We start from the raw sequence: 72089 nt of genomic DNA, 5'->3' as shown, positions 1-72089 counted from the left end.
TTTTCTCTGTCTCATGAAAGCACCTAGGAAACACTCCTGGTTGTTCTTTTCTCTGTCTCATGAAAGCACCTAGGAAACACTCCTGGTTGTTCTTTTCTCTGTCTCATGAAAGCACCTAGGAAACACTCCTGTTCTTTTCTCTGTCTCATGAAAGCACCTAGGAAACACTCCTGGTTGTTCTTTTCTCTGTCTCATGAAAGCACCTAGGAAACACTCCTGGTTGTTCTTTTCTCTGTCTCATGAAAGCACCTAGGAAACACTCCTGTTCTTTTCTCTGTCTCATGAAAGCACCTAGGAAACACTCCTGTTCTTTTCTCTGTCTCATGAAAGCACCTAGGAAACACTCCTGGTTGTTCTTTTCTCTGTCTCATGAAAGCACCTAGGAAACACTCCTGTTCTTTTCTCTGTCTCATGAAAGCTCCTAGGAAACACTCCTGTTCTTTTCTCTGTCTCATGAAAGCACCTAGGAAACACTCCTGTTCTTTTCTCTGTCTCATGAAAGCACCTAGGAAACACTCCTGGTTGTTCTTTTCTCTGTCTCATGAAAGCACCTAGGAAACACTCCTGTTCTTTTCTCTGTCTCATGAAAGCACCTAGGAAACACTCCTGGTTGTTCTTTTCTCTGTCTCATGAAAGCACCTAGGAAACACTCCTGTTCTTTTCTCTGTCTCATGAAAGCACCTAGGAAACACTCCTGGTTGTTCTTTTCTCTGTCTCATGAAAGCACCTAGGAAACACTCCTGGTTGTTCTTTTCTCTGTCTCATGAAAGCACCTAGGAAACACTCCTGGTTGTTCTTTTCTCTGTCTCATGAAAGCACCTAGGAAACACTCCTGTTCTTTTCTCTGTCTCATGAAAGCACCTAGGAAACACTCCTGTTCTTTTCTCTGTCTCATGAAAGCACCTAGGAAACACTCCTGTTCTTTTCTCTGTCTCATGAAAGCACCTAGGAAACACTCCTGGTTGTTCTTTTCTCTGTCTCATGAAAGCACCTAGGAAACACTCCTGTTCTTTTCTCTGTCTCATGAAAGCACCTAGGAAACACTCCTGTTCTTTTCTCTGTCTCATGAAAGCACCTAGGAAACACTCCTGGTTGTTCTTTTCTCTGTCTCATGAAAGCACCTAGGAAACACTCCTGTTCTTTTCTCTGTCTCATGAAAGCACCTAGGAAACACTCCTGTTCTTTTCTCTGTCTCATGAAAGCACCTAGGAAACACTCCTGTTCTTTTCTCTGTCTCATGAAAGCACCTAGGAAACACTCCTGTTCTTTTCTCTGTCTCATGAAAGCACCTAGGAAACACTCCTGGTTGTTCTTTTCTCTGTCTCATGAAAGCACCTAGGAAACACTCCTGTTCTTTTCTCTGTCTCATGAAAGCACCTAGGAAACACTCCTGTTCTTTTCTCTGTCTCATGAAAGCACCTAGGAAACACTCCTGTTCTTTTCTCTGTCTCATGAAAGCACCTAGGAAACACTCCTGTTCTTTTCTCTGTCTCATGAAAGCACCTAGGAAACACTCCTGGTTGTTCTTTTCTCTGTCTCATGAAAGCACCTAGGAAACACTCCTGTTCTTTTCTCTGTCTCATGAAAGCACCTAGGAAACACTCCTGTTCTTTTCTCTGTCTCATGAAAGCACCTAGGAAACACTCCTGTTCTTTTCTCTGTCTCATGAAAGCACCTAGGAAACACTCCTGGTTGTTCTTTTCTCTGTCTCATGAAAGCACCTAGGAAACACTCCTGGTTGTTCTTTTCTCTGTCTCATGAAAGCACCTAGGAAACACTCCTGGTTGTTCTTTTCTCTGTCTCATGAAAGCACCTAGGAAACACTCCTGTTCTTTTCTCTGTCTCATGAAAGCACCTAGGAAACACTCCTGTTCTTTTCTCTGTCTCATGAAAGCACCTAGGAAACACTCCTGTTCTTTTCTCTGTCTCATGAAAGCACCTAGGAAACACTCCTGGTTGTTCTTTTCTCTGTCTCATGAAAGCACCTAGGAAACACTCCTGGTTGTTCTTTTCTCTGTCTCATGAAAGCACCTAGGAAACACTCCTGGTTGTTCTTTTCTCTGTCTCATGAAAGCACCTAGGAAACACTCCTGTTCTTTTCTCTGTCTCATGAAAGCACCTAGGAAACACTCCTGGTTGTTCTTTTCTCTGTCTCATGAAAGCACCTAGGAAACACTCCTGGTTGTTCTTTTCTCTGTCTCATGAAAGCACCTAGGAAACACTCCTGTTCTTTTCTCTGTCTCATGAAAGCACCTAGGAAACACTCCTGTTCTTTTCTCTGTCTCATGAAAGCACCTAGGAAACACTCCTGGTTGTTCTTTTCTCTGTCTCATGAAAGCACCTAGGAAACACTCCTGTTCTTTTCTCTGTCTCATGAAAGCTCCTAGGAAACACTCCTGTTCTTTTCTCTGTCTCATGAAAGCACCTAGGAAACACTCCTGTTCTTTTCTCTGTCTCATGAAAGCACCTAGGAAACACTCCTGGTTGTTCTTTTCTCTGTCTCATGAAAGCACCTAGGAAACACTCCTGTTCTTTTCTCTGTCTCATGAAAGCACCTAGGAAACACTCCTGGTTGTTCTTTTCTCTGTCTCATGAAAGCACCTAGGAAACACTCCTGTTCTTTTCTCTGTCTCATGAAAGCACCTAGGAAACACTCCTGGTTGTTCTTTTCTCTGTCTCATGAAAGCACCTAGGAAACACTCCTGGTTGTTCTTTTCTCTGTCTCATGAAAGCACCTAGGAAACACTCCTGGTTGTTCTTTTCTCTGTCTCATGAAAGCACCTAGGAAACACTCCTGTTCTTTTCTCTGTCTCATGAAAGCACCTAGGAAACACTCCTGGTTGTTCTTTTCTCTGTCTCATGAAAGCACCTAGGAAACACTCCTGGTTGTTCTTTTCTCTGTCTCATGAAAGCACCTAGGAAACACTCCTGGTTGTTCTTTTCTCTGTCTCATGAAAGCACCTAGGAAACACTCCTGTTCTTTTCTCTGTCTCATGAAAGCACCTAGGAAACACTCCTGGTTGTTCTTTTCTCTGTCTCATGAAAGCACCTAGGAAACACTCCTGGTTGTTCTTTTCTCTGTCTCATGAAAGCACCTAGGAAACACTCCTGTTCTTTTCTCTGTCTCATGAAAGCACCTAGGAAACACTCCTGTTCTTTTCTCTGTCTCATGAAAGCACCTAGGAAACACTCCTGTTCTTTTCTCTGTCTCATGAAAGCACCTAGGAAACACTCCTGTTCTTTTCTCTGTCTCATGAAAGCACCTAGGAAACACTCCTGTTCTTTTCTCTGTCTCATGAAAGCACCTAGGAAACACTCCTGTTCTTTTCTCTGTCTCATGAAAGCACCTAGGAAACACTCCTGTTCTTTTCTCTGTCTCATGAAAGCACCTAGGAAACACTCCTGTTCTTTTCTCTGTCTCATGAAAGCACCTAGGAAACACTCCTGTTCTTTTCTCTGTCTCATGAAAGCACCTAGGAAACACTCCTGTTCTTTTCTCTGTCTCATGAAAGCACCTAGGAAACACTCCTGTTCTTTTCTCTGTCTCATGAAAGCACCTAGGAAACACTCCTGTTCTTTTCTCTGTCTCATGAAAGCACCTAGGAAACACTCCTGTTCTTTTCTCTGTCTCATGAAAGCACCTAGGAAACACTCCTGTTCTTTTCTCTGTCTCATGAAAGCACCTAGGAAACACTCCTGTTCTTTTCTCTGTCTCATGAAAGCACCTAGGAAACACTCCTGTTCTTTTCTCTGTCTCATGAAAGCACCTAGGAAACACTCCTGTTCTTTTCTCTGTCTCATGAAAGCACCTAGGAAACACTCCTGTTCTTTTCTCTGTCTCATGAAAGCACCTAGGAAACACTCCTGTTCTTTTCTCTGTCTCATGAAAGCACCTAGGAAACACTCCTGTTCTTTTCTCTGTCTCATGAAAGCACCTAGGAAACACTCCTGTTCTTTTCTCTGTCTCATGAAAGCACCTAGGAAACACTCCTGTTCTTTTCTCTGTCTCATGAAAGCACCTAGGAAACACTCCTGTTCTTTTCTCTGTCTCATGAAAGCACCTAGGAAACACTCCTGTTCTTTTCTCTGTCTCATGAAAGCACCTAGGAAACACTCCTGTTCTTTTCTCTGTCTCATGAAAGCACCTAGGAAACACTCCTGTTCTTTTCTCTGTCTCATGAAAGCACCTAGGAAACACTCCTGTTCTTTTCTCTGTCTCATGAAAGCACCTAGGAAACACTCCTGGCCCAAAAAGCGCGGCAGCTTCTGTCACTTCGTCATGTACAAGGAGAACAAGGACACCATGGAGGCGATCAACGTGCTCTCCAAGTTCCTCAGGTCTGGCCGCAGCACTTTTCACTTGCAATGTAAAAGGACATTGACTATGTGTAATATATTGACTAAGGAAAGCAATAATCTGACTATTGACCTTATTCTAAATTAGATAATATTCTGATTAAACGGTTTACACGAGTCGCTTATAGAACAATTACATTTATATTCTTGTTTACATGCTATGGACAGTTTAAAGCCTTTATTGAAGGTGCGCAAATGGAAAAAAAAACCTGAGCATGGTGACAATTTTAGCCTCACCTCAAACATATTGGGGCCTTCTTTTTTCTGGTGTCGGCCATTTTTCCCCTCCTCTGAAACCAAGTTTGCAACCTCTGGAAGGTAGAGCGAGCAACGTCACGCAGTTAAAATGCCGCTTGTGTCGCAAACAGCTGTGACTATTGTTGATAGTAATAGTTCATTTAAGGTGTCTACATACAGTACATGTCTAAAATCACCATAAATAATGTGAATTAAATTGGAATACTCCATGTCTTAATGCAATTTTGCTTACTTACTCTGAGTTTACATGGCATTGTCTTATTCAGACTATTGCCTTAATCTGGTTATTGGCTTATTGCTATCCTTCTAAACATAGTCAGTCTTTTAATCATGCAAGATGCATATATCATCAGTAACATCTTTACCCAATAAGAATGTGATCACAGATGCTGCCCTTCATATGATTATGATGCATGTTTCTCTAGGCTTAGGCCCAACTTGTTTTCCTACATGGGGACTAAGGACAAGAGAGCCATCACCGTACAAGAGATTGCAGTTCTCAAGTGAGTGTGAGATATATTATCAGCAAATCAATATGAGTTATGGTTGGCATGACACTTTTGTGGGTGTGATTTGTAAACGGGTGTTACATGTTGCGTCTGACCGGTGCTGGAGGTGTTTCTGCGGTTGCTAGGCAGGCAGGCGCTCCCTGGTGGATCCGCTTGTTATGACACCCTGGTAACTAATTAAAGAAACCTGCGCCTCCACCCCCCCCCCCCCCCCGTCGCAGGATCACGGCAGAGAGGTTGGCTCACCTCAACAAGTGCCTCATGAACTTCAAGCTGGGAAACTTCTGTTATAAAAACCACCCTCTCAAGCTGGGAGAGCTGCAGGGCAACCACTTCACTGTGGTCATCAGGTCAGTAGACGTGAATAGATGCACCTCACATCACTGTAGTGCGTAATACTGTGCTGTTGTTATGGATGCTGGATAGCTCTAACCTAGGGTTAGAGGTTCCTGACACACACACACAGACAAACACAGACATATACTGTATGACTCTGTCTCACTGATGTATTTGCTGGTGTGTTGTGTTGTCAGGAACATCTCGGGAACACAAGAGCAGGTCCAGCAGGCCTTGACGTCCCTCAAGGCGACCGGCTTCATCAACTACTATGGCATGCAGCGTTTCGGCACCACCGCTGTGCCCACACACCACGTTGGCAGGTGAGATGGTGGCATGGGGAACCTGCTATACGTTAGGAGGAAAGACTGCTGCTAGCAGAATGGTAAAGTCCCGTTTTCCTCCTTTTGCCGGTACCAGGGCCATTCTGAAAAACGACTGGAAAGAAGTGGTGGATTTGATTCTGAAGCCTCGTCCTGGCGGTAATAGACTATTTCTATTGCTTTCTCCACACACACCCCCCCCTCCACAATATATACAGTATATAAATATTTTTACCACCGTGAAATAGAGCGTTTTACATTGATATAATGTAAAAAAAAAAAAGCTACATTTTGTGTTCTTGTCTACCTTGTGTGAACTGACCATAGGAAAAGTCATGGCAAGGTGTGAAATATGGCTTACGCCTTAGTAATTCTAATGTTTCTACCATCTTGATCTCTCTCGTTCACCTCCACCAGCGGAGAAAGGCTACCTGGTGCGCTGCAGGGAGGAGTGGGCCAAGACTCAGGACCCAGAGGCGGCCCTGAAGAAGCTGCCGGTCAAGCGCTGCGTGGAGGGGCAGCTGCTGCGAGGCCTGTCCATGTACGGCAAGAAGAACATCGTCACTGCCTTCGGACTGGTTGGTTTCCCATTAACGATGCCCTCTCCTGAGTTAGGCTGTGGTGTCTGTCCGTCTGCGTTCATTTCTCTGTTCACTTCCATTCATTTTCAAAGACAGCTGCCCGTCTGTCCGTGGAGCACTACTACGTCGTGCGAACGTCTCCACAAAATGTGCATACGTTTTGATGGACAGGAAAGTTCAAGGGAGCTGAGCTTTTTCTGGGTGGACCGGATGGACTGATACGTCACTGTCCAGAGCGGAATACCGGAAACGGAGACGCCGCCATGACAGTTGCTCGCATCTCTGTAAAAAAAACTTATTTTAGAGCCACAATATTGTTTAGCTATGAAAATGTATTGTAGCCCTGTGGCGTGCCCAGTAGGTCGGGAGAGACCATAGAACATTTCACTCGAGTCTCGGACCAAAACTTAAAAAAACATAACCGAAAAAACATTTTCTTTAAACCCGCATTTTTTTTAAACGTTTTGGTCCGAGTGAAATGTTATGCAATCTCTCCTGTTTCTAAATATATCTGAACCGTTTGGTTTGAACAAGTAAAACTATTTTTATAGGCATTTTAGGAAATGTGTATGGGAAAATAAATGGCGGATGAAAATCTCTGGTACAGTGCTGAAGCAGGAAGTGACGTTCTGCTTTGGCTCTCTATCTCTCTTGCTCTTTCTGATGACAGCATTTGTGTACACTTCCCAGATCCCGCGTAACAACCGTCTGATGTACATCCACAGCTACCAGAGCGTAGTGTGGAACACCATGGTGAGCCGTAGGATCGAGGCGTTCGGGTTGAAGGCGGTGGAGGGCGACCTGGTGCTCAGAGGAGGTTAGTGCCCGGGATGGTTTGCTGGGCTGGGGAAACGAGGGCTGCTGTGCTCCTGGAAAATCTGGAAAAGTCAGTCTGAAGAAATTGTTTCAACATTTTTCGTGTTGTCTTAAAGCCCCAATCAGTAAGATTTTTGACATTTTTTACTGTAATATAACTGATTTTTAGTCACAGGACATGGTAGATTGACTTTTAATAGGGAGACCCTCGTCTTTATTTATCCCACACCGCCCTCCATTGGCCAGCACTGGGACTAAGCAGTTTGTCTGTCACGTCCCGTAGCAAGAAAAAAGAAAAAAAGAAAAGCATGCGCTGTACAGCGGAAGCGCTGTGTTCATGAAAACGAGGAAGTAACTCGATTCGGATTTGCTACGAAAATGATGTTTCACGGAACTATGGATTATTATTTCATCACGTGGTGAGTACCCGATGTCACAACATGTACATAGAGCTTCTGGCGCTGTGTTTTGTTGACTTTGAACGGCGATATCGTTATCGATACTAATGCACGCAGAGGGCGCAGTGGAAAACTTACTGAATGGGGCTTTAAATTATGTTTAAAAGGTCTTAAAAAATATTAAATTTGACGTTGGAAATGGTGCAAGAACCCTGTCAGAAAATATGACACTTGTAATGAAAGTTATACACATTAGGGATGCCACGGTGAATTGCCGAAAATATGGACGATACCCGCCATCCCGCGCCGAATTTTGGGCCCTGATTAATTATTGGACAATATGTCATGGAATGGCATTTGTAAAAAATGTGTAATTTTAGCATAGCATGGTCAGCGAGCTCTGTGAGGTTATGAAGGAAATGCCCTCTTGACGTTGTCTCTCCCTTCTTCCCGATCAAGGCACGGCACACGTGCTGTCTGCAGAGGAGGCTGAGAGCCACTCCATCCACGACACTGTGATGCCACTGCCCGGGTATGACGTCATCTACCCTTCTCACCACGGTAGGCTGAGCGTCTCTGCGGTTTAGAGTTTAGAGTTCATTTATTTGCAGGCTGGTGTAGGATGAACAAAAAACCAAGTGCATTGATGAAAGGCAAAAGAAAACTGAAAGAATAAAAGGAAATTGAAGGCACATTTTGAATTACGAAGCAAATTCTGTTGCATTGGCAGTAAGACTTGTCTTTCTGTCAGTGGGTAAAGGCTACAGAGAGATGCTGTCTGCAGACGGGCTGGACATCGACAACATGAAGCATAGAGTGAGGGACTACTCTCTGGCCGGAGCCTACCGACGCATCCTCATCAGACCCAGTGATGTCAGCTGGTTAGTGCCTGTCATTTTATTTATCTATCTATCTATCTATCTATCTATCTATCTATCTATCTATCTATCTATCTATCTATCTATCTATCTATCTATTTATTTATTTATTTATACATACAGGGAGGCCCTTGAGAGCAAACTCTCATTTGCAAGGACACCCTGTTACAGTGCAAAGACATTTACAAAAAAGTTACAAAATTACAATACAAATAAATAACAAGGTAAGAAGATGATAAAAAGCACATTAAGAAAAGCAAGCGCAATCCCTATGTAATGTATCTTCAAGAAGTACTCTGATTGACTCCATAGGTACCAATGGCTCCAGTTTTAGAGAGTCCTGGAGGCTGTTCCATTTGTCCAGAGCGTAAAAGGAAAAAGCAGTCTTTCCCAATTCACAAAATACTCACCCTTTTGCTCAATTTCCCTCCGTTGGACTCCAAAAACTCCAGCATTTACTGTAATACTGAATCATCTACTCTGTAATATTTAGACAGTTGATGTAAAACTTTAATAAGCTTTTTACTATAACTTTGAGCCTTTTACTATAATGCTATAATACCAAGCCTTTTATTTTAATACTGAGGCCTTTATTGTGATATTGCAATTATTGAACTCTTTGTTATACCGGACCAGTACTATTGAGCTCTTTGCTGCAATAAGCACATAGCAGTGTTGGCTGCCTATCAGCTAGTGTCACGTTTATTTGTTTAGCCCTAATTCACAAGCATGTCTCAGAGGGCTTTACAGAGAATACTGTATGTCTAGCTAGATCTAGCTAAGCACTATCAATAAAGAGAGCGGGCGGGAGAATAGGGGGGATAGGAGGGAGAGAAGAGAGAGCGCAGAACAAACAGGGTACAGTAGTATACTGGGGCTGGGCGATAATAGTCAATATATATAGATATAGATATAGATATAATCAATATCACAATCATAAGGATCATTCTCGATACCAATGTATATCACAATAGGTTCATGTAAGCAAAGTCATGTTTATTAAGCAGAGTCACATTTAATAATCAAATGATCATATTATCATATATTATAATTACCTGGCAATTGTCATATCATCACAATACGATACCAGTGAAAGACGACAAATGATCAAGTGAATTATCGCCCAGCCCTAGGAGGACAAACAGCTGTTACTCATTTCGCTGTGGTGTCTTTGTGTAGGGAGGTGATTCCGTATGATGACCCCAGGATCACCCTGGTCCACACAGATGTGGAGAAGCTAGAGGACAAACCTGCCCCCGTCTTCAACAAAGGTGAGTTCAGGCTTGTTTGGGTCTGTGCTTCTAGTAATACAGGGCAGTCATCCCAGCAAGAGGCAGCAAAATGTGACTACAAATGTTTTTGTTTGTTCGTTAACACTGTTGAAGCCCTGAAGGCCACACTGTGTATGACTGTCTACGGGACTTCATTCTCACCACGGTCATTTTGAATTTATGTCAACCTGGGTGGGAAAACCTACCCAGAAGATTGGCATACAGAAATACTAGCGTTCTTCAGATAGACCTGGCCAAATCAGCTAGGAATATCAGGAACAATTGCAACTGCTTGAATTAGCAAGTTAGCTAGGTTGCTAGTTGGTTATTAATTAACCACTTGGTCCACGTGGTGCTAGCTACTAGCTATAGTGGGCCAATTAGCGTACAGTGCTGACCTATTGTTGAGATATGCTTCTTCTAATGCGTTTTCCAATGTTGAAACATAATTGATAAATGTTTGTAAACTCTGTAGTTTTCCACACAGTTTGTGACACAAGTTAGAAATGGCTGCTGCGGGAATAATACGATGCATAGAGCGGAGATGCAGGAATAAGAACTCTGAATAGCATCTGTATACTTGATGGTGCATCATGGAGTGCGTTTACATGCAGGCAATAAACAGTTTATTAGCAGATTTCTGGAGTTACCTGATTATTCAAATGGTCATGTAAACAGCATAAACTGATAAGCTTTATCCGTTTATGGCCGTTATCGGGTTATGAATAAACCTATAAACATACCTAGGTTTTTGGCCAATAACCTGTCTTTTGAGTGCATGTATACAGCGTATCAGGTTTCTTGTGGGTTTATACATCTGCGCATGTACAAGTTGCATGTAAAAAGTTTAATTACCGCCGCCTTCTGGAGAGAAATCCGACTAATTGACTGAATCATGTAAACCCGGGTTTTTCCTATTGTCGGATTATTAAAGTGCATGTAAACGCAGAAATCAGATTATTGCCATAAACTGATTACTCACAGTTATCAGTTTATTGGTGTGCATGTAAACGCACTCATGTATTTGAGCTATATGACAGCATTGTTCTCTGTATGCAACATAATATTTCTCTCCTTCCCCCAATAGAGGGGAAGTACCGGGCTCTGAGGATGGAGTTCTCCCTGCCTTCCTCAACCTACGCCACGATGGCAATCCGAGAGGTTCTCAAGATGGACACGAGCATCAAGAACCAGACGAAGCTTAACACCACCTGGCTCAACTGAAACCAAAGACACAATGGCATACACTGACTGGACTGCTGTTACAGGCTGCAAAGTAGCTGTGTACTGTGTCTACTTACTGTTGTGAGTGTTTTTTAGTCTATTATGTGAGCATGTGTAGGAGTGATTGGGTTCTATCTCAACCCAGAGGTCGTTCCTTTCAAGTTATATGAGTGAGGAGTTAAACTATGATATCCACTTATACAAAGAGCAAGAAATCGATCGTGATTCAAAGCATTTCTTTAATCAGGAAGTTTTTTTACTTTGTGCTCTAGAATAGCTTTCCTGTGCTGCAATAAGGTAGTCTATTATTTCAGCAAGGTGCGCTTAAAAAAAAAAGGGGGAAAAATATTTAAATAAACCTTGTGGTGCTTTTAGGAACCACTCGTGGAGCTGATCGACAAGCCCTGCTGCACACTGCACAGGGTACTTCACACACCCTGTTTGTACAGAAATGTGAACTTTTGTTTTTATAATTGTAAATTGGTTGTGTGAGTTGGAAACACTCTTGAAGAGAGAATTAAAATGTTAGAAAAAAGTGTCACTGTCAGATATGAAGCATTGAGTATTGTTGACATGATTAATTTGTTCCCTTTTTCATAACTAGAAATCTCACGCGCTACGTGTGCTCGATTTCTAGGGTGGAGACTGGAGAAACTACATTTTCCCCTTAACTCACACTTGTCCTCTTCTCCCTGCTTATAATCACACCACTTATATAGATAGCCAGGATTCACTGATGAAATCACTTATTGCTTGAGTGACATCACAATTGCTCAAGTGACATCACTGATGTCATCATCACTTCCGTCACAAATCGTGACTGACACCGCCCAGACAGACAGCCCACTTGGCCAATTTAGAATATGTTTTCTCTATGATCAATGTCCTTACAAATCTACAAGATGTAGCTAAAATTAGATAAGCAAAGCACTGTATCCCTCTGCTGGCCATAAGGGTAACTCCTGCAAATGGATGATCTGTAGGTGTGATTTGGGCTTTGCCAGTCTGTACTGAGACACCTGTGCTCTGGTGCTGTTCAAAGCAGCAACTGTGGGGGGCGTCTGGGTAGTGTAGAGGTAAAAGCACTCGCTGCAGGTACTTGGATGATACTCATACTCGTAAAAAGTACATTATCTGTACGGGATACCACAAACTAGAAACCTAGGGCATTCAGAGGATGTATAGGTATCCTGACAATAAGAGGGTTTCTGAGCAATTTCCAGAACATGAGCGCTCGCCACCCAATCGCCAAATAAATGCAATTCTTACAGAAAACTCCAAAATGTCTTTTTTTTTTTTTTATAGCAAATCACAGCATGAATTTTTCTATGGTGTTCCTCAAGGTCTTGATGTCTTAATGTGGTATTTTGGACGGATATCATTCAGCCTGCACCATAGATTATTACAGTAGCCTACAAGTTACCATCGCCAAAATACATGAAAATGGAATTGTCCCCCTTTTTTATTTCATATAGATATAATAATATTGGATATTTTAATTATATATTGAGTGCCTAACTGGAAATGTCCCCGATTTTCATTTCAGAAATCTGGTCACCCTACCTTAGGAACAAATGTCTTTGATGATGTCTTTCTTGATGGGCTTCAGGGCATCAAAATCATTGACAAAGAATGTCTTCTCGGGGCTTCCAGCAATCTCTTCCAGCTCAGTTTTGACTGCGTTTTTCACCCCAATGGCATAGATTTTGATGCCCAGTGCCCTCAGTGTCTCTGCAGGAGCCTTGACCGCGTCTTGGGACTGCCCATCAGTGATGACCACCAGGTACTCTGGCACTTTACGAGTGGTCATTGCTCTCTGGAAGTTGGGAACCATGAATGACAGCGCTGCTCCTGTGTAGGTCCAACCTGCCCGTTGGATTATTTTGTCCACAGCCTCTGCTAATGAGTTGACATCTGAGTGGGCTGTCAGGTCAAATTCCAAGTTTGGTGAAGTTGCATATTTTGCAACCCCCACGCGGACATGTTGCTGCCCAATATGGAAGATGCGGAGAAACTCTGTGATAAACGTCTTCATGTCTTGGAAGTCTTCAGGTCGAATGCTTCCTGAGTCGTCGATCAGGAAGAAGAAGTCTGCTTCCTCTGCTTGTGCACAGACTGGAAAGCAAGAAAGCCACGTGTTATTTTTTTCTACACACATTCAAGTCTCTGCTTTTGAAATTCAAGTCACTGTTAAAAAACAAATAAATAAAACAACAAAACACTGCTCGACTGGCAACTTCTTCACAAGCAGAAGACAGAGAGAGGGATGGCAAAACAATCAATCAATCAATTTAAATATTGGGGATATAATCCTGGGGGGTGGGGTCATACATCAACCTGCTTTTCTCGAGTGTATTCTCAAATATTTTTGTGATATTTGTTTAAAATGAGATGAAATAGAAAATGTGCATACAGTACAAATTACAGGATACAAGATACAGAATATCACTGCTCAGTCTCTGTCTGACCCATCTGAACACCATTTGAAACACTTGGTGGCTACCATATAGAGAATGTCAATTTTGGTAGCATATGAATGAAGACTTGTGAAGATGTTAATTTATTTTTGCTTGCATATTTTGAAAAATATAGTGATATAGGCCTCTGAATTGGCTATAGGTTGAAGTGAGGCAAACATTTGTCACCATTCAGTGGATGTGCTGAAAAAGATTTCAGCTCTGTAGGATGTACAGGTGATTTATTTCGATTTTTCTGAATTTTGGAATGTGAAATGTCTAGAAATTTAGATTTGTTGTAATAAGCCACGCCCACTTTAATCAAGCATTAGCTAATTGTACGCATTGACTGAATCATGACCCTAGATTGTGCTGCACTGCATTTTGTGCAAATCCATGTAGCCGATTACAAAATAAGAACTTCACACATTTGTGGCGCCCTGTAGTAGAAGATAATCTCAAGACTGCGGAGCGAAGCTCTGACCTTATTTATGTAAAATTGAAATTAAAGGCACAGGTCTAAAAATGTATAATTTCAAAAAGGATTGACGTATATGATCCTGACAGTTTTGGGAAGATTGGCCCAACGGTTTCTGACCAGTTGTCGAAAATATGATTTTGAGAAAGTCCCAACATTTGATATACAGTATATATATGTGTATAATATACTGTATATATATGTATAATATACTGTATATATATGTATAATATATTAGAGCAGAAGGCCATTGGAGCGAAGATGCAGATTAATTGAAAATGATGAAATAATTTCAACTCTAAAGCCAAGCTGCTTTCGAGATAATTGCAAAAACGTAAACGTGATTGTTACAGCACCACCTTGAGGTCAATGAGTGTCATCTTATGTGCCTGAGTAGTGGGTGGAAGTTGCAAACTGCCAATTTCGGTGGGTTTTTGTCATACCGTTTTTGCTGCACACACTTTTAGCGAAGAAGAAAAACAATAGGTTGAAGAGACGCAGGGAGTTTTGCTGTTTGGATGCCTAAATAGTTTTTGCAGTGTATGCAGAACTACTGTAGGCTATATGATAGCACCAGTAGCCTACCTGTTATAGGGTTGGTGGAAGGCAGAGGCGTAGATGGAGCTGGTGGAGTATTGGGAGGTTGATCACCTGCAAAAGCACATGCCATTTAAAACAATGGTTTTCAAATTGGGGTCGGGGGACCCGGACCCCCAGTGGTCCTTGAGGGGGTTCTCGAGCTAAACCACAATTGCTCAAGTGACATCACTGATGACATCACAATCGTGACAGACACACACCGCCACCACAGACATCACCACCCAATTTTAAGTAAGATAAGAGTCTAGTTTCCCTTACCATCTTCAGAACAAATGTCTTTGATGATGTCTTTCTTGATGGGCTTCAGGGCATCAAAATCATTGACAAAGAATGTCTTCTCGGGGCTTCCAGCAATCTCTTCCAGCTCAGTTTTGACTGCGTTTTTCACCCCAATGGCATAGATTTTGATGCCCAGTGCCCTCAGTGTCTCTGCAGGAGCCTTGACCGCGTCTTGGGACTGCCCATCAGTGATGACCACCAGGTACTCTGGCACTTTACGAGTGGTCATTGCTCTCTGGAAGTTGGGAACCATGAATGACAGCGCTGCTCCTGTGTAGGTCCAACCTGCCCGTTGGATTATTTTGTCCACAGCCTCTGCTAATGAGTTGACATCTGAGTGGGCTGTCAGGTCAAATTCCAAGTTTGGTGAAGTTGCATATTTTGCAACCCCCACGCGGACATGTTGCTGCCCAATATGGAAGATGCGGAGAAACTCTGTGATAAACGTCTTCATGTCTTGGAAGTCTTCAGGTCGAATGCTTCCTGAGTCGTCGATCAGGAAGAAGAAGTCTGCTTCCTCTGCTTGTGCACAGACTGGAAAGCAAGAAAGCCACGTGTTATTTTTTTCTACACACATTCAAGTCTCTGCTTTTGAAATTCAAGTCACTGTTAAAAAACAAATAAATAAAACAACAAAACACTGCTCGACTGGCAACTTCTTCACAAGCAGAAGACAGAGAGAGGGATGGCAAAACAATCAATCAATCAATTTAAATATTGGGGATATAATCCTGGGGGGTGGGGTCATACATCAACCTGCTTTTCTCGAGTGTATTCTCAAATATTTTTGTGATATTTGTTTAAAATGAGATGAAATAGAAAATGTGCATACAGTACAAATTACAGGATACAAGATACAGAATATCACTGCTCAGTCTCTGTCTGACCCATCTGAACACCATTTGAAACACTTGGTGGCTACCATATAGAGAATGTCAATTTTGGTAGCATATGAATGAAGACTTGTGAAGATGTTAATTTATTTTTGCTTGCATATTTTGAAAAATATAGTGATATAGGCCTCTGAATTGGCTATAGGTTGAAGTGAGGCAAACATTTGTCACCATTCAGTGGATGTGCTGAAAAAGATTTCAGCTCTGTAGGATGTACAGGTGATTTATTTCGATTTTTCTGAATTTTGGAATGTGAAATGTCTAGAAATTTAGATTTGTTGTAATAAGCCATGCCCACTTTAATCAAGCATTAGCTAATTGTACGCATTGACTGAATCATGACCCTAGATTGTGCTGCACTGCATTTTGTGCAAATCCATGTAGCCGATTACAAAATAAGAACTTCACACATTTGTGGCGCCCTGTAGTAGAAGATAATCTGAAGACCGCGGAGCGAAGCTCTGACCTTATTTATGTAAAATTGAAATTAAGGCACAGGTCTAAACATTTATAATTTCAAAAAGGATTGACGTATATGATCCTGACAGTTCTGGGAAGATTGGCCCAACGGTTTCTGACCAGTTGTCGAAAATATGATTTTGAGAAAGTCCCAACATTTGATATACAGTATATGTATAATATACTGTATATATATGTATAATATACTGTATATATATGTATAATATACTGTATATATATATATATATATATATATATACATATATATTAGAGCAGAAGGCCATTGGAGCGAAGATGCAGATTAATTGAAAATGATTAAATAATTTCAACTCTAAGCCAAGCTGCTTTCGAGATAATTGCAAAAACGTAAACGTGATTGTTACAGCACCACCTTGAGGTCAATGAGTGTCATCTTATGTGCCTGAGTAGTGGGTGGAAGTTGCAAACTGCCAATTTCGGTGGGTTTTTGTCATACCGTTTTTGCTGCACACACTTTTAGCGAAGAAGAAAAACAATAGGTTGAAGAGACGCAGTGTATGCAGAACTACTGTATATGATAGCACCAGTAGGCCTACCTGTTATAGGGTTGGTGGAAGGCAGAGGCGTAGATGGAGCTGGTGGAGTAGAAGATGGAGTCGTTGGTGGAGTATTGGGAGGTTGATCACCTGCAAAAGCACATGCCATTTAAAACAATGGTTTTCAAAGTGGGGTCGGGGGACCCGGACCCCCAGTGGTCCTTGAGGGGGTTCTCGAGCTATACCACAATTGCTCAAGTGACATCACTGATGACATCACAATCGTGACAGACACACACCGCCACCACAGACATCACCACCCAATTTTAAGTAAGATAAGAGTCTAGTTTCCCTTACCATCTTCAGAACAAATGTCTTTGATGATGTCTTTCTTGATGGGCTTCAGGGCATCAAAATCATTGACAAAGAATGTCTTCGCGGGGCTTCCAGCAATCTCTTCCAGCTCAGTTTTGTATGCATTTTTCACCCCAATAGCATATATTTTGATGCCCAGTGCCCTCAGTGTCTCTGCAGGAGCCTTGACCGCGTCTTGGGACTGCCCATCAGTGATGACCACCAGGTACTCTGGCACTTTACGAGTGGTCATTGCTCTCTCAAAGTTGGGAACCATGAATGACAGTGCTGCTCCTGTGTTGGTCCCACCTTTCAGTTGAATTATTTTGTCCACAGCCTCCGTTAATGAGTTGACATCTGAGTGGGCTGTCAGGTCAAATTCCAAGCTTGGTGAAGATGCATATTTTGCAACCCCCATGCGGACATGTTGCTGCCCAATATGGAAGATGCGGAGAAACTCAGTGATAAATGTCTTCATGTCTTGGAAGTCTTGATCTCCAATGCTTCCTGACTGGTCGATCAGGAAGAAGAAGTCTGCTTCCTCTGCTTTTACACAGGCTGGAAAGGAAAGAAAAGCAAGAATGCCACATAGTAAGGGTTTTTTCTCCACACATTCAAGTCTCTGATTTCAATTTACTACACTTCATTAACCCTTGACCTTATCATTTAATTTTGACTATATTTTTGATTCCATATTTTCTTGAAATTGAAGTGACTGAAAGGATGTCAGTTTTGGTAGCATATGAATGAAGACTTGTGGAAATATAGATGTTAATTTATTTTACATATTTTGAAAAATATAGTGATAGACCTCTGAATTGAATAGGTTGCAGTGAGGCAAATGTTTGTCACAATCCACTGGATGTGGTGGGGTAGTGTAGCGGTAGATTCCCTGCCTACCAACACGAGGGTCGCAGGTTCGCGCCCCATGTTACCTCCGGCTTGGTTGGGCGTCCATACAGGCACGATTGGCTCTGTCTGCGGGTGGGAAGCCGGATTGAGGGTAGGTGTCCTGGTCGCTGCACTAGCGCCTCCTCTGGTCAGTCGGGGCGCCTGGTGGGAATAGCGTGATCCTCCCACGTGCTACGTCCTGCCGGTGAAGCTCCCCGCTGTCAGGTGAAAAGAAGCGGCTGGCAACTGTGCATGTGTCGGCGGAAGCATGGTGCTAGTCTACGGCTCTCACCAGATCGGCAGAGGGGCTGCAGCGACCGCGGCAGCAGGAGGGAAATTGGCCAAGTACAATTGGGGAGAAAATGGGGGGAGGGGATTATTAAAAAAAAAAAAAAAAAAAATCTGTGGATGTGGTGAAAAGATTACAGCTATGTTGTGATTTATATATATACTTTTTTGAATGTGATATGTCTAGAAATTTAGATTAATTCCTAATAAGAAATGCCCACTTTAATCAGTCATTACCAATCATTCCAGCAGCAAGCTTCGCTTCTTGGACCCCTAAATAACAGTTTTTGCAGTGTATGCAGAACAACTATGTGATGTGCATCAGGAGGCCTACCTGTTATAGGGCTGGTGGAAGGCAGAGGCGTAGGTGGAGCTGTTGGTGGTGGAGTAGTAGGTGGAGCTGTTGATGGGGCAGTAGGTGGAGCTGTTGGGGGAGCAGTAGGTGGAGCTGTTGGGGGAGCAGTAGGTGGAGCTGTTGGGGGAGCAGTAAGTGGAGCTGGTGGTGGAGTAGTAGATGGAGTTGTTGGTGGAGTATTGGGAGGTTGAGTTTGAGTTTGGGAGTCATCTGTAATGGCACGTGTCATTTAAAACACTTAAAAAATGAATGCAAAACTTTTTCAATATTTGTATGTGATTGTGAACTGGATAGTCCTCTGATACACCAACATAAAAAAAAGCTGTCCAGTGATTTTATGTTGTTTCCCCGACGCTTATTTCATTTCATTTTTAGTCAAATTATCTAACTGCACTGATAGATAATCTTGCTGGTTTCAACAAATTTCCTACTGCACAGTATGAGATTCAGCAAGACTCCCGACACTGTAGCTCCCAATATTTTTCTGATTTATTTTACATTAAGGTAAAACAAATCAGATGGATTAAAAATAATAATAATAACATTTTGCTGCACAAACACTTTTAGCGAAGAGGAAAAAGAAGAAGGGGAGGAGGAGGAGAAAAACAATAGGGTGAAGAGTTTCGCTGTTTGGATGCCTAAATATTTTTTGCAGTGTATGCATAACTACTGTATGTGATATGCACCAGTAGGCTTACCTGGTATAGGGCTGGGCAGAGGCATAGGTGGAGCTGGTGGAGAAGACGGAGTCGTTGGTGGAGTATTGGGAGGTTGAGTTTGAGTTTGGGAGTCATCTGTAATGGCATGTGTCATTTAAAACACTTAAAAAATGAATGCAAAACTTTTTCAATATTTATATGTGATTGTGAACTGGATAGTCCTCTGATACACCAACATAAAAAAAGCTGTCCAGTGATTTTATGTTGTTTCCCCGACGCTTATTTCATTTAATTTTTAGTCAAATTATCTAACTGCACTGATAGATAATCTTGCTGGTTTCAACAAATTTCCTATTGCACAGTATGAGATTCAGCAAGACTCCCGACACTGTAGCTCCCAATATTTTTCTGATTTATTTTACATTAAGGTAAAACAAATCAGATGGATTAAAAATAATAATAATAACATTTTGCTGCACAAACACTTTTAGCGAAGAGGAAAAAGAAGAAGGGGAGGAGGAGAAAAACAATAGGGTGAAGAGTTTCGCTCTTTGGATGCCTAAATATTTTTTGCAGTGTATGCATAACTACTGTATGTGATATGCACCAGTAGGCTTACCTGGTATAGGGCTGGGCAGAGGCATAGGTGGAGCTGGTGGAGAAGATGGAGTCGTTGGTGGAGTATTGGGAGGTTGAGTTTGAGTTTGGGAGTCATCTGTAATGGCATGTGTCATTTAAAACACTTAAAAAATGAATGCAAAACTTTTTCAATATTTATATGTGATTGTGAACTGGATAGTCCTCTGATACACCAACATAAAAAAAGCTGTCCAGTGATTTTATGTTGTTTCCCCGACGCTTATTTCATTTAATTTTTAGTCAAATTATCTAACTGCACTGATAGATAATCTTGCTGGTTTCAACAAATTTCCTATTGCACAGTATGAGATTCAGCAAGACTCCCGACACTGTAGCTCCCAATATTTTTCTGATTTATTTTACATTAAGGTAAAACAAATCAGATGGATTAAAAATAATAATAATAACATTTTGCTGCACAAACACTTTTAGCGAAGAGGAAAAAGAAGAAGGGGAGGAGGAGAAAAACAATAGGGTGAAGAGTTTCGCTCTTTGGATGCCTAAATATTTTTTGCAGTGTATGCATAACTACTGTATGTGATATGCACCAGTAGGCTTACCTGGTATAGGGCTGGGCAGAGGCATAGGTGGAGCTGGTGGAGAAGATGGAGTCGTTGGTGGAGTATTGGGAGGTTGAGTTTGAGTTTGGGAGTCATCTGTAATGGCATGTGTCATTTAAAACACTTAAAAAATGAATGCAAAACTTTTTCAATATTTATATGTGATTGTGAACTGGATAGTCCTCTGATACACCAACATAAAAAAAGCTGTCCAGTGATTTTATGTTGTTTCCCCGACGCTTATTTCATTTAATTTTTAGTCAAATTATCTAACTGCACTGATAGATAATCTTGCTGGTTTCAACAAATTTCCTATTGCACAGTATGAGATTCAGCAAGACTCCCGACACTGTAGCTCCCAATATTTTTCTGATTTATTTTACATTAAGGTAAAACAAATCAGATGGATTAAAAATAATAATAATAACATTTTGCTGCACAAACACTTTTAGCGAAGAGGAAAAAGAAGAAGGGGAGGAGGAGGAGAAAAACAATAGGGTGAAGAGTTTCGCTCTTTGGATGCCTAAATATTTTTTGCAGTGTATGCATAACTACTGTATGTGATATGCACCAGTAGGCTTACCTGGTATAGGGCTGGGCAGAGGCATAGGTGGAGCTGGTGGAGAAGATGGAGTCGTTGGTGGAGTATTGGGAGGTTGATCATCTGTAAAAGCACATGCCATTTAAAACAATGGTTCTCAAAGTGGGGTCCTTGAGGGGGTTCCCGGGGTTCCCCAGCAAAAAGGGGGATAATTCATTTTCACTATAATTCCATTAATAAGTAACACAATGACAGAATGTATGAGTATTTTGGTCATGGGTTTGGTATCGGTCAGCTGGGGTCTTCGGCCGCAGGCCACAAAACGTCTGTCCACCTATAGGCACCTAGGCCTTCTATTCTATCACTGACAGTGAGCTGTGAAAATATAGCACTGTGCAGACAATCATGCATGCAACATTTTGCATTCAATGGAATTCACTATTTGATGTAATACTGAAATGTGCTAAAGGCCATCTTTGACAATTCTGTTAACATGAATGCATAACTTAAAATACAACTTAAATATACATTAACTTCTTCAATTGAAATAACAGTATTATATATCAAATGATATAACAAACAAAATAATACAATCAGCAATGGAAGCCGTTTGACTTGAAGGTATTATTTTTAACATTGGCTGTCACTTATACTGACTGAGTCATTCAATGCTTCAAACTGTCCAGCATCCAATACAGACTGTACAGGCTGTTTTTGTTTCATATAATGATAATTATGTGGATAATAAATAATTAGCGTATTCATTCTTATCATTGAAAACAATTTAAAAACAAGAAAGGAATTCCCTGCAATTATACTGACACATTCAATGCTGCTCACCTCCTTCTTCATTGCTGGCAGGTGGTATTGGGATAGGGGGATGGGTAAAGGCGATGGGCAATAGAGACTCTCTCTGGACTTTTCAGCAAAAACAAGAAAATAAAAGGAAACGGTTAGTTTTATTTGGAAATAAAATATTCTTAATGATGATAGGTTCATAATTTAATATTGAGAAAACAACAGCAACAACAACGTTTTCATATTTTTTAGGGGCCCTGTCAGTCAGCGGCTCGTAGAATCGTCCTAACCTACAGTTGAACAGACTCACTCCATTTTACAGGTCCGGTACAATGTAACTACATATGAACATTATTGTATAACTATCAGTAATTACTGTGGGATTAGATTGGTGTTCAGGTCTAATTACAAATAGTTCATACGTTGTTAGGGACCTGTAAAATTAAGGGGTTGCCCTCAAGGAAGTTATCAACTCGGAAGTAATTAAAATTCAGAACGCTGACGTTGGCCCTAATTGCCCATTCACTAGTCTGTCTTCAGGCTAACTGCCACTAAAGGGAAGTGCATACTGTAGTAGCACTACAGGTGGTAACATGCAAAAGTGTTGATCTAATCTAGGGTGTTTGAGGCACAAAAGGCCTACAGATGCAAATGCAGTTGAGAGGCACTGTGCCAATGCAATGCTAAGCCCATGTGCACAGAAGGTGCGAAGGTACAACCATGTATGGTGTCTTTGATGGCGAGGTTGTGCATGGGTGTCCTTCTGCATTGCATTGCATGATTTGCTAATGCATCATCAAAGGCAACACACATTAAATTACATCTTTGCAGCCTTTCATAGAACTTCATTAATTGGCTGAACTTGTAAAAGGTTTTTGAATTGAGTCTCTGTTTTTTAAATGTATTAGGCCTACTTTAATTACAAGGGGTATGCAAAATATGTTTTTCCAGATTTTGATGGTTTTTGTTCAAGGAGAAACAAGTACTACAGAGCACGTACGATGCATGTTTTTAATCAGCAAGAAACAAGCTGACAGAGCAAGGCAAAAATATCATGTATTTGGCAAAATAATATTGTATTAGCTAAAACATGGATACAAGCATGTAACAATTAAGGCGTAGCACAGAAAATTGGTTGGCATTGCTAAACTTGCACGATTCATCACTTTACGGATGCTAAATGAAAATGATAAGGACAGAGGAAGGAAGTGCTGCTATGGGTCTGATATGAACTGAAAGGTGACAGGTAGACTCAAACTGATAGTCGAACAATGTTGGATTCTGCACTTGCTTGTAAAAATGAATAGAATAGAGTAGAATTAGAATAACAATTGTATTGTTACTATAGATACATTTGGGTTGCAGTGTAACACATTTGAGGTGTTCACACTAAAGTATAACACGAAGACGAGGGCAACAACAATCAAACCTGACAACCTGACAAAATACTTGGCAGGTGATTGGGTGAACCATCTGTCTATCACCGTTTATAACGGACTAACTAACTTCAACCACTTAGGACCGCCTCCTCCTTCCTCGGTCCAATTGGAGCGTGGCAAGATGGATTTGTCGTGTTATCATAATCTGGTGATCTTGCATGAATCCAGCGGGGTCACTTCTTTAGAATTCAGAACTTTTTACAAGCAAGTGAAGAATCCCAAAATGTCCCCAGTATTAGTGAAAGTTATAACTACAATATCCAGACATAGGCCTCGCCTACTGATAATCTAGACTAGAGGGATCATGGATCATTCTCATTTCTTTGAAGGGAAGGGCAAGGCACCTGAAGATGACATGCAGCTGTCATAGAAGATCTTGAAGGACTTGCCAACGTAGGTTACACTCTTCAGCTTTTCCTCCAGCTCCTGGACCGTCATCTCCTCGACCTTGTTATTCTCCTTGTCGTTGAGCCCGTGCGACGCAAACGCGGGGAACTTGGAGCGCTCGTCATACGGCGCGTTGTGGTCAAAGTTGGCGCAGCAGTAGGCCGACCACAGGTAGGTGGGGATGCCCACGCGGTTGATGTTGTGGCGGCGGATTGCGTGTCCCGAGGTCGTGACCCCGGTGACCACATACGCGGTGCCGCGGCAGTAGTTGTTGAGGCGCCTGCGGATGGTGTGCTCGTAGTCTTTCCAGGGGCCGATGTTGAACTCTCGGACCTGAGGGACCACGTTGGTGAGAGTGTAGGTCGCCGCCTTGTCGTCGGGGGTGGACTGGTGCTCGTCTGGATTCAGGTGGCCGCGCTCAAAGTTCACAGTGTCAGAGTAGTCGTCGAGCACGGCCTGAGCATCTCCAAAACTCTTATGAAGGTCATCCTGAGGTACAAAGGGCTGCATGTCCCTTGGGCCAGACACTGTGGAGAGCTGACAGGAGGAGCCAGTATAAAACATTATGCTCATACATACATCAAGTCAAATAAATACACAAATCCTATCTAATAAGCCTGGTTGGCAAAGGGCATTTCTTCCCCTACACATTTAGAACTTCTGCTCTTCCAAAGAATTAAGATAGGATGAAGCCAGTAACCAGCCGCCTACCTGTGGCTCGTACATCCAAGGCACATCCATCTTCTTGGCTCCGTCCGAGCGCTTGAAGGTGTATGCAGAGTAAACAGGTATGTGGAAGATGGTGTCATACAGAGTCACAAAACGTGGCTGTCCGTTGTAGAACTGGCAGATCTTTTTGAAGGACTTCTCCTGCAGACCTTGAGGCAGTGTGCCCATGTATAGGAATTCCTTGCAGTCGGGCGAGAGGTTTTCCTGCACCTCCGCTCTTGCCATCGCCACGACCAGTAGACAGACGAACGCGGGATCTATACCGTAGGGAATCATGGAGAACCCTTGAATTAAACTTGACGTATCTACGGTGTGTTGAATCCCTTCCAAACAGTGTCCCTCTACGAGTATTCTGCTTCCACTGTGCCTCAAACTATCTCAGGCAATATTATGCAAATTCTTATCTTTTTCTTTTTACCTGAACCAACTCACAGCAGCCCTGTGAGCGTGACCATGTCGGAAAAGTTATTGAGTTGTAAACCAAATTTAACAGCAGTTTTAGTGCAAGTACTACAATCATTTGATATGCATCGACATTATTTCTAGTCTTTCATTTATTCCCTCATTTCATTCCTAGGAATTATGCCACATGCTCTGCTGACTTAGTGTGACTCCTAGGGAATGCCTTGGATACGAATCTGGAACCTATCTTTGCTTAAAAGGCGAATAGCATCAATCTGGCTGTAGCTGTAGCAGACAATGAGCAATTCAACAACAACAACAACAACCCAGTTAATCATGAACTTGAACAATGATATCCAAGATATTTCAGGCCAATCTCAAGCTGATTCATTGGTATACAGTGTCTCAAAAATCCATATTGCCAAATGAAAATGAAGTGAAAGGATCTGTTCATGGTGTAATAACTTCTGCATTGAGAAAGAGCGGAGAAACATTTTCTGAGCTCTGGCTAAATCGCTCCATAACCTGCCCAAAATGACAGTAACATTGGTGAAGTAGAATGACTAACCTAAAGAAAGGCTAAAAAAAAATCAGCTCAAGTTAAATCTATACAAAAAATTTAACTGCCACAGGAAGTTGTAATATAACGGTTTCTGACGCCTTGAAGAGGCGATTTGTAACTGAAATCCTATATAAGAAACGACTGAAAATCTACTGTGAAGGATGACGAATTTAATCTTCCCTTAAATTGGACCCGTCCTGTTGTTTCCCACGCCGTTGCTCAGCTCAGTTTTTCAATGGGACTTGTATTTACTCTGACTTTCACTCCTCAATAAAAAGAGCTCTGTGTGTGTGTGTGTGTGTGTGTGTGTGTGTGTGTGTGTGTGTGTGTGTGTGTGTGTGTGTGTGTGTGTGTGTGTGTGCGTGCGTGTGTGTTCACAGTCACCAACAGTTTCTAGTGAAAGAAAAGACTGTGGAATGTTTTTGAAACATCTGTTCCCATAACAACAGGTTGATGACAGGGTGACCTCTGACCTCTGCCCCTCTGGAAACAAACACTTCCTGTTTACTACAGGAGCATCTTCATTCGTTTACACTGTAACCCCATGGTGACCTACAGTATACCTATCTATCTATCTATCTATCTATCTATCTATCTATCTATCTATCTATCTATCTATCTATCTATCTATCTATCTATCCATCTATCTATCTATCTATCTACCTATCTATCTATCTATCTGTCTGTCTATCTATCTATCTATCTATCTATCTATCTATCTATCTATCTATCTATCTATCTATCTATCTATCTATCTATCTATCTATCTCTCTCTCTCTCTCTCTCTCTCTCTCTCTCTATCTATCTATCTATCTCTATCTATCTATCTCTATATCTATCTATCTATCGATCTATCTATCTATCTATCTATCTATCTATCTATTTATCTATCTGTCTATCTATCTATCTATCTATCTGTCTGTCTGTCTGTCTGTCTGTCTGTCTATCTATCTATCTATCTATCTATCTATCTATCTATCTATCTATCTATCTATCTATCTATCTATCTCTATCTATCAAAACTCTGCTCTGTTCTGTGGTGCATTTTGTCACACGACACTGAATCGAAACTATTATTTTATTTACTATTATTTTAAACTCTGGTGGAAAACTGAATTCCAGCCAAAGCTTCTTAACAATGTGCTTTTTTGAAAATGTGTTAGAGGATGGAAGGCCATTCATTTCTCTTATCTCCAGATAGTCCCCTCCTCCAAACCACATACACATTTGTCACTCATTTTCACCCATGCAAGATACTGTAATATGACTGCAATACTTTCATCGTCTTATCAGGCAAATGGCCATCGTTTTGATGTGACAGTGCAACCAACTAACCGGTAAGTGACTGACTCATAACCAATTAAATGAAATACCTTGCAATACTGAACTTATCGCAACACATAAGCCTTTTTAAACAGTCATTTTGCTCAGCTGCAGTTCCAAAGCTACTGCCAGCTTTTCCTATGATTGGTCAGTTTAAGGATCCACTGTTTTGCTGACCCTCTGGTCTTCTACTTTAGCCTACGCCAGTGGTTCCCAAAGTGTGGCTCGGGACCCCTCGGGGAGGGAGGAGGGGTCACAGGTCAGGAGATGATTTCCAGAATGTGTGAAATTGGCCCAAAGAATATGTGAAATACAAAATGTGTGAAATCCAATTGAAAAACTATTGAAAAGAGCACATTTTAACCATAATTGTTTGTTTTGTTTACAAAATTCTCATGTGCGCATTAAGGTTTGTATGCTTCAACCACCTCCGGGGATATCGGGGGTCGCGAGGCTCTGGCACCGTTACTTTGGGGGTCGGGAGCTGAAAAATTTGGGAACCCTTGGCCTACACACATCACATGCTGATCTTACATCATTAAGTAACGCGCAGCTAAATATTTTTACTACATTCAGGTGCTGTGCTCAAATCCAATTTTGAGCTTCTTGTGGTTTAATTGATTCTTTATCATTGACACTTTACCCGATTTTAAAGCTAATATTACTTACATGTATGAAGAACATTCTGTTCGCTATGTTGATTTAAACGGTTTAACATGCAACACATACAAGTACAATCGTTTCATATAAAATGATGAACTTTATATTTCTGGGCCAAACACCTTTTAGGTGGACACAATTGGGTGAAGCATCCCTTTAACTTTTCATAAAAAATAAAAAAAAATTGAACAATGGAACAGAAGAGGACATTACTGTGAACTAAACAAAATACGGTACCTCCACTTTTCAATACATACATTTTCTTAACTAGAATACTGAATTAGCAACTTTTGCAAGAGTAATACTTTTTTTTTGTTACCTTGGGTATTTGTACACTTTTTCTGGCAGGGTGGAAAGACTTGAAAGAGCCTTAGTTTAGATTCAACAATTCAAACCAGTGTTAATGAATTATTGTAGATGACGTGGCAGCTTCCCCATGTGTAGAGGTGAGAGTTATAATATCTTTTCATTATTAGAAGACTGTAATATAGCTACAGTATCTCAGCATGTCCTCTGTGTTTAGACGCTTTTCCTTCAGAATGCAGTTCATGCTGAGCACAAACATGCCAATGGATTAAAAAGGCTTTGACATGTATTCATGAAGATCACCTTTGGATCTCCTCTCTCCTTCATTTTAATATGGCTGCCTTCATTGTGTGAAGCGGAGAATGGAACAGCTGTTAGTTGTGTGGCACTTTGTGCCTCTTGTTACATTTAACCCTAACCCTTGTGTACATTGTGTGTTTGAGCATGTAGGACATAGGGAACAAAGGTGTGTGTGTGTGTGTGTGTGTGTGTGTGTGTGTGTGTGTGTGTGTGTGTGTGTGTGTGTGTGTGTGTGTGTGTGTGTGTGTGTGTATGCGTGTGTGTGCGTGCGTGTGTTTTAACTTAAGTCAAAATTGGGGACACACATCCGACTTAAGATGAGGTGATTGGGGACGACGGGTGCAATGGGGACTAAAGCCAAGTCCCCAGTTGGTAAAAAGCTGATTTTGGGGCCAGATTTTTACCACCCAGTGGTTAAGTTTATAGGGTTAGGTTAAGGTTAGTGTTAGGTTAAGGTTATGGCTAGGTTAAGGTTAGGGTTAGGTTTAGGCAAGTAGTGGTTATGTTAGGGTTAGTGTAAGTCTATTTATGTAATCTATGTAAATACACCAAAAGTGACTTGAAGGAGAACTTCACCGAAAAACAATGCTGACCTATTTTGCACATGCACATATCTGAAAACTCTAAACCGTTTTGCAGGCATTCAACTAGTTTGGCAGTTATTGAGAGTTGATTTGAGTGAAGTTGTGGACCAGTGATGTCATTCATAATGAAAATCGGCATTGTTTTGTGTGTGTGAAATTCTCCTTTAAGACTGTGTGTGTGTGTGTGTGTGTGTGTGTGTGTGTGTGTGTGTGTGTGTGTGTGTGTTTCTGTCTGTGTATAGAGAATATGAATAGCATAGGGGATGGGGGCTGTGTTTGTCATGTCTGTTTGTGTGTCTCGGGTTCGGGGGGGGGGTATTGTGTCTCTCGGGAGGTGTGTGTGTTTGTCTTGGGGGGGTATTTGCAGGTCTCGGTCTCGTAAGTCCGCTGGGGTGGTCTTGTTTGAGAATGAGAGGAAGGAGGGTCGTGTGTGTGTGTGTGTGTGTGTGTGTGTGTGTGTGTGTGTGTGTGTGTGTGTGTGTGTGTGTGTGTGTGTGTGTGTGGAGGACATTGCTATATATTCAGACATAAGAAACAGACACACTTTCTTCTGCGGTAAAGAGAGAAAGGAGCAGCTGAGAAAGTGAGAGCAGAGAAAACAGGACAAGAGGACACAGTAAATAACTGCAGAATCACCAGCATCTTGGAGCTGATGGATGTAGCCTGAGGTGAGTTTCTATTCGGAGAATCATTGCAGTGAATTTCAGTGGTTAGATATTTGTTGTTTGTCAGGTCTACGGCTGTGGTATAGATGAGACAGGCCCTCATTTGGAACAGTGCAAATGTAACATTTACATAATAAAACATTCAATTCAATTCAATTCATTTATTTGTTTGATAGGGGACAGGTGTACATTAATGAACATTTAAAAAAAATGTAAATGCACGACAATTGCAGTCACAAGACTGATTTCCATTGTTAGTCCCCCTGCCAGATGATACAGGCTTAGAGTCCTGATAGGGGTAAAAAGTAACATAGTGCAACAAAAACATATTTAAAATGTAAACACAATACAAAGTGCAAGTATGCAGAGAAATAGTCCTGATAGGGGGAAAAGTAACTTAGTGCAACAAAACATATTTAAAATGTAAACACAATGCAAAGTGCAAAGTGCGAACCTGCAATTTGGTGGAGGACTTCATGAAAAGTGCCGTACAATACGAGTTGTTCGTGCATTTTTAGGATGGGTGAGCCTGTGGGAATAGAACTCCTACAGTGTTTGTGCCACTTGCTGCTCGTGCAGGGCCACATTAAGCCCTGAAATAGTCTTTATTGTTTTGATTGTTTCAGTGGAACCGTATGAGATCATGAGACATAATAATCTTCAAATTATTAGATGACATTTGTGAATTCTGTGCATGATAAACCACATTTCTTGGCTCAGATTAATTAATTAATTAATTAATTAATTAACATGTTGGATCGATCTGTGTGTGGACACTTCGGCCTATTGTTAAAGGCTGTGCATGTGTGTTCTTGCAGCAAAGTTTGAAGAATCTGATTCTCGTGCGTTTCACTGTATATTTCCAGACCATCCAAGTCAACAGAGGGCGCTGTGAAAGAGAACGGAGGACTGCCAGTCGCTTTGTTACCACTTTGTACACAACGTGACCACAACTGGAACTAGGACCCAGTCTTATATCTAAAACATCTGTAACGTTGTGGGAGTTTGGATTTTCTTAAGGCTACTTTAATTCATTTTTGCTATGCAGCATTAACCACAATTCTGGTTATTGGCTGGGGAATTATTGGAGACGCCGGTGATTTTGATGGCAAAACATTTGAGATAGAAGCCAAGCAGACCGACAGACAGACAGACAGATGTCAGACCCAGACTTCCTCACCTCCCCCTCTCCTTCCCCCGATCCCCTCTTCCACTGTGACTACAGTGACTGGTCTCCCTCCTTTTCCATCATCCCATCTGTCTACCTGCTGGCCTTCCTGGTTGGTTGCCTGGGCAACGGCTTGGTGCTCTGGGCCTACCTGGACCGAGCTGAGGGGAGGAAAAGCAGGACTGGAGGAAACAGAACCGGAACAGGATGTAGAACCGCATTTGGAGCAGCCTGCTGCAGCAGAATCTTCAGAACGGGTCAGCACAACATCAGCAGTGGTCGAGCTCTCCGTGGGACCTTCCTTGAAAAGAACAAGGCAACCTGCAGACCCTCCTCTCACTCCTCCTCTCCTTCCGCTATCCCTCGTCCCTCCCGCTCACTGACCGACTCTCTCATAGCTAGCTTAGCGTTGGCCGATCTGTGCTTCCTTGTGACTCTCCCTCTGTGGGCGGTCTACACAGCACTGGGCTACCACTGGCCGTTCGGGCAACCGCTCTGTCAGACCAGCAGCTTCCTCACTGCGCTCAACATGTACGCCAGCGTGTTCAGCCTGAGCATGCTCAGCGTGGAACGATACTGGGTTCTGATTGGACGCCGGCACTCCAGCCACCACGCTCAACAGGGCTGCCCCAGCAGGGCGCTGTTGATCGTGGGCGGAGTGTGGGTGTTGGCGGGCGTTCTGGCACTTCCCGGTTTGCTGCTGCGCTCTGTCAGAGAGGTGGAGGTCGACCCGGTGTACGAGGACGACTGGGAGCCAGAGCCCTCTCCACCGGCCGAGTCCACAGTCGTCTCCCTCTCCTGCCAGATGGACTACTCTATTCTGATTGGAGCAGAGGTAGAGGAGGCGGAGCGAGAGCGGGCGGAGCTGTGGTGGGCGGCGGCCTTGAGTCTGAAGTCAACGCTGATCGGCTTCCTGCTCCCTCTCGTCATTCTGCTGGTCTGCTACTGCTCGCTGGCCCACCTGCTCAGCAGACATTTCGGACGTGGGCCCCGCCCCGACCGCCGGCGCCAGCGAAGACTTCTCAGAGTCATTGTCACTTTGGTGATGGCGTTCTTCCTGTGTTGGCTGCCTCTGCACGTTAATAAGACCGTGGCCATGTTGTCGGAGTTCGGCCTGGTTCCGTACTCCTGTTCCTTAGATCAGGCTTTACTCGCTGCTCAGCCATACGTCACCTGTTTAGCCTACCTCAACTCCTGCCTTAACCCCCTCCTATACGCTGCCTGCGACTCCTCCTTTCGCAAGAGATGTAGAGGAGCTCTACTCCTGCTGTGCAGAAGGAGAGGAGCAGGGGGAGTGGAGGGAGAGAAGGGCGGAGGAGAGGAGAAGCAGGAAACAGCAGTTAGGACAGAGGAGGAGAGGATGGAGGAGGTGGGTGGATGATGGCCTCTAGCAGTTAAAGAGACTCTCCTCGCCTGTAACCAGACTGTCTCAGGCTTGATCCACTTCAACTGGAACATCTCCTGTGGAAGTGTCCAAAACATGAACCATGGAATGACTTGAGAAGAGCAAATGCTTAATAAAATGTGATGTAAAAAGCAACCTGACAATCTAATTGCAGCTTGAGGAGTCAGGACATCAAACAAGCAATAATCAAATGTAACTACAATGTATATTTTATTTGCTGGTGATAAAGCATTCATCCCTAATGTATTTCATAAGTTGATGTTATGTGATGAGTTTTTCACTATTTACATTATTTGAGGATGATCAAACTTTTCAACAGATTGAATTCTAAGTGAATCAAAACTACTGAGGATCATTCACCCTTTATCTCAGACCATGAGAAAGTCTGGGTCTAGTATTGGCTACTGTTTTCAAAGTAAATATTCATTACATACACAAAAACAACAAAAACATTCCCCTGGCCTGCTGCAAACCACAGAGTCCCACAGGAATGATGCCACCACTGCCACTCAGAGACGGTTGGACCCAGGAATGGTCCCTGGCAAACACAATGCTTTCTCATAATTTCATCTGGTTCTATATTTTTGTATTCTCAGGATAGGCCTATTCTATTGTATATTGATTTGTGTTGCACTGTTTTTATTATTATTATTAAAATGGAGAACCATGTAAACTTTCATCTCTGTCTGCCTGTGTTTATTATGATTATGATTATTACAGCTTTACCTGTATTTTATCATACTGTTTGTGTAATAACAGTGCGATAGACAAATCCCTCTTTATCTTATCAACAGTTTGACTGGGGGGGTCCAATAGCCTAACATTTCATGTTAAGCAACTGCTTTGTGAAGATGCCATTTAGTGTTTTGGTCTGGTTGGTTTGAATGTGACTCTCTCGACAACTAAATCATTCAAATCAAAGCTAAAGCTAAAGTAGCCAACTTGTTTTTAATTGTCCTTGTTATGGTAGGCCTCCCTTGCATCCCTTGGTTATGGTAGGCCTGTTTTTCTGCTCTCTCGTGACACTATTGTGAGAACCAAGTGGGACTTCGACCAGGAAGTTTTATATTAGGAAAGGAAGTTTTATTATTAATGACTTACTTGGACAAAGTCCCAAGATGATTTCAGTCCGATGCACTTGAGGGTACAATCTCCAAGCAACGCACCAGTCCCGCCCTAGTCTGCCCCTGATTGGCTTAACAAGATACCGAACCTTAACCAATCGTCACTCGTCATGCCTAACCCAGCCAATCATCACTCCTCATGCCGAAACCCAACCTCCAGAGCCGTGTAAGAACCTCCTCTAAATCCCAAATTCAACCCAATCAGAGGCAGAGTAGGGCGGGACTTGGGGCAAAACAAACATGTCTGCCCCCACACGTAAAAGAACGGTCTGCTATGCTTTGTAGTTTTAAAACATTTGGGAGCGTTTGAGCGGTTTTTGAGCGGCTTTCGTTCACTACAGCAAGTCCTATTGCAGTGCGTTAACAGGCCGTTTTCCAGTGAGTGCTACTAACTGTATTGGGATGACGATGGGAACAGCATTGATATATGATGAGCAGATGACCAAGTACAAACTTCTCTGGGTTGAGTAAGTACATGTATATGACAGTTCAGTGTATGCCAGATGTTGTGTAACGCCTACACCTACTAGGCTTGTTTTAAAGTACTTTTTGAACCTGCCTCTTGCTGCAGCCCAGCATGTAAGATCGAGGTCCCTGAGCGTCTGATAGTGAGTCATGAAGCCTTGGTCAGGAATGGACTGGCGGACCGCTGTGTCTCCATACCTGTCCGAGAGGCGACTGATGCAGACATCCTGCTGGTCCACAGGTCAGACTGTCTGTCTGTCTGTCTGTGTGTGTGTGTGTGTGTCTGTCTGTCTGTCTGTCTGTTGTGTGTGTGTGTGTGTGTGTGTGTGTGTGTGTGACTGTGTGTGTGTGTGTGTTTGTGTGTGTGTGTGTGTGTGTGTGTGTGTGTGTCTCTCTCTCTCTCTCTCTCTCTCTCTCTCTCTCTCTCTCTCTCTCTCTCTCTCTCTCTCTCTCTCTCTCTCTCTCACACACACACACACACACACACACGCACACACTTTTCTGATGTAAACACTGAGCATCAAAACCCGTTCAGTTATTTACTCAAGATATGTCTAAAATGTGAAATTAGATTGCTAGGCCTGGGCAATAAATCAATATTGCCATTTATCCTCTTTCATTGGAATTATATTGTGACGATAAGGTGATTTTGGGATATCTACAAAAATGTAATTAATTATAACAAGCAATTTTATTTAAAACACAAAATGAGATATGGATATGAAATATTTTAGTTTTGTTTGACAACACACACACACACACACACACACACACACACACACACACACACACACACACACACATACATTACCATTCATTTCAATGGTACATGTCCCTTGCCTCCCCCAACAGTGAGGAGTACCTGGAGGCAGTGAAGAAGACGCCTTACATGAGTCTGGAGGACCTCATGGAATTCACTCAGCAGTATGGTGACGTCTATTTCCACCCAGTCAGTGCTCCGCTGATATCCTATTTTCATTTGTTCAGTTCATCCTTTTTATATAAAAGGAAGTATGTGAATTTTGGTCACATTTTTGGTTACACTCGAGCAATTGTGTCTATGACATCATCAGTGATGTCACTCACTGAGTATGTCACAATGTCTACGACATCATCCGTGATATCACTCGAGCAATAGTGATGTCATCACGTCTATGACATCATCAGTGATGTCACTCGAGCACTCGATGTTATCAATGATAGGGCTCTGTCTGCAATTGATCTGCAATTGTAATGTCACTGATGATGTCACAATGTCTGGTCGTCACTCGAGCAATTGTGATGTCATCAGTGAGTGATGTCATCATCATTGATGCAAAGTTGGGCAAATGTGCGCTGCACATGCCAATAGTGCAGTCGAGGCCACGGAGCTCGCTGCTGCGGGTGAGGCTGCGCAGCGGCCAAGCTTCGTATGCGAGCTGCAGGGCCAGCTCAGCGAGCTGCAGGGCGGGCGAGTAGCGAGCCAAGGTGAGCGCTCGGTGTGCGAGCCTATGAATCGAGCGCTAGTTGGTGTAAATTGCTCCAAATTTTAGAAAACAATTAAGACAATAAAAACGAATTGTCTTTCCTTATTGCTCGCTCTGCCCCATACATATACCGGACAATTACACAATGAATTAATTAATTCTGAAGTATCTAAATAGGAGATTTATATTTTAGCTGCCAAAGCTACACTGTGGACATCGTCATATGCCAATTTGATAGACATCGCAAAACCCTAGCTAATGGCACCAATGCTACGAATGAGCAGATACAAAACGGCCCCATAGCTGGTCTTCCCCCTGCGCCCGCCCCACTGCATCTAACACACCCTCCATCCATTTTCCTGTCCTAGAACATCTATCACTGTGCCAAGCTGGCCATAGGAGCCACACTGCAACTGGTGGACAATGTTATGACTGGGAGGGTGCGGAATGGCATGGCTCTGGTCAGGTGAGAGGCCAACGCAACAATATCCCATGATGATTGTGCGTTTATCTTTATACTGAGTGAGTCTGCATGAGAGCATGTTGCTCTGTTCAGTGATGGGTTAACAGTGTTCAGTGATGGGTTAACAGTGTTCAGTTGGGTTAACAGTGTTCAGTGATTGGTTAACAGCTTCTGACGTCTCTTCTCTGACCTCGCTGATAGGCCGCCAGGACACCACAGCCAGCACAGTGCTGCCAATGGTTTCTGTGTGTTCAACAACGTGGCCATAGCAGCTCAATATGCCAAGCAAAAATATGAGACTAAAAGGTAATATGAAAAACTAACTAATTAAAAACAACAAAAATCCAAAACACTGTCTACACTTGCTTATTAAATACATTTCTATCAGAGAAGTTGCTCAGTTTCACCCTCTATATATTTGTACACGTTTAGTTTTTTTGTCCTTTTCTTAGGGTGCTGATAGTTGACTGGGACGTGCATCATGGCCAAGGGGTGCAGTACTGCTTTGAGGATGATCCAAGGTGAGCGTCTCTAATTCTTTTTTTTGTTCAAAGTTTTTTTATTCGTTTTCTGTATATCATACAAAATACAAAATACAGATTTAAATACACTTGACACTTTTAAACAAAAACCCATCCCACGAGAACCCCTAGCCTATTACACCACATACATCATGTCATACATCACAGTATATCAATACACAAAGACACATAAAAGAAAAAGAAAAGAGAAAGAAAAAACACACACACACAACAACAACAACAAAAACAGATTAATGAAAATAAATATGAGGGGGGGGGGGGGGGGGGTAAATCTATACATTTGAAATGCTTGAAGCGTCCATTTTCTCTACCTGGTCCAGGACTGGCTGCCAGATGGTATAAAAGTCGAGAGCACAACCCCTTGTAGCGTATCGGATTTTTTCTAGGGTTAGATGATACATAAGATCTCTGACCCAGTGATTGAAAGTTGGAGGAAACTTGTCTTTCCATTTAAGGAGTACAAGTCTTCTAGCCAGAAGTGTACCAAACGCTATCATCTTTTTACTGCATTGGTTGAGGGAGAGATCACGCGGGACCACACCAAAGATTGCAATTATGGCAAGAGGTTCAATGGATATTTCCAGTATATCAGATTTTTTTTTAAATATGGAATGCCAAAAATCTACTAATTTTGGGCAAAGCCAAAACATATGTGATAAAGTGGCTGGGGTTGTTTGACAGCGATCACAATTAGGATCCATGTTTGGTGTTAGCGTCTCTCTATGGAGTCTCAGTCGTGTGTGGCGGTGGTGGTGGTTTTCTTTGCCTACTCGCATCTCAACTTGTGTTCACTACATTTCCCAGTGTGCTCTACTTCTCGTGGCACCGGTACGAGCATCAGAACTTCTGGCCCAATCTTAAGGAATCGGACTATGACAGCGTCGGCAAGGACAAAGGGGCTGGATTCAATATTAATGTCCCATGGAACAAGGTAAAACGACACCAAATTACACCTGCAATGTAATTATCATAAAAAAAAATGCCAGTTATTTGGTTCTTGTTTATATAAGTTGTTGCTGGACTGTATCCTCAATGCCATCATTCTATCAAAGAATATGGTGGGTAAAAACAGTACGGAATATATTTTATATATATATATATATATATTTAGAACACGGCTCTCTTGAATACTCGATTCTGATTGGTCAATCAACAAGATTCACCGGTCATTATTTCTCGACAACCGACCGCTGCTCTGCCACACCTGGATTAATCAGTTGATAAAAGCCTTTTGTCAGCAAGACACTACTAATTAGGCCAACCAGTTGCAGCTGTGGTGTCTTGTGTGCCAATTATGAATGAAACCGCTTTGTCGTTGAAAACGCTATTAAAAAATCTATTTGAATAATTATTTTTGTCAGATTATTGAATGATTTAGTTGTAGGCCGTGTTCTAAGCGGGATAATGTATAGTGAGCCGGTGATTACTGGAAATAATGACCTTCAGGTGAATGATTAAGCCCTCCGCTGCGCGTCGGGCTCAATATCACCTGTCGGTCATTATTTCGCCAGTAATCACCGGCTCACTATCCATTATCCCTTACACATACAGTATATATATCTATATATATATATCTATATGTATATATATGTATATATATGTATATATATGTATATATATATGTACTGTATATATATATATATCATTAAATCGCAATAGATGCTGTCACCTCTATCCATAAATGTTTTGTAGCTTGCTGGTGTGCTTATGTTGTGGTCATGTTCCTCTTTGCATTGCATTTTGACTCTGATACATTTGGATTTTGATGTCCATAATCGGAAATCCAAATAAAGAAATTAAATTGTGTGTGTGTGTGTGTGTGTGTGTGTGTGTGTGTGTGTGTGTGTGCGTGTGATGGTTGTGAGTTACGTGTGCATGAACTGCTTTGTTTTTCGAACATTAATGATGAGGCCTCATATCCATGTTTAGGTGGGAATGGAGAACAGTGACTATCTAGCGGCCTTCTTTCATGTGCTGCTGCCTGCTGCGTACGAGGTGAGCCAGGAAACCAACCTTTTTGAAAATAGATCTAAGAGTTACTTTATATGTTTGATGTTATTTAACTGAACACATGATTCTTCTTACAGTTTGGCCCAGACTTGGTCCTGGTGTCAGCGGGCTTTGACTCAGCGATTGGTGACCCAGAGGTAAGATACTGAATATAACCAGTGCTGTACAATGAAGCTTGAAATGTAATGGAAGTACTGTGCCAAGTTATTTAGTTAGTTGTGTATGCTGAATGTATGTATATGAAATCCGACTTGGGTCTTGTGACTTGGACTCGTGTCAGAATCAGTCACCATTTGAATTGCTTTGGGCGTCCACCTGGTCCCTGGTGGCTCACCTGGTAGAACGCGTACCACAAATGCTTAGTCCTTCGTGCGGCCGACCCGGGTTCAAATCCCACCCATCGTCCTTTGACGCATGTCATCCCCTCTCTCTCCCCACCTTTCCTCTCTGCCTACTGTCCTATCTAATAAAGGCAAAATGCCCCCCTAAAAAAGTTTCTGAATTGCTTGACTTGTGACTTGTCTTGACTAGAAAAGGTTTCTAACGTCTTGACAAGAGATCTTGTGTATTTGCAAGTTATTAGATTGAAAATGATGCGATTTGTTCCAGCAGACGAGACTGACTTTAAAATCTGCTTTCTGAATTTGTATGGAACGATTTAATTTCTTGAAGTTAAAGACCAATTTAAACCAATTAAAGAAAGATGCTCTTACCAAGTTTGTATCCTACAACCATATTGCATTGTCCTAAAAATATTTCATGTTCTTTAAGATATTAAATGGATAGTGGATGTTGTATTTGTTCTGATTTGACTTGGTGTTCTACATACAGAGTGAGACTTGGTGTTATGGACTTGACTGGAGAGTTGCACCTCATGACTTGAGACTTGTTGAGACTCAAGCAAAGTTGACTTATTAGTCACACACATCTGGTTGTGGTTATAGCTTAGCTTACACCGACCCTTTGCACTGCATGTGAGGTCCTTCCCACCTTGCACCATGTATACTAGTGTGTCCCTATAAAACTATGCAAATTGTCAAAGTGTCTGCAGCAATGTCACTGGGACGAAATTAATTAAAAAAATGTTAAATTTAAATTTAACTGGTTGATTAAAGTGACTGTGTTGTTGTCTTTGTTGCCAGGGTAAAATGTGTGCCACCCCAGACGTCTTTGCCCACCTCACTCACCTCTTGATGAACCTGGCAGGAGGCAAACTGTGTGCTGTCCTGGAGGTCAGTGTCATCGCCCGCCCTTCTGGACGTTAGACTTAAATCCACATAAAACATGAGAACAAATAGCTTATACACTTGCCTCGTTTTCTTTCTGTGGTGTCCGAATGTTTTCTAGGGAGGGTACAACTTGACGTCCCTCGCCCAGTCTGTGTGTCAGACAGTCCAAACCTTGCTTGGAGATCCCGTCCCTCGACCTATAGAACTGGGCGGTCCCTGTGAAAGGTCTGCCCCGACTGTCAATCAAATGTATATGCCTTTTAATAACAAGTGTGAACCTCAACTTATTTAGCAGTGAATCTCTCTTTCGCTTTCCTCGTGTACTTCAGTGCGCTGGAGTCCATCCACTGTGCCCGATCAGCGCACAAGCAGTATTGGTCCTGTCTCAAGCATGCAGGTATACAACCCTACTATTGACTTATTCCCTCTCATTCAATACACTATTAATAACAGATTCCACATTAATGTCATCAGTCATATCATGTTATGTCATATAGATCATCTCAACCAAACAAACTGACTCTTGTGCTAGCCAGAGCCTGCTAGCAATATATTATCCCCTCACTTTCATCTTCACCGTTTAAAATGTTTAAAACCTTCCCTCCTCCAGCTGATCGACCCACCTCTGATCTCAGCACCACACTCTCGAAAGCAGCTGAACACAAGGATGAAGAAGAGCGCGACGAGGTTGAAGACCAGGAGGAGCAGGAGAACGAGGAGATGAGCACAGAGGCAGCGGTGTGGGCGAAGCCTCCTAAACGTCTTGCTCCTCCTGTCCACACTGCTTTGGCCTTGCCTGAAGGTGTGGCTTTCCCAGACGGGTGTAAACGCTTCAGCTCATCAGATGATCCCAGTCCGTTTGTGCTTGGTGAACTCAGGTATAGTTCTATCTATGCTTCATGACGAAGGCTTTTTCAGTGTATCGGGCTGCGCAGCATCGCAAGTTCCGCCATTAATCTGCGCAGCCATCACACATTCTCTCACACACAGACTGCATTGCATTCTTAGTATAGTTCTGATAGACCCTTTTCACGGGGGCCATTTTGTGTGGAAAAGGCAGAATAAACACAGGTGCAAGCAAAACACTAATGAAGGTTTCCAAATTCCAATCCTGGGCCGTTTCTCAATACCCAGAATGCATTCTTGTTCTTGGGTTCTTGGGGAGAACGTTCTTGCTGGTCGTTCTTGGAAGAATGAACTTGCTAGGTCACAAGCACACATGACACTGTTGGCAGTTTGAGACGATGCGTCCTTGAGGGTATTGCGCAATACCAGCGCAGAGGCCGCCTGCAGTACTACACAAATTAACTCTTTGCCATTTTTCGCCATAAATGTTCGTGAAGTGGCACTTATTGAAACCTACTACCCTGCTTGTAGGCATCAAAAGTCATCAGAAATTAATTTAGTGATGAAATAAAACTTTAAATTGTAAAAAAACTTTCCAGAGCTTATGGCGTCTTCTCTGCTGCGTTCTGCCTCTGCTTATGCCGAAATGCATGCTGGGATATCTGCCTTGCCAAGTTGACACAAGTCACCAACCAGAGCATCCTCGGTAAGGTGGGCGTGTCGAGAACACATCCGGGAATTTTAAGCGTTCTTGGCGAAATGTGAACTTTGTATTGGAACAGTACTTGGGCTGCGACTGATGACGTTTCACAAGGACACAAGAACACACAATACCGCTTATTGAGAAACGGCCCTGGAAGTTAATAATAAATAATAATAATGATTGGATTTATATAGCGCTTTTCTAGACACCCAAAGCGCTTCACAGGAATCATTATTCATTCACACCATTTGTACCAGTGGTGGTAAGCTACGGGTGATGTAGCCACAGCTGCCCTGGGGAAGACTGACGGAAGCGTGGCAGCCATTTCGCGCCTACGGCCCCTCCGACCACCACCAACATTCATAGACATTCATACCCATTCATACGAGGCAATGAGGGTTAAGTGTCTTGCCCAAGGACACAACGACAACAGCTGGGAGGGAGCGGGATTCGAACCGCCAACCCTTGAGTCATTGGCCGACCTGCTCTACCTCCCGAGCTAATGCCGTCCCAATTGGAAACCAAAGTTTCCAACAAAGTTGGAAACCCTCATTAGTGTTTTGTTTACACCTGTGTTTACCCTGCCTTTTTGACACAAAATGGCCCCCGTGAGAAGGGTCTGTTTGAGCACACGGTCACTGGCCATTTAGTCAGGCCTCACTCACAGAGTTGGCATGCAGCCTCTCCTCTCTCTCCCCAGAGGGCTTTCAGTCTCCTTCAACTGGCTGATTCCAACTGCGCTCAGGTGTGCTCCATCAGTAGCTAATGAACGGAGCTCTCCACGGTGCTGAACCTGTGTTGACTCATTTTGGCCACTATTCGCCATTTTTGCACATTTAGTCAACCCTAATTACCTAATTGAAAAATCCAGCTCTGTTAGGTCACCCGCAGGGGTGCTCTTTACACTTCCTGAAAGATTCCGCGTGATCGAACGTAAAATGGCGTAGCTGTGGCTGACCACATTCTGCTCACACACGTGCCTGCCTGTCTGTCTATTTGTCTATCTGTCTATCTATGTATCTCTATTTGTCTATGTATCTATTTGTCTATCTATGTATCTATTCGTCTATGTATCAGAATCAGAAACACTTGTTTTGCCAAATGCATTACAAGGACACAGGAATTCATTGTGGCATAACAGCACAACTCAACAAGATAAAAAAAAAACACACACACAACAGGACAGTCAAGACACACTCAGGACACGATAGAACCCGTACATAGTCAATTTGACAAAAATGATCGATCTCGATTAAAAGATGTGCGGCTAAAAACACCCCTAAAAATAAAGTCAAATCATCAGTGCCTAGAATAGAAGAGCAGGGACTAATAAACAAGATGACGTATTTGTCTATTGATTGATTTTTGAATTTTGATTTGTTTCATTAAGGATAACATTGTTTGTTTTTCCACAAAAAGGGCGAACTTCTTCAAAGACTCGGAGGACAAGGATGCTCTCACAACCCTTTGCAGTCTCATTGCCCTCTTGGAGAAGATGGAGAAAAAGGAGGTACAGTCAGTCAGGATATTGCTGGTTTGTTGATGTTGTCGTCTGGAGTGCTGTGCTGTGATAGTCATCTTATACTGGAATACACTGTAATTGCTTTGGCTCACTTGCCCTACATGTTGCTGCAAACCTAATCTCATATCAAATCACTGCCCGGCAGATCCGCAATGGCTTGGTACTGGTCCGTGATGTCTCCATGGCAACGATGTGTGCCCTTCAGCATGCTCCAGCTTCACTCACCAACCGGTATAACGTTACAGCACGTTTCATGACACCTGTAAAAGCTCATTCATCTATTTGTCCTGCTAGTGTCCTTAAAGCAAACAATCCACCCTGAAACACAACACTGTTACAAAAACAATCCACCCTGAAACACAACACTGTTACAAACTATCCACCCTGAAACACAACACTGTTACAAAAACAATCCACCCTGAAACACAACACTGTTACAAAAACAATCCACCCTGAAACAACACTGTTACAAACAATCCACCCTGAAACACAACACTTACAATCCACCCTGAAACACAACACTTACAATCCACCCTGAAACACAACACTGTTACAAAAACAATCCACCCTGAAACAACACTGTTACAAACAATCCACCCTGAAACACAACACTTACAATCCACCCTGAAACACAACACTGTTACAAAAACAATCCACCCTGAAACACAACACTGTTACAAACAATCCACCCTGAAACACAACACTGTTACAAAAACAATCCACCCTGAAACACAACACTGTTACAAACAATCCACCCTGAAACACAACACTGTTCCAAAAACAATCCACCCTGAAACAACACTGTTACAAACTATCCACCCTGAAACACAACACTGTTACAAAAACAATCCACCCTGAAACACAACACTGTTACAAACAATCCACCCTGAAACACAACACTGTTACAAAAACAATCCACCCTGAAACACAACACTGTTACAAAAACAATCCACCCTGAAACACAACACTGTTACAAACAATCCACCCTGAAACACAACACTGTTACAAACAATCCACCCTGAAACACAACACTGTTACAAACAATCCACCCTGGAACACAACACTGTTACAAACAATCCACCCTGAAACACAACACTGTTACAAACAATCCACCCTGAAACACAACACTGTTACAAATATTCCACCCTGAAACACAACACTATTACAAACAATCCACCCTGAAACACAACACTGTTACAAACAATCCACCCTGAAACAGTCCATGAAACACAACACTGTTACAAACAATCCACCCTGAAACACAACACTGTTACAAACAATCCACCCTGAAACACAACACTGTTACAAACAATCCACCCTGAAACAGTCCATGAAACACAACACTGTTACAAACAATCCACCCTGAAACACAACACTGTTACAAACAATCCACCCTGAAACACAACACTATTACAAACAGTCCACCCTGAAACACAACACTATTACAAAACAGCTGTTGGGATCAGCCCCTCAGAATCAAAGACCAAGGGCCCTATCATCATACAAGGGCTAATTAGCGCAATTTGGAGGCATGCCCAAGCGCTCTGCTATTCTCCATGCACTGCAAAATGCCTGTGTGCTTGGCACTAAAGGATATAATGGGCATGCTTATAGCAAGAATTATGCAGGCCACACTGATTGGTCTGAGTGATGTAACACCCAGACTCTGGGCGTTACATCAATCAAACCAGTCAGATTCCCTCTCTCACTCCCCTTTATACCGTTCGCGTTATACAGAACCCGACACATATTTGTAGTATCGATCATAATCAAAACATTTTCACCTCACAATTTCCACATAAATCACCCAAATCATGTTCTTTTTCAATGTGCTCTCAAGGGAATATCAAACAGGTGTTGTCTCTTCATTCTAGGAATGCCATTTAACTGTTTCTGCAAATTCATTTGAATTAATTTGCGCGATGCATGCTGTAATCTCCATGCATAATTTGGACATCTCAAATCTCTCACGCACGCACACACACACACACACACACACACACACACACACACACACACACACATTTAAATACTTTTATTTGGATCTAGAGTACAGCAAATATTACAGACCCAAACATTTTAGAAGAAGGCCGCAGTACAGTACATTTATATTGAACCAGACACTGATGCATGTACTTCTTAAGCACAGGAAAATACATTGCAGCAAGATGATGACTTAAATATAATGTATGCAAACTAACATATGTAAGCATGTTTAGCACTCAAGGATATACAAAGCATCGCCTTCTCCAGATAAAGAGACTGCCTATTATGGCTGAGATGGCTGACACACACACACACACACACACACACACACACACACACACACACACACACACACACACACACACACACACACACTGACACACACACACACACACACACACACACACACACACTGACACACACACACACACACACACACACACACACACACACCTGCTATTAGTAATTGTCGCATGCAGCTGCCTGAAGCCCCTTTCAGACATGCCCTGGAATTCAGGAGTCATCTAGATGTGACCCGGGTGGCGGTGTACGTATGACCACAATGGGCTACATGCGCAACTCCACTACTTCCTGAAATTAGTACAGCTTCTTTATTTCCTGTCATCACTATTGGATGAAGTGATTAATGTCAGGTGTGCTGCAGTCACAACAATGATCAGGCACACCTGATGAATCAGTTCATCCAATAGTGTAGGACAGGAAATAAAGAAGCTGTACTAATTTCAGGAAGTAAAGAAGTTGTGCATGTAGCCAATTGGCTGAGCTACGCGCGCTCCCGAGACGCTCCTTTCACACGGATCTGTGACAAATGAGACCCCCGCGCGAGGTGGACGATAGCATAAGACACGTGTTAGGGCGCGCAAACCGACACCGCAAGCACAAAAAGCAAACAGCGCTTGCACGAGGATAGGGCCCCAAGGGCTTCTTTCTAGGGCCACCATTTTGCATGGACGTTCAATAATCATATAGGGAAAAAGGCATGATAGAAAAGCTGTAGCTTCAATAGTCCACAATGCAGTGCAAATACACCAACTCTAAATACAACACCCTCATTGACAGAACAACCATGGCACTGTTCTCTTGCACAATTCTTCTCTGGAAAAACGTCTGATTATCTCTCTCTCCACCCTCCACCTACTCATCACAGAACAGAAAGTCTAAATCATTCTGGGAAACAAAAGGAAATCACAAATTGATGCTATCTAAGTGTGTAAAAGTATCCCAGGGTGCAAAGGTTCCTTTAAGTGAAACAAGCATAAAGACAATATCCCCAATGGGGGGTGGAAATAAAATGTTACACTAATAGTAAGAAGAATGTCCTCTCATTTTGGCATGACTATGACTTCCTCTGCACACACAGGGTTTTGCTGGTGTGCGTTGGAGACGGGGCGGCGCCCGCGCATGTCGCAGAGGATGGGTGAGTCACTCACTAACTGACTTTGTGATCAAACTCAGTGGAAATAACATGGACACATTCCCCAATGAATGGCAGCATGAAATGCTGGCACAAATCTTCCCATTGTCTCTGTAGGAAAACACTCCTAGTGCATTTCTGCAGTAAGGAGCCAGAGGGACAGAAACCCAAATATTACGTCCCTGTGTGTCTGAGGAAGGTATTGTGAATTATTTATAGATTTATAGATAGACATATGGCAACATAAATACAGAACATTCAACATATACACTGTATACCTCTCCAGCAATGTATATGTTGAATGTTCTGTATTCATGGTGCCATATGTCTGTCTATGTACTGTAATGTCTCATGCTGACACAATATTCATGTGCTATAACAATTGCTGTACCGAAAGCAAATTCTGCCGACTTTGTTTTGCAGTCCTTAATAAATTAATCTGAATCTGAATGTACCAATTAAGCTCTGCACCATCACTGTACATTGTGATTGTGATTGTGTGTGTGTGTGTGTGTGTGTGTGTGTGTGTGTGTGTGTGTGTGTGTGTGTGTGTGTGTGTTTACTTGCAGGGAGTGTGAGTGTTTGTGTTTTTGTGAAATTATCAATGACAATACAATGGAATCTAGGATAAATGCTAAACGGGGATGTGAATTGTGCGTGTGCGTGCGTGCGTGCGTTCCCCCTGCAGGGCTGCAGTGACGTGGCAGGGTTCACACAGGCGGTGCTGTCCCTCCTCCTGCCACTAGGATACGAGTACGACCCTGATCTGGTTGTGCTGGTGCGGATGCCAGACAGCGGGGTGTGTGAGAGTGTGTGGCAACAACTAAGCGCCCTGCTGCAGGGCCTGGCACAGGGGCGCACACTGGTGCTCATGCAGGTGAGGTCGGACACCAGAATCACAATACCCTCTGTTGACTTTGACTTTCATTCATTCATGCTTGCAGTAGAGTCGACTGGAAAAGCAGTAGAATTTTACATCAGTAACGTTAACATTGTTCAAACAAAACATGGACATAAAAAGGACATTTGTGTACACCTGAAACAAGACATGAAAAGAAAGTAAAAGAAAAGAAAAAAGAAAAGAAAAATATGCTTACACACAAGAAGACTAGGAATAGAGTTCAGAGTCAAATAATGTTGTATTTTATTGATTTATTTGTATTTCTTGTTTAAAAAAAAAAGGGAAATGATTGCCTGTTAGTGTTTACGTATCAAAGTGGAGTGAAATCACTGATACCTTGCAATAAAAATATTTTTGAAAAAAAGAAAGAAAATAGTTAAGTCAGACTATATTATTTTATATTCAATATGATTAAAAAAAAACATAGATCAGTAAAATAAATGTAAAGGGTTACTTCATACATGTTTATCAAAGAAGAGGCCACATTTAAATGGTGACTTCCTGCACAGTTGATCAAAGAAGAGGCAAGGATACACACACATGTTAACTTCTCATCACATGCTTCATAGAAAGAATTGACAAGCTCTAAGATGCTTGATTAAAATAGCCTAACTCCTGCGCCTGTTTGTTTTTGTTTCTTAAAGTCGAGCTGAACCCAAAAATGACTTCTTTTCTTTTAGTTCAAATACCTGGGTATGCAGTGCACCTATTTAATAATGTATGCAAAAAAGAAATCACTAAATCCCATAAACTAACTACTAACATGGCCAATTGTATGAAACATAACAAAAAACAAAAAACGGTACTGTCTAAGAATGCAAAGAAATGTAACTGTCTCGTTAAAACTCGCATTCCAGGAATATTGTATTTACCGCAATAGCAATAATGGCGTGCGACTGAAAGCCTGGTTGCCAGGGGTCGCCCCTCGGAGATTCCAGGGGGGCGGGCAGCACCCATGCATCGGATTGTCCGCTCGTTCCGCCCGAAGCAGCTGGCTGCCTGGTACTCTGCGGATCCCACTCGCGTAGCACGACAACACGCTGAATCCCACTCGATTTGGGGGTGGAACACGCCCGGATTGGCCAATGCCAAAGCCAGTCCCCAGAATTGTCAAATCAAATCATCGACACCATATGGTCCGCCTCTCAACCCTGTCATCTCAGATAAGATTTGTTTGAGTCTCCGACGCTCGCGCTATTGCATTCGCCTCCGGTTCACTTCGACTTTAATGTTCTGACAGTTGGTGGGAAACAGGTCATGCAGGGGATGTTGTGGTTTCTGCATGGCGCCTTATCAAATTCACAGCAGCCTCCACCCTCCTCTTTTGAATTGAAGGTAGTACTTGTGAGGCCATGCCAACTCTTCTTAGAATCATTTTACAGGCACGTGTTTGAACTCCCTCCAACTTGGCTTGTTGTTTCTTTTTGCAGCCCACCAAGAGCACTGCGCCGTATTCAAGACATGACCTTATGAGAGTAGTGTAGACCGTGACTAGGTCATGTGACTGTAGACCGTGACTAGGTCATGTGACTGTAGACCGTGACTAGGTCATGTGACTGTAGACCGTGACTAGGTCATGTGACTGTAGACCGTGACTAGGTCATGTGACTGTAGACCGTGACTAGGTCATGTGACTGTAGACCGTGACTAGGTCATGTGACTGTAGACCGTGACTAGGTCATGTGACTGTAGACCATGACTAGGTCATGTGACTGTAGACCATGACTAGGTCATGTGACTAGACGGTGACTAGGTCATGTGACTGTAGACCATGACTAGGTCATGTGACTGTAGACCATGACTAGGTCATGTGACTGTAGACGGTGACTAGGTCATGTGACTGTAGACCATGACTAGGTCATGTGACTGTAGACCATGACTAGGTCATGTGACTGTAGACCATGACTAGGTCATGTGACTGTAGACGGTGACTAGGTCATGTGACTGTAGACCGTGACTAGGTCATGTGACTGTAGACCATGACTAGGTCATGTGACTGTAGACCATGACTAGGTCATGTGACTGTAGACCATGACTAGGTCATGTGACTGTAGACCGTGACTAGGTCATGTGACTGTAGACCATGACTAGGTCATGTGACTGTAGACCATGACTAGGTCATGTGACTGTAGACTATGACTAGGTCATGTGACTGTAGACCGTGACTAGGTCATGTGACTGCAGATAGGCCTTTTCTGGCTAAGGCTTTGAGGAGGCTTTCTTTACTGCCTCATCCCCACTGAGCTATGAGTTTAGGTGGTAGCCCAAGTATTTCATTGAGTTCACAACATCTAATGTAGTATCAAGTTCTAGTGGAAAATCAGCTTTAGGATCAGCATACAGGAAACTGGTCTTTTCTGTTTTTGCAGTAGTAACAGTAGTAATACACGTAGTAGTAATAGTAGCTGCTTCACACCTGAGCTTACCTCACAATAGTCTCGACGCCAGACCCATGAGAGTTCTATACGCTGATACACTACGTTACTGCATGCTGCAGAGCTCTCTCTGAGGCCATTTACACCTGCCGTTAACATGTGGTTTCTGCAATCTGATTGCAATCAGATTGCAGAAATGGTTCTCCTCTCAATCCACATAAAGTTGCTGTATCCAGATTGAGAGGACACATTGCATTTACACTTGTGTTCAATGTGTACACAATGCATCCCTGACCACCTCCGGAGGTGGTTTGGCCGATCAGATTGCAATCCTTCTTCAATGCGTTTTGGGGGTGTTTACACCTGGCATTTCAAGTGATAAAACACAATCTGATTGCAATCTGATCACAGAAAACGCATGTTAGCGCCAGGTGTAAATGGCCTCTCTGGGTCTGGAACGCTTCCCCCCAGCCGGCTGGTAATGGGAGGGAACCGTTCACTTGGCCAGTCATATGCCAGTGATGGATACAGTCTACTCCTGCCCAATTAGTAACAACTTTACGATCAGACAACAAGGGAGGCACAGCCCATTTTTCGAACCACTCTCTCATTGGCGCTACGACCTGTCACTCATTCAATTTCACCCTCCCTAGACGCGCCCTCAAACCCCAGCAGTGGCTGTGAAGTGGTACAGACCCATTCATGTAGAATGCGGAGCGCAGCGATTCAACGTAATATTTGAGTCTGGGGAGAGACTAACCTCACAATGTTCTGTGATGGATGGCTAACCCAGTGTAGCTTTGCTTACTTGAAATTAGCCTTGCTCAAAGTATAAATACACCCTCACATACTCTTTCACTGTCTTATATAATCGTTTTTGCATTCCAGGAATTGTTGTGTTTAATTTATTTGCTTTTTGAGTTGTGTAATTAACTTTTTTTGGTGTACCCACTTTCCCACAACCTGCCTCGTCTGCCTCTGCTTCACAAAGTCATTTCCAACATTTCTCAGAATGACTGGACAACTTGTGAACTTATGAACTTGTGTTATTCAGCTGTGGTTTATACGTGTAGATGGAGAGAGCAGTAGAGAGAACACATTAAGAGCAAGAGAAGAAGTGAGAGTTGACCCTTTTCACAGCTGCCATTTTGTGTCTAAAAGGCAGGATAAACACAGGTGCAACCAACTCACTAATTAGGGCCCCAGCACTGTAACACCAAAATGGACTGGAAGTTGGAAACCCTAATGAATGTTTTGGTACACCTGTGTTTATCCTGCCTTTTGGACACAAAATGGCCACCGTGAAAAGGGTCTGTTGTTGCTCCCCTTGCTCTAAAGGCAATGTGTCTTGTGGTTTCATAGACCCTTTTCACGGGGGCCATGTTGTGTCGAAAAGGCAGAATAAACACAGGTGCAAGCAAAACACTAATGAGGGTTTCCAAATTCCGATCATGGAAGTTTGAAACGCTCATTAGTGTTTTGCTTGCACCTGTGTTTACCCTGCCTTTTCGACACAAAAAGGCCCCCGTGAGAAGGGTCTGTTGCATTCTAGTCTATCGAAGCTACTCTCGGTGGAGAAGTTGGTATCTGCTTCTTCTATGATGGATTGCTCGCTGTATTCTTGAATGTTCTTTGGGACTGACACCAAAACCTGATGTTTACGGTTGATGTTTTACATAGTGAAACATGTTCCTGCTATCAAACTCCATTTGACCTGGAAATATCTCAACATGATATATAGCCTGCAAGGCACACCATCAATCATCGTTTCTGTCCAGTTTTCATCTCCGCCAGGTCGATGCCTGGAGGAGATTGTGTGTGTGTGTGTGTGTGTGTGTGTGTGTGTGTGTATTGGTGTGTATTGTTTTATAGCGTCATTACAATGACCGCGTCTGACTCCTCCTCACTCCTCTGGTACACAGTAGCCAAAAGCAGGTTTAACTCCGCCCTCAGGGAGCCGGTGCTGACAGGTGTTGTGTCCAAGTCTGTTCCCCCATCAGATAGTGTTTCCCAGAGCGGTGCCCTTTGCAGTTGGGTTTTGGTTTCGGTTAGGTTATGGTAAGGCTTGGTTATACTACTCCTGAGTGGATATGTAGCGGAGCCTGGCGGAGATCTGCACTCTACTGAGTGCACTTTTATACTTTAAAGTGTTTTGGGTTGGATTTTTCCTTTAACTGTACTGCATATGATTAGCCTTAACTGTGCAGAAGGACTATAATAATGTATAGTCCTTCACAATATTATTGTGTTTGTTTTGTTTTTGTTCAGGAAGATGAGAAGGCATCAGTCAGCCCCACTGCCTCCTCTCTCCTGGGGACCCCTGCCCCATCGCTGGGGCCCCTAGGAGCCCCTCTACCAGAGGATGTGCAGTCTCTGGAGAGACTGAGACACAGGCTGCAGGCTGACTGGAAGCTACTGCAGACTACAGGTGGAAGCACAACAAAATGAGCATCATAATAGCAGCATTGAACAAATTACAATTATGCCATATTATACCAACAGCAAAGCTGTAAAAAAAACACCACAAATGATTTAAACTGGACAAAAAGGAATAATATGGAATTTGTGTTTTGTCTCCTGAAAGCAGCACCAGGAAGCGGAGTGGCTGACCAGAGGGATTGAAGCTCTTTTCCTAATTCAGCTTTTAAAAGCAGTTAGAACTTCTTCTTGTTTTTTTGTATTTTGCCATTTAACAGTTAACTAACAGATAATTGATAACTAGGTAAAGAAGTGGTGTCATTTTATGAACTTACCAAGCTGTATTACTTGCCTTTACCCACTTAGTCATTATACCCACATTACTGATGATTATTGATCAAAAATCTCATTGTGTAAATAATTTCTGAAAGCACCGATAGTCATCCCTACAATGTTGTCTCAATATCGACATCGAGGTATTTGATAAAAAATATTGTGATATTTGATTTTGCTCATATCACCCAGCCCTAGATCTCACAACTAGATCTTTGACTTACAACTGAACATTTAGCCCACTTGTATAAAATACAGACATATTGTGTATCACCGTTCAGCCTAAAAATACAGAGATATGATTTTCCGTCCATAATATTGCCCAATGCCCAACTCTATGCCAGAGGAAGTGGGCTGTAGCTCACCCAGATAAATATAGCCTATGGATGTGGTCTAGAACAGCGTTTCTCAACTGGTGGGTCGTGACCCAAAGGTGGGTCGCGGGGCCGTTTTGATTGGGTCGCGGACATTGGCCCAAATTTTTTATTTTTATTTTTATTTTTTTTCATATTTCATTTGAGTTAAATTCAGATTATTGAAACTGGATTAGCCTGACCAGTTGTACTTGTTTAACAAGCTGAAGCATATGCTCTGCCTGTAATTCAAGAGAAGTCTGCCTTTTCATTTCATATTTAATTTTAGTTCAATTCAGATGATTGAAACTGGATTAGCATGGCCCCAGTTTAATTAAAAGTTATGACTTAAAGTTATTTTATTATTATTATTATTATTATTATTATTAACTTGTTTAAAAACATATAGGCATGTAATTCAAGATAAGTCTGCCTTTTATTTCATATTTCATAGAGTTCAAATAAGACTTTCTGAGCATGACCAGTTTGACTTGTTTAAATTTAAAAACATATAGGCCTGTAATTCAAGTCTGCCTTATTTCAATTGGTTTTTAGCCCTAGTTGCACTTCTTTGTTCATTTGAGGTTTATAACAGTGCATGAAGGCATTGTGTATTGAATGAATGCGCTATTTTTTGTGCAATAAATTTGAGTGGTTTAAAAAAAAAAAAAATTTGGGTCGCGACTTCATGACAAGGAAAATAGTGGGTCCTGAGGCTACACCAGTTGAGAACCACTGGTCTAGAAGGTTGTTGGTTCAATCCCTGCATCAGTAAGATGGCAGCAATGATGCTTCTTTCTCATCTGTATTTTGAACACTGATATCAATAAGCTGATGAAGACAGTCTCTGGCTCTAGCTCAGTGAGTGATATACATGCTGCTTGATGTGGAGTTCACTGCTTCAAATCCCATCTATCTCACTTTTTATGCTTTTATAGGAGATATCAGATAGATATCTCCAATAATATTCTTCAGCCGCACGTGGCATTTTCAGCGTTTTGGTGGCTGCAAATTGCGCCAGGCAACTCTGATATTTAGAGGCTTCATGTACTGTAAGGTGATGCCAATAAACTCACCAGTAGCCTCTATAGCCTATCATAACCCAATTAATGGTAGGTTGAACTAATTAAATGTTGTATGATAACTGTTGCTTTTTGGTTGCTGTGATTATTATCCAGGTGTAACACTTTTCAATAGCCCACTGTAGGTATTTGTAAATGATTAACAAATGATTTGTCAAACTTCAACAAGCTTTGAGTGGAGCCTGTTACAAAGTTGCCACTGATGTTTACAGCTCACTAAATGGTTAATGAGTGGTTATGGAATATGATGGTTTCCAAAATGGGTTTTACTTTGGCACCCAGGGGTGCTTGAGTGAACAGGAGGCCCCCGGAAGAAAACTTGATTTTGTTGATTCCAAGTTTAACTGAGAGAATGGTCATCTGTAGCCTATAGTAGGCTATATCTCAGGGTTATTATAGGGCTGTCATTTCCTTACAGTTTAACCAATTCACATTCAACAAACTGCAGGGTCCTTGATGGGATTCCAGGGGATCCACAACAACAGGAATTATTTAATTTTTAATAAGAAATTCTGAAACTTTCAATGAGAGAGTGCATGCGAGTCTCCCCATTCTTACTGCAGTAACTGCAGAAAGTCATATCTAACAAAAACCTTCTCAGATGAAGTTCCTTAAGACTTTAAGACCTTAAGATCTTATCAAAAGTTCATGGTCTAATGATTTAAGATTCAAGATATTTTAATAGCCATAGTAATAATAATAATAATAGATTGAATTTATATTGCACTTTTCATTTTGACCAAATCCCAAAGTGCTACAGAGGTAAAAGTAAAAATAAAAATAATAAAATAATAAAAATTAAAAGATAAAAACATAGAGAGAAATAAAATAAAATAAAAATAATTAAAAGAAAAACATAATTAAAAGAACATTAAAAATCACATAAAAAAAAGAGAGTAAGTCATTTACAAACAAAGAATTTGACTTAAGTGCAATTAAGTATGCTATGCAGTGCAGTGGTCACATCAATAGTAGAAGATGGAGCAATAGGCCTACAGAAGTACAATCTCAAATTATAAAGTGCAAAGTAAAAAGTCCTTTAAAGTGACATATAATGACAATCAATATTGGGGGTCCTTAAAAGGAAAAAGTTTGGGAGCCACTTTATGCAAACTAGGGGTCACATTTTGACATAGCAGCATAGGCCGACTCCTACTCCAGTATCCCCCCCATGCATAAACCTGCTATGCCTCATCCAGCCATTGAGTGGCGCTGTGGAGTAAAATGGACTGAATGCTGAAGCTGATCAAGCCTTTCCAGCGAACATGTGAGTCATTCGGTCCTATAGTGATACCAAACAAGCCCTCTGTCTTGCCTCCTCTGCCTGTTATGCGTGTGTTGTTAGTTGTCGCTGACACTGGTCACTGACAGCATCCAAAGGCGGCGACGTCGGATTATCCACACCGCAGAACCCGCACTGCCAGCCCCGCACCTCAACGATGTCTGGGACCAGATCCGCGACCCCACAGTCCGCAAAGATGAAAAAGGACGAATCTTTTCTCGGGAAATTAGGAGGGACACTGTCACGCAAGAAAAAGTCCAAAGAAGGTAATTTGTCCTTTCTTTTTCCCTGAGTGTAGGTTATAATAACATTATTATAAGGCCATAATTTGATCCGGGCCGTTACTGTCCATGGTGCTGCAATCACATGATGCGTCTATCAGTGTTTTGTGTGTTGTGGGACAGTGACAGGCTATATGCAGTGCTTCACCAAGGATTAGGCTATTTTGTTATTGTAGGCTATATGCTATTGGCCTTGACAATTCCACTACTGAAACATGAGTGGTAGGCTATAGTCACTAGTGTTTAGTGACTTTGTTGTAGGCTAACTTATTTTGATCTCATCTCATAACGGCTGTATTCTTGTAGGCCTATACTTTGTTATGTAGCCTATATAATGCTGCTGATCATACAATTCATAAGACGTTCCAAATATTGTCTATCTAAAAGTTACAGGACGTTTTTTTTATTATTCTAGTTTTGCGGTCTGTTGTGTAGCCATCTAGTTTGAATGTCTCCATAGGAAAGGCTTTTTTGAGCAGCGAGACAAAGCCTTATGGAGTCCACAGGCATCTAAGATGAGCTAATAAACAGAAATAGATGCGTGACCGGTGCCAGGAATGCGAGGCTATCAAGATAAGGTGTAAGAGGATTAGTCCCACTTTTCTCCCTTTATTTTGCTGGAGATCCTTAACTCTATAAACCCTCTCATGTAGCCTCTTGGCCCACTTTTTCCACTTTCTCATTTATTACCAAGCTATTTTCCAACCCAGTTCCAACCAAACTGTCTGGTGAAGGACAGCTGCAACGTTTGACGCCCCCTTTGTGTGTGTGTGTGTGTGTGTGTGTGTGTGTGTGTGTGTGTGTGTGTGTGTGTGTGTGTCTCTCTGTGTGTGTCTGTGTGTGTGTGTGTGTGTGTGTGTGTGTGTGTGTGTGTGTGTGTGTGTGTGTGTGTGTGTGTGTGTGTGTGTGTGTGTGTGTCTCTGTGTGTGTCTCTGTGTGTGTCTCTCTGTGTGTGTCTCTGTGTGTGTGTGTGTGTCGAGCGCTCTCAGCCATGTGTTTGTCATTCTCCATAAAAGGGGGCTCCACCAGCAGGACAGAGACGTGTTAATTGTTTTGGAGCACCCAATTAAATTCCATTCATCAGCCCTCTCAGCACTTCTCTAACTCGGTGGTTCCCACACAAGCAGCACCCCAAAAACGATGTAGGGACCCCCTCCCCCCCCCCCCCCCCCAATTTGAATTTGATTTGATTTGGATTCTGTCCCAAGGAGCCCCATCTGAAAAGAGGACTTGTGTTATTGTTCATACTGTGGCCTGTGGGGGAGGTAATAGTGAGGAGAGAGTCATACCGTTTTTTTTCATAGTACTACTAACTTCAAATGAGTACAAATGTGAAATCAAACTCGCGGGGAGAGCAAGCATGGTTCTCAAACAAACAAACAAACAAACAAACAAACAAACAGATCAACAGTAAATCATTAGCCTGAAAAGCAAGGGTAGAAGCTGCACTCCAACAGTTACAAAAAGAAGACTCAATCACCATCATCAGGTGAGCATTTTGCTGGTTTCTTTTATTTATTTTGGGGTTTTGGGGATAAGACTCATTTTGGACAGCACACTGATGCATTTCGGCTTAGCAAGGAGATTTCATCAGAGGATGCCATGATAAACCAATGAAGGACTGAGATGATAAAGTCTCCTTCTAATTGTTGGTTAGAACACTTTCTGGTTTTGCCGACCCACAACCCACCCACAACCACCCACAGATGTTCCCCGGACCCCACTTTGAGAACCACAGCTGTAGGTGATAAATTCTGTATACAGACAGCAGGGTCAATACAACCGAGGTGTCTCTCTGAGTGTGGAGTGCCCCTGTGTGGTGAAAGTGGATTCACACTCATAGATGCTATACCAGGCATTATAATGGCAGAGGAACATGATTCTGTTAGAATCATAAATCAGCATGATAGAAAGTAAGCACGCGGGGCACCACAGCGTCACGTGCTGCCTTGTGGTTTCTGTTACTTTTGGGTGTGGTGTGTTTTGAGGAGCACACCCATCAGCCACTAGAGAAGTTCATTCACTTTCGCTGAACAATTGGTACACGGCTGAAGTTCCTCTCTGAAAGGCTTTGATTTCTTAAGAAGTTATGACACTCCTTAGCAACTGTAAATACATGGAATTATGCAGTATTAGAAGCACTTTGACTCGGATTTCCTGCAGCATTATAAACACTTTGACTCGGATTTCCTGCAGGATTAGAAATGGAGGAGGAAACATGTTGGTGCCTTTATTAGCCGGACATTAAAAGGAACAGCTAGAGGCTTCTCACCAAGACATGAAACAGCAGCTGAACATGTATTTTCACATCCTCTGTTTAACAGACTGCAGTTTAACTGCAGTTACAGACCCAGATAAGTCTATGGCTGCTTCTGCATATATCCTGATAAACTGAAAGGAAGTGTGTGTGTGTGTGTGTGTGTGTGTGTGTGTGTGTGTGTGTGTGTGTGTGTGTGTGTGTGTGTGTGTGTGTGTGTGTGTGTGTGTGTGTGTGTGTGTGTGTGTGTGTGTGTGAGAGTGTGTGAGTGAGTGAGTGACAATATCAGGCACACACACTTCCCACACTACCCAGTGTCACTGTCCAGTAATTATAGTTATAGTACAGCAAGCAGTGTTGGGGGTAACTCATTACAAAAGTAACAAATTACATGTAATATATTACTTTTAACAGTAACTCAGTAATATAACCTATTACTTATAGGATCTCAGTAATATTATACCAGTTACTTTGTCAAGTAACTCAAGTTACAAATTGAGTTACATTTTATTAAATCATAGCACATATTTAAAAAAGATACAATCATTTCCTAATCAAACTGTGTGTTTTTATGCAAATAACCATTATAGATGATAATAACAAAGGAAAAGAATAACATTTAGAATTTTGGATTGTTTACACTGACTTCAAGGCGGTTGAAATAATTTTTCGGGATGGTTCCGGGGCAGCGATGTCATTCTGCTGCTGCTGTTGTTTTGGTAAAAGTAATGCAAAAGTAGTGTAATAAGTAACAAGTTACTCTACACAGAAAGTAATATTGTGAAAGTAACTTATTACTTTCAAATGACAGTAACTAGTAATATGTAGTATATTACATTTTGAAAGTAACTTGCCCAACACTGACAGCAAGTCATTGCCTTATAAGCACTGTAAGGATGTGTGTGTGGTCACACCCTCAGCCTTGTACAGTATCTTAGCAGGGTCAAGTGTGTTTCCCCTGAGAAAGTAGGAAATATTCATGTAGATCACACAAGGATGGAGGCCAACAATAGTAAGCTGACGTTTCTTTATTCCAGGTTTATCGTTGCTATTTTGCAAATTCCGCATATCAAAAAGAGATACAATGCGTGCATTAAATAATGTATTATATAACTACGGTATGGCTAAACTAGCACAGATTGTCAGTGGCTCTGACCCTTGCACTCCTTCCTATTAGTTTAGAGCTGCAACGATTAATCGATTAGTCGATCGACAGAAAGATCAACTACTTTGATAATCGATTAGTCGTTTTGAGTAATTTTGTAAGAAAAAAAAGTCAAAATTCTCTGATTCGAGCTTCTTAATGTGAATATTTCCTGGTTTCTCTCCTCCTCTGTAACCGTAAACTGAATATACCTTTGGGTTGTGGACAAAACAAGACACTTGAGGACGTCATCTTGGGCTTTGGGAAACACATTTCTTCACCATTTTCTCACATTTTTTAGACCAAACGACTAAATAGATTAATCAATCAAATAATCGACAGATTAATCGATAATTACAGGGCCGGTTCCAGAACAAGATGACTAGGGATGCATCCTAGATAGGAAGGGGTGCAGATGCCCGGCCAAAGGCCGGCCGCCCAAAAAATTAGGCATGTTATTTTACTAAAAATAATGCATTTTACCATCATTTCAAGTAGAATGATACCACCCAAGCAAGAATATTTCAAGAGTTTCAAGTGCTTTACTGAAATATTTGGACCATATAATGATAATACAATTATCTCAACCTTAAAAGGTTACATATAGGTGCCAAAAAGCCATAAATTCACATCAAAGAACAAAGAAAAACAACAATTATAATTCAAGTTTGAACAGTAAGTGTGCAGCTGCAGCATTTATAATTTTTCTTTCTTTTTTTTACTTTTCAACTGAGCATGCAGACAATTAAAATAAGGGTGCAATGCATGCTTTTGCACCCCCGTAGAACCGGGCCTGGATAATTAAAACAATCGTTAGTTGCGGCCCTAAGTTTTTGTGTAATGTTCGTGCCGTCTAGGAATTTAACGTTCTCCGGATATAAGCATTACCCAGATGCCTCAAGTGTAGGCTAAATATAAAGTATGATAGCATATACAATTCTCCAAATTGCTGGTATATTACAGCGACAGTTATGTCATTATAGTTATACTATCTGTCATGCCGGCTAATATCTGATGCAGCCCCGCTGTGGAACATCCTCACTGACACCGTCTGACATCTCCTGGCTGTGGTTAATGAGTGTTCGGCGCCATTTAGTCACTGGTGCCTGTGTTGGTGTAAATAACCAGAGCTATATTTAAGGTCCAGTCTGTCTTCTCCATACTCTGCCATTATTTATATCTTTCGCCCTGTGTCACAGTGAACCACCTCCCCCTCGGGAGCAGTGGAACCACCCAAGGAGAGGTTGATCTCCAATCTGCGTTACACAAATTGTTTACAGTCTGGACCGATCGTATACATAATGAATGCAGTGATACTCAACTTGCGGCCCGGGGGCCAGATGTGGCCCATGATAGGGTGCAGAGTGCACCCCCCCCCCCCCCAACCATTTATTCAAATAATTTCATGTTAGTTTTAATTGTGAATTAGATTCTAATTCACAATAAAAAAAACTAATGAGAAAGAAAGTTTGACTGAGCTCCAGCTAAATTGTCAAATACTGCCGTCTGTCTGCTCGCCACCCAGGCACTTTTGTATGTACTTAACTAACTTAACCTAACTAATTTAACCTAACTAACTAACTATCCGGTGTGTACAACATTGTCAGACTAAACTCCGGCTGACACCCCCAAAACCTACAATCCACTATACAGAAAAATTGATATTGTTTGTTTATTAAAGGAACACTCCGCCCATTTTCAACCAGCTTTGTATCATTGGAACATCAGTAGTATATCAGAAAACTGTAAACTGTTTTGAAGTCTGTCATTTAATTTGACAGTTATTGAGAGTTGATTTGAGTTAATGAGTTATTCATTTGAGTTAGTGTGGACCAGTGATGTCACTGGTCCACACTTTAACACTCAATAACTGTGAAATTAAATGACAGACTTCAAAACCGTTTAAAGTTTTCTGATATACTACTGATGTTCTAATGATACAAAGCTGGTTGAAAATGGGCGGCGTGTTCCTTTAACTGGCCCCTGGCCTCCTATCATTTCACGAAAGTGGCCCCCGGGCAAAGCAAGTTGATTATCCCTGCATGCCTGCTGCATTCCTCTGTCAGCCCGTCTATAAGCGAAGAGAAATCTCACCGTATCGTTGCTGTTGTTTTGACTTTGCCATGCCTTTTCTTGCATAGGGTTGTTGTGGCACTGATGACAAGCATTTCCATGAATTTCTGCAACGAAGCTGGCAGAAGATAAATGTCGCTGACTGCAAGCCCCCCGCTTTCTATTCAATTAGTGTAATTCTGTTAAGAGGAATATGTTTACTGCCTGATTGATTACCCCACTGCAGCAAAGCAATATTAACGGGTCCAAAGCACACGCTCGTTAAGAGGGCAGTTATTCTTCAGTAGCCTACGGTTGTATTGCCGTGAAATTACTATGCTGCACGCTGCAAACCTAATCTTATACAGTCACTTCTGCTGTTTTTGTTTTTGGAACTACTGCCGGGCCTGACCACAAAACGGTCACCCGGCATCGATGAGAATCGGAGCGAACACTCCAGTCGTCGTAGTTAAAACACCATGCTACAGTAGATGTACAGTAGAGAGCAAGTAGATTACAAATACAAATGTATTAGAGAATGTCGAACAAACGCATTACCTGTTTTCCCCCCACGTTCCCTGTCCCGTCCAAAAAATGACTTGAGGTAGTGATGTCCACTCCGTCCACAGCGTGACAGCCCAGAGGTTACTGCTGTGCTAGGGTTACAGTGTCTCCTTCCTGTCCGGTACACACACACACACACAGACAGAACACACACACAGAACACACACACAGAGAACACACACCCCTCTGCTTCTCCGGTAACTGGAGCGCAGAGGTGGGGTAGAGGGTTTGTGACAGAAATAAACACGTGAGGACGCCCCTGCCACTGCTCAACCCCACCGACTGCAACACACACACACACACACACACACACACCACACATAGGCTACACCCACACACCCACCACACCACACATAGGCTACACCCACACACCCACACCACACATAGGCTGCACACACTCCTACAGAGGCTCTACCTTCACTCGCTGTGTCATTGGGGAAGCCTCCGTTTTACATTGGGAGCATGGCGGGGCTGCTGTGTGGGACCAAGAGGAAGAAACAAGGTAATTTGTGTATTGGTGTTTTTTTGAAGCTGGCATGCAGGGTGTTTAGATGGTGCACTTTGAGGAACTCGGTCTTATGCATGGGGAAGCATGGCTCGTTACCTTACTACTCTTTATGGTCATATTCAGCGATGTGATGTGTGTGTGTTGTGGATGTCAGGTTTTGTGAGAGCAGTGATTCTCAAGACGGTCTATCCAGTGTAAAAACACCACTAGGTGCACTGGGTGCCCGAAGGTGGTTATTATATTTCAGGACTGGCAAGTGAATGATTATTATCAGTTAAATTAATCCAATTTCACCATTTTGTTCCTGTGGTAAAAAATAAAAAAATAACAATAAAGTACAATCTGGGTCCAGCACGGCACAAAGCCACTAAGGCAGCCAGATGTACAGATGGACACCGGGGGAGGAAGTAGCATAATTATGATGAAATTCCGCCCAAGCCTGCGTTGTAAATATAAAGCAAGCTGCTGATCTGTGGTCAGATGCAAGGCTACAGCAGCCCGCCGGCCCGCTGGCGAGGGCTTGTGGTGGTCAGCGACTTCAAGAAGGCTCCATCAGATAGGAAATCTTCGGGGACGCCTCCTCCCTGAGCTGGACTGTACTGTACATTCCCTCTCTGGACAGGCTTTGAAGCTGTGATTTCTCTCCGATTGTGCTGATGGTGCCCTATTATAGAGTTTCTGCCAGCTTGCGTTCTATTTCCAATACAAAGTGTCCATGAAATGCTAAATTCAATAACTTTATTATCCCTTGCATCTTTCCCTTGGCTCTCCTCATAGGCGTTAAATAGCAAAGTCGATGAAAGGATGGGTTTTTAGGCTGTTCCCTGTTGCAGGTTTGATCAATTGAAAACACAAGAGGATAAAAGCAATGTGGCCATTAGGGGGAGACAGACACTAACCCCACTCTCCAGTCTGAAGTCCAAACCTCACAGCAGAAAGTGGGCTTGTTCAATACCTCACTCAAAGTGGCCGTCAATATTGGTTTCTTTTTGTTGTCTGGTTTATTGATGTTTACGCTCCTTGTTGCCTTTAATCAGTTGACTGTGAACTATTAACATGCCTGGGTCAAATGAAAGTGGCAAATCATTCCTGGCAATTGTGTTGACCTGCTTGCAATATACCAGACAGTGTGAAACCACTTCAGGACTTCAGATAGTGTCAGGAAAGTAAAAAAAAAAAAGTACTGAATCTCAAACATTTCAGTGTCTAAAATTTAGACTCTAAACTATTGTCATTTGCAGTAATCGCTGACCATTTTGCACCTTATAAGTAAGGTAAAACCAGTGTTGGGGGTAACTCATTACAAAAGTAACATATTACATGTAATATATTACTTTTAGCAGTAACTCAGTAATATACCTTATTACCAATAGGATTCCAGTAATATTATACCAGTTACTTTGTCAAGTAACACAAGTTACAAATTGAGTTACTTTTTTTTTATCAAAGCACATATTTAAATAAAGATACAATCATTTCCTAATCAAATTGTGTGTTTTTATGCAAATAACCATTGTAGATGACAATAACAAAGGAAAAGGATAACATTTAGAATTTTGTACAGGTTACGCTGACTTCAAGACGGTTTAAATTATTTTTGCTGGATGATTCCGGGGCGGCGATGTCATTCTGCTACTGCTGTTATTACAGTGAAAGTAATGCAAAAGTAGTGTAAGAGTGACGAGTTACTCTACACAGACGGTAATATTGTAAAGTAACTTATTACTTTCAAATGAAAGTAGCTAGTAATATGTAGTATATTACATTTTGAAAGTAACTTGCCCAACACTGGGTAAAACAAATGAACAACAGTATTTACAAATGCTATTTTGCTCAGGTCTAACAATTTAAGTCAAATCATGTTTATTTATTTATAGCCCTTTATCACACGCGTGTCTCAAAGGACTATACATGCCTTATCATATACTGTATGTGTCATATACATATTACATCACTATACCATATAATACTACATCATATGCTATGCTATAGAGATACTATTCAGTTTTCTGTTACATCACCACTCAGCCATGATAGGGACATAACAAGATGATAGTAATAAATTAACATGTGATTATTATAATTAAATGACAGCCACAGCCAATGAGCTATATGAAAAGCACCAACAACACATGTGACATCATGGGAATAATGCTACATCACCGTCCGCACTACATTAAACACACCCACTCTCACATGCATGCTATATGGGCAATTTACATTCTCCAGTTCACCTGAGCTTCATGTCTTCAGACGCTTGCTGAGTCTAAATACAGTTACAGTAAGTGGTTGATGAGTGACTGATGAAGCACCATAGAAGAAGAGCAGAGTGGGTGGTGCAGGGGGTAATGGGACAGTGCCTCCACAGGGCAAAGTGTGACATCAGAGGCTCTGGGCCCAGGCTGTGTTAAGCCTTCAGACAGCTGGACGTTGTACATACATGTAGCACTGAATGTGTGTTTCAGCTGATCCACTGTCTGCCTTTGTTTCTCATTTTTCTCGCTCTCTCACACACTCTTTCTCTGTCTCTCTCCACCTCCCTCTCTCCTCATTGAAGTGCAATGATTATCGGAGGATATTCTACTCTATGTGTGTGTGTATCGTCCTTTAAATCCCTTCATAAAACTATTTTTTATTCGCAATTAATATCAGTATGACATCTTATTGTTTTTTACTTCCCTTCTTGTTCTTTTTACTCTTGCCTTACTTTGACATGTCTTATTTTGCTGTCTCCCTAGTGAGTGATCTCCATGAGGAGGGGAAGAATGCCATTAACGCTCCCATGCTTCCCTCTGGGACAGACATCCATCCAGAGGACACGCTGCTGGGTACACAACACTATGACTTGACTTAAACTGCCATCTTTAGCACTGACTGACTGACTGACTGAGTGAATGAATGTTAAAACAATATTCCACTCAGTTTTAACTTGGGGACGGGGTTGTTGTTTTTTTGGCACTTGACCGCCATACAAACCATAATATGAACTAATGACCAAGATCAGATGCCGCGGGGACAAGTTTGTATTCCCTTCCAATTAATTTGAATGGCCTGAAAACTTACATTTAACACATTTGTCAACAGATAGAGGATAGATAAGAGAACATAGCTGAGGAAAACCATTTAGGAGAGGTTTTTAAATACTAATTTTAGTGTAAATGAAGAATAGAAATCCAAAATGATGACAGGCCAATGACTGCTTCTGCTTTATATGTCTTGAAAGCAGGATCTGATCACAAATTTGTTCAATGTACAGTATGTTTTTGAACGCTACAAACTCATCCCCGCTACAGGCCATCTTGGTGATTAGTTTATATTATTGGTTTTCATGGCAGTCAAGTGCTAAATAACCCCCATGAATTAGACTATTGTTTTTATGCTACTTTTTGATACAGTTTCTCAGCATTTGCACACAAACAATAATTTTTAGCTTCTCCAAGTCTGTGTTGCCTTTAGGTGACTGTCAGAAGGGTTCCTCTGTCTTTAGCTGACTGTCAGAAGGGTTCCTGGGTTACAATGTCTTTAGCTGACTGTCAGAAGGGTTACTCTGTCTTTAGCTGACTGTCAGAAGGGTTACTCTGTCTTTAGCTGACTGTCAGAAGGGTTACTCTGTCTTTAGCTGACTGTCAGAAGGGTTACACTGTCTTTAGCTGACTGTCAGAAGGGTTACTCTGTCTTTAGCTGACTGTCAGAAGGGTTACACTGTCTTTAGCTGACTGTCAGAAGGGTTACACTGTCTTTAGCTGACTGTCAGGAGGGTTACACTGTCTTTAGCTGACTGTCAGAAGGGTTACTCTGTCTTTAGCTGACTGTCAGAAGGGTTACACTGTCTTTAGCTGACTGTCAGAAGGGTTACTCTGTCTTTAGCTGACTGTCAGGAGGGTTACTCTGTCTTTAGCTGACTGTCAGAAGGGTTACTCTGTCTTTAGCTGACTGTCAGAAGGGTTACACTGTCTTTAGCTGACTGTCAGAAGAAGGGTTAGTCTGTCTTTAGCTGACTGTCAGGAGGGTTACTCTGTCTTTAGCTGACTGTCAGAAGGGTTACTCTGTCTTTAGCTGACTGTCAGGAGGGTTACTCTGTCTTTAGCTGACTGTCAGGAGGGTTACTCTGTCTTTAGCTGACTGTCAGAAGGGTTACTCTGTCTTTAGCTGACTGTCAGGAGGGTTACTCTGTCTTTAGCTGACTGTCAGGAGGGTTACTCTGTCTTTAGCTGACTGTCAGAAGGGTTACTCTGTCTTTAACTGACTGTCAGAAGGGTTACACTGTCTTTAGCTGACTGTCAGAAGGGTTACTCTGTCTTTAGCTGACTGTCAGAAGGGTTACTCTGTCTTTAGCTGACTGTCAGAAGGGTTACTCTGTCTTTAGCTGACTGTCAGGAGGGTTACTCTGTCTTTAGCTGACTGTCAGGAGGGTTACACTGTCTTTAGCTGACTGTCAGAAGGGTTACTCTGTCTTTAGCTGACTGTCAGAAGGGTTACTCTGTCTTTAGCTGACTGTCAGGAGGGTTACTCTGTCTTTAGCTGACTGTCAGGAGGGTTACTCTGTCTTTAGCTGACTGTCAGGAGGGTTACACTGTCTTTAGCTGACTGTCAGAAGGGTTACTCTGTCTTTAGCTGACTGTCAGAAGGGTTACTCTGTCTTTAGCTGACTGTCAGAAGGGTTACACTGTCTTTAGCTGACTGTCAGGAGGGTTACTCTGTCTTTAGCTGACTGTCAGGAGGGTTACACTGTCTTTAGCTGACTGTCAGGGGGGTTACTCTGTCTTTAGCTGACTGTCAGGAGGGTTACTCTGTCTTTAGCTGACTGTCAGGAGGGTTACTCTGTCTTTAGCTGACTGTCAGAAGGGTTACTCTGTCTTTAGCTGACTGTCAGGAGGGTTACTCTGTCTTTAGCTGACTGTCAGGAGGGTTACTCTGTCTTTAGCTGACTGTCAGGAGGGTTACTCTGTCTTTAGCTGACTGTCAGGAGGGTTACTCTGTCTTTAGCTGACTGTCAGGAGGGTTACTCTGTCTTTAGCTGACTGTCAGAAGGGTTACTCTGTCTTTAGCTGACTGTCAGGAGGGTTACTCTGTCTTTAGCTGACTGTCAGGAGGGTTACTCTGTCTTTAGCTGACTGTCAGGAGGGTTACTCTGGTTCCTGACAACAATGAGTGTAATACATGTTGACTAATGGAGACGTTGGTGTGACATGGAAGAATAGGAAATGAAAGAGCTGTGGGTGTGGGAGCAGAGACAACTCCCTCTGTCTGCAGTCACCATCTGAATCAGTTGACCTGAGTGTGAAAACTGTTCATATGTGTGTGTGTGTGTGTGTGTGTGTGTGTGTGTGTGTGTGTGTGTGTGTGTGTGTGTGTGTGTGCGCGCGCGCGAGCATGTCTGTCTGTCTGTTGGTGTGTATGTGTGAGAAGAATGTGTGTGTGTCTGTGTCTAAAGGCCAAGGTAAACGTGTACACTGGATCTTATATGGACTCCCACTGACTCTGTTGATCTCCGTCATGTTATCTTCCATCAGAGGAGAATGCCGAGAGGAACATGCTGGACCCAACATCCAGGGAAAACCCCAAATTCAAAGACCTTCTGAAGGTAGTCTAGTGCAGCGTTTCTCAACTGGTGGGTCGCGACCCAAAGGTGGGTCGCGGGGCCGTTTTGATTGGGTCGCGGACATTGGCCAAAAAAATAATTAAAAAAATCCATATTTCATTTGAGTTAAATTCAGATTATTGAAACTGGATTAGCCTGACCAATTTTACTTGTTTAACAAGCTGAAGCATACGCTCTGCCTGTAATTCAAGAGAAGTCTGCCTTTTCATTTCATATTTAATTTGAGTTAAATTCAGATGATTGAAACTGGATTAGCATGGCCCCAGTTTAATTAAAAGTTATGACCAGTTTAACTAAAAAGCATATAGCCTGCCTGTGATTCAAGAAAAGTCTGCCTTTTTATTTCATATTAGTTAAATTCAGACTATTGAAACTGGATTAGCATGACCAGGTTAACTTGTTTTATTATTATTATTATTATTATTATTATTATTATTATTATTATTAACTTGTTTAAAAACATATAGGCATGTAATTAACTTGTTTAAAAACATATAGGCATGTAATTCAAGATAAATCTGCCTTTTATTTCATATTTCATACAGTTCAAATAAGACTTTCTGAGCATGACCAGTTTGACTTGTTTAAATTTAAAAACATATAGGCCTGTAATTCAAGTCTGCCTTATTTCAATTGGTTTTTAGCCCTAGTTGCACTTCTGTTGCACTTTTTTGTTCATTTGAGGTTTATAACAGTGCATGAAGGCATTGTGTATTAAATTAATGCGCTATTTTTTGTGCAATAAATTTGAGTGGTTTAAAAAAAAATCTGAAATTTGGGTCGCGACTTCATGACAAGGAAAATAGTGGGTCCTGAGGCTGCACCAGTTGAGAACCACTGCTCTAGTGTTCATGTTTCTCACTCAGACATCGTGTCATCTCGTTGTATCAGTGTGCTGATGTAAGGGCACATACTCACCCCTGGCTCTTCTGTTTGACATTAAGGTATTTATTTATTTATTTGAAAGATCATAAAGCAAAAGCTTTATACAAACAAGATGCATCTGCTACAATAACATTTGTATTTAAAACAACAAACCGTATTCAAACCCAAACACACACAACCGATGTAAAAATGAATTGCAGCCCAAAATATTTTTGGAGACTGATAAGTGAAGCAGTTCAAAGTATAGAAGGGAGGGAGAGGGAAATCTGAGGCTAATGTGATTTTCAGTATTCTTACTATTTAGTAACTAGTAGGCAGTATGAGATTTAAGCCAAAGCCTCCTCCTATAACATCATACGCCACGCCTGAAGAACATGAGACACTGGAAATATTTTCGGCCAATGGAAATGAGCAACTTTGATGGATTTCTACTTTGCTAACATTGCATCGCAGAACAGAACAGACTTCTTTAACATTTTTGAAAAAACAAACTCAAACTGATCAAATTCAGTAATGACCCAAGCAAGCTCATTCAAAACATATGACTAGTCCTCTCCTATCAGAAGCCTTCTATAAGCAGGCCAGCCGCCTGTGATGGGTTCAGAAACACATGCTGTAAAAGGGAAATGGCCACTCAGTGTGTAACACCATATAATTGCCTTGCTTGAACAGGCAAAGGTTTTCCCAACTTGAACAAAATCAATATGAGGAATCAATGTACCACCATGGAAAATTAGCAACGCTGTCCAAATTGTCTCAAAATGTGATATTTTTTGTCCTGAAGAGGGCGCCAGTGAGTGACGGTGCTATGCCATGTCGGGCTCCAGCTCCACTGTGGACTCCATCTTCATGACTTTAACAGACGTCGCCAGACAGTCTTCATCCTCCAGTATGAGGTTGCATTTGGTGGAGTCTTCATCCTCCAGTATGAGGTTGCATTTGGTGGAGTCTTCATCCTCCAGTATGAGGTTGCATTCGGTGGAGGAGGCTGTCGTCTTCTGTGAGGCTGGGAGGGTTGGGAAGTCCAGCTCAATGCCATCATCATCACGATCCAGCTCCTCAATGTGACTGAGGTCGTGTTCTTGGTTCTCCTGTGCATGTGGAGGGAGGTCCCAGAACTCCCGGGCATTTTCTTGGTTCTCCAGCGCAGCAGGGGGGGGGTCCCAGGCGGCGTGCAGGTTGATCTTCCACAGTTTAATCTGCTGGTCCCAGGAGCGACGGCTGTACTTCTTGAACTTATTCGGAGTCTTCGGGAAGTTCGGGTGAACACCACCTGGCTGTCGCTGATGTCTGGGAACCTGCTCGGTGTATCGATCGTAGGCCAGCGTGTTCTTGCCGTAGTCGATCTGTTTCTGCCGCCGTAGCAACACGTCTTCATCAGTCTCCATGATGATGACGTCTCCCTCTCTGGAGTCACAGCTTCCAGAAGAGTCACCAGACGACATCTTTCTCTCTCTCTTTCTCTTCCTTGCGTAACCCTGTATGTCCCTTTGGACATAATTTCGTCTCTGCTCCTCCATCTCCACCTGGCTGCCCCAGTCCATATCTGTTGCTGCTGGTCTGGTCAGCGTGTCTGGTGGTATTTATCTTCCTCTGTTTCTTTCTTTCTCTCTCTCTCTCTCTCTCTCTTTCTCTCTTTTTCTTTCTCTCTCCCAGGCCAGAGCTCGCGCTACGTTAACCTCAACGCGCTACGTTTGACGAATCAGCGTGACGTCACTAGTGCCAAACAAACGTTAATATCTCAAAAACTATACATCGCATCGCTTATTTTGACATTCTGAGTGAGAGCAGAAGTAGCTCAAGAGTTTGATGTATAATACATGCATGTCGTGTTAAAGTTGCGTGAACTGTCGCAGTTTTTAAAATGTAAACAGAGTTATTAACTGGCTATAGTCAGACACTCGCGCCACTTGGGCTCCATAGGGTTCCATTGCCGTTGCCACCCTGTGACGCGGTTTGTTTACCAAAATGCTGCTCGTTCTGATCCCTCGCATGAAGCTGATAATATACAATTCGATTTTTTTTAAACGTCTGACCCTTTCAAAGTACATCACAAACGGTTCATTTTGCGGCAACTCGAAAGCCCGCCTTAGACAGGAAGGGCAGCGTTTCTAGCTCGTCAACCTTTACGTTAACTTGACAATTTGACACAAGTATCAGAACGGCAAACAACAAAACAAAAGATGGACGTACGTACCGAACGAACTTTTTGAAGAAGTTCTTGTAGAAACATTGCGGATTCACAATCTCACATCTTTTAAGCCAATACAGAAGCTGCATCAGACAATTAATCGAGGAAAGAGACGTCAAGCTTACGGCAACAAAGACGTTTTTTGGCGCACGTCCTTCCGGTGTTCATTCTGGTTCCGTGGTTTACGACCCAATGACAAAAAGCGGGGTGAAAGGTGCCCAGACTATACAAACAAACCATATGTGGCTGTGAACCAAAACAACATGTTTAATAGCCTGTCATCATGTTACCCATGTTGGGTTTAATTAGCCTATATATGAACAACACACACACAACATGCAGTAGGCTATAATTATAGGTAAAACCTTGTATACTGTAAGCAGGCATGAAGAGAACTGGTAGCATTAGTTAATTTGACCCTGCAAGGAACCCAAATGGCCTTTGCTGTCTAAATGTTGATTTGATGTGTGCCCTGCTGCAGGTCCTGATTGACTGGATTAACAGTGAGTTAGAGGAAGACAGAATCATCGTCAAAGACCTGGAGGAGGACTGTTATGACGGACAAGTGCTCCAGAAGTTATTTGGTGAGGAACGGGTTTACTCACATATATTTTTCTCATATTTGGATTTATGTATTCTCAGTCCGTACTGCAATTTACGGCATGTTTTTTTGAAGCTCCTTTGCCCTCTGTCCCGACCTGTTGGCACATGTACAAACACCAGCTAATTAGACAAATCAAAATGTGTGTGTGTGTCTCTCCTCTCTCTGCTGTGAGTTAGTTTCCTCGGTTTGACCTGATGTCTGTGTCTCTCCTCTCTCTCTGCTGTCAGTTAGTTTCCTCAGTTTGACCTGATGTCTGTGTCTCTCCTCTCTCTGCTGTCAGTTAGTTTCCTCGGTTTGACCTGATGTCTGTGTCTCTCCTCTCTCTCTGCTGTCAAGTTAGTTTCCTCAGTTTGACCTATGACCTGTGTCTCTCCTCTCTCTCTGCTGTCAGTTAGTTTCCTCAGTTTGACCTGATGTCTGTGTCTCTCCTCTCTCTCTGCTGTCAGTTAGTTTCCTCAGTTTGACCTGATGTCTGTGTCTCTCCTCTCTCTGCTGTCAGTTAGTTTCCTCAGTTTGACCTATGACCTGTGTCTCTCCTCTCTCTCTGCTGTGAGTTAGTTTCCTCAGTTTGACCTATGACCTGTGTCTCTCCTCTCTCTGCTGTGAGTTAGTTTCCTCAGTTTGACCTGATGTCTGTGTCTCTCCTCTCTCTCTGCTGTCAGTTAGTTTCCTCAGTTTGACCTATGACCTGTGTCTCTCCTCTCTCTCTGCTGTCAGTTAGTTTCCTCAGTTTGACCTGATGTCTGTGTCTCTCCTCTCTCTCTGCTGTCAGTTAGTTTCCTCAGTTTGACCTGATGTCTGTGTCTCTCCTCTCTCTCTGCTGTCAGTTAGTTTAATCAGTTTGACCTGATGTCTGTGTCTCTCCTCTCTCTGCTGTCAGTTAGTTTCCTCAGTTTGACCTGATGTCTGTGTCTCTCCTCTCTCTCTGCTGTCAGTTAGTTTCCTCAGGTTGACCTGATGTCTGTGTCTCTCCTCTCTCTCTGCTGCTGACAGAGAAGCTGTCTGGCAGGAAGCTGAACGTGGCCGAGGTGACCCAGTCAGAGATCGGCCAGAAGCAGAAGCTTCAGACGGTGCTGGAGGCGGTCAATGAAATCCTGAGGCCGCACGGCTGGTCCATAGAGTGGAATGTTGACTGTGAGTTTATACTGTGTGTATGTATACTGTGTGTATGTATACTGTGTGTATGTATACTGTGTGTATGTATACTGTGTGTATGTATACTGTGTGTATGTATACTGTGTGTATGTATACTGGAAACAGTGCCGTGCCTCATCGTCATCCTCCTTCCCCTCCTCCTCCTCATCGCTCATTTCTACCTCGTTGGTTTGCCCTCGAGGGCGGCCTCGCTGATGCAGCTCTCGCGCTACGCTCGCTTGCCTGGCCACATACGCAACTCGGCTGCTGGTTATTTAACCCTGTGTACCTCAGTGGCTATTTAACCCAGATTATTTAACCCTGTGTACCTCAGTGGCTATTTAACCCCGATTATTGATTGAACAGTGTTCAAGGGTTTGATTCCCACTGGAAATTGTCTTCGGGAAATTGCTCACATCATTATTATGTTAGCTTGCCGTGTTGAAGAGTTGACGGTCTGTTCTTGTGGTTTATTTTCGCAGCTATCCATTCAAAGAACCTGGTGGCTATCGTCTATCTGCTGGTGGCTCTGGCCATGCACTTCCAGGCCCCCATCCGACTGCCTGAGCACGTCTCTGCACAGGTGGTGGTGGTCAAGGTAAGCAGTCGCATCAAGCTCAGACAATGGTGGCATAGATCATCACGATGCTCGATAGGGGTTCAGACGGGGCGGCTTTAGCTCAGGAG

The 72089-nt window shown here is 42.4% G+C and overlaps 6 protein-coding genes across 7 annotated transcripts in view; 4 read left to right on the top strand and 2 right to left on the bottom strand.

Moving 5' to 3' along the window:
• Window positions 1-11766, top strand: part of pus7 (pseudouridine synthase 7) — a 24082-nt gene extending 12316 nt beyond the window's left edge. The window contains exons 7-17 of the mRNA XM_083663146.1: window positions 4227-4338; window positions 5040-5117; window positions 5345-5473; window positions 5657-5782; window positions 5880-5941; window positions 6200-6360; window positions 7054-7180; window positions 8037-8138; window positions 8329-8458; window positions 9635-9726; window positions 10814-11766. Coding sequence (XP_083519272.1) covers window positions 4227-4338; window positions 5040-5117; window positions 5345-5473; window positions 5657-5782; window positions 5880-5941; window positions 6200-6360; window positions 7054-7180; window positions 8037-8138; window positions 8329-8458; window positions 9635-9726; window positions 10814-10950 — 1256 coding nt within the window. The 3' untranslated portion in view covers window positions 10951-11766. The remainder of the gene's footprint in view (window positions 1-4226; window positions 4339-5039; window positions 5118-5344; window positions 5474-5656; window positions 5783-5879; window positions 5942-6199; window positions 6361-7053; window positions 7181-8036; window positions 8139-8328; window positions 8459-9634; window positions 9727-10813) is intronic.
• Window positions 11767-12514: 748 nt separating this feature from the next.
• On the bottom strand, window positions 12515-18407 carry LOC310800413 (collagen alpha-6(VI) chain-like; the record flags this gene model as incomplete). The annotated part of the gene is made up of 5 exons (XM_083663012.1): window positions 12515-13065; window positions 14470-14535; window positions 14743-15297; window positions 16988-17542; window positions 18401-18407. 5 exons carry the CDS (start codon window positions 18405-18407, stop codon window positions 12515-12517), a joined length of 1734 nt encoding a protein of 577 aa, XP_083519138.1.
• Window positions 18408-23469: 5062 nt separating this feature from the next.
• Window positions 23470-24495, bottom strand: LOC310800412 (endonuclease domain-containing 1 protein-like; the record flags this gene model as incomplete). Its single annotated transcript, XM_083663011.1, has 2 exons — window positions 23470-24078; window positions 24253-24495. 2 exons carry the CDS (start codon window positions 24493-24495, stop codon window positions 23470-23472), a joined length of 852 nt encoding a protein of 283 aa, XP_083519137.1.
• Window positions 24496-30229: 5734 nt separating this feature from the next.
• On the top strand, window positions 30230-31621 carry aplnr2 (apelin receptor 2; the record flags this gene model as incomplete). Its single annotated transcript, XM_083663010.1, has 1 exon — window positions 30230-31621. The coding sequence occupies one exon, from the start codon at window positions 30230-30232 to the stop codon at window positions 31619-31621; it is 1392 nt and encodes a 463-aa protein (XP_083519136.1).
• Window positions 31622-33171: 1550 nt separating this feature from the next.
• On the top strand, window positions 33172-52855 carry hdac10 (histone deacetylase 10; the record flags this gene model as incomplete). The annotated part of the gene is made up of 20 exons (XM_083663145.1): window positions 33172-33236; window positions 33341-33475; window positions 34087-34183; window positions 35069-35166; window positions 35365-35469; window positions 35616-35684; window positions 36510-36636; window positions 37635-37700; window positions 37793-37852; window positions 38858-38947; window positions 39063-39169; window positions 39274-39341; window positions 39555-39822; window positions 41913-42003; window positions 42161-42246; window positions 45383-45439; window positions 45554-45635; window positions 46125-46313; window positions 50981-51140; window positions 51300-52855. The coding sequence occupies 20 exons, from the start codon at window positions 33172-33174 to the stop codon at window positions 51332-51334; spliced, it is 2055 nt and encodes a 684-aa protein (XP_083519271.1). The 3' UTR covers window positions 51335-52855.
• A 1347-nt stretch (window positions 52856-54202) lies between these two features.
• The window catches only part of parvb (parvin, beta), a 24645-nt gene continuing 6758 nt past the window's right edge, over window positions 54203-72089 (top strand). The window contains exons 1-6 of one of the 2 annotated variants that reach the window (XM_083663147.1): window positions 54203-54446; window positions 63725-63814; window positions 66500-66570; window positions 70146-70248; window positions 71262-71402; window positions 71885-72000. In XM_083663147.1, the coding sequence (XP_083519273.1) occupies window positions 54338-54446; window positions 63725-63814; window positions 66500-66570; window positions 70146-70248; window positions 71262-71402; window positions 71885-72000 (630 nt within the window). In that variant the 5' untranslated portion in view covers window positions 54203-54337. Of the gene's footprint in view, window positions 54447-60841; window positions 60981-63724; window positions 63815-66499; window positions 66571-70145; window positions 70249-71261; window positions 71403-71884; window positions 72001-72089 lie in introns of those variants that run through there. The other variant, XM_083663148.1, reaches the window with a different exon arrangement.

This window comes from Poromitra crassiceps, assembly GCF_964638095.1.
Source record: "Poromitra crassiceps genome assembly, chromosome: 30".
Classification (NCBI taxonomy): Eukaryota; Metazoa; Chordata; class Actinopteri; order Beryciformes; family Melamphaidae; genus Poromitra; species Poromitra crassiceps.
The sequence above is the reverse complement of the archived record's forward strand: the minus strand, read 5'-3'. Positions and strand labels throughout refer to the sequence as shown.